The 72,089-nt window shown below is 38.6% G+C and overlaps 1 protein-coding gene across 2 annotated transcripts; it reads right to left on the bottom strand.

Annotated features, from left to right (window-relative positions):
- Positions 1-12,671: 12,671 nt before the first annotated feature.
- Positions 12,672-68,309, bottom strand: Znf652 (zinc finger protein 652). 2 transcript variants are annotated; one of them, XM_058571532.1, is made up of 6 exons: positions 68,289-68,309; positions 27,699-28,858; positions 25,122-25,269; positions 24,651-24,766; positions 24,048-24,192; positions 12,672-16,005 (listed from the first exon to the last, which is right to left on the bottom strand). In XM_058571532.1, exons 2-6 carry the CDS (start codon positions 28,605-28,607, stop codon positions 15,494-15,496), a joined length of 1,830 nt encoding a protein of 609 aa, XP_058427515.1. In that variant the 5' UTR covers positions 28,608-28,858; positions 68,289-68,309; the 3' UTR covers positions 12,672-15,493. The 2 variants fall into 2 exon arrangements, with proteins under 2 accessions (XP_058427515.1, XP_046276376.1); XM_046420420.2 differs by lacking the exon at positions 68,289-68,309 and adding an exon at positions 67,781-67,970.
- Between the last annotated feature and the right edge of the window lie 3,780 nt (positions 68,310-72,089).

The raw sequence follows: 72,089 nt of genomic DNA, 5'->3' as shown, positions 1-72,089 counted from the left end.
CTGAAGTTCTATTGAAGGAATCTAAGTATTTTCTATCAAACTTCTCAAAATTCTTCCAGACTCCACCCACCTGTCCAATTCTAAAGCCATTCCCCCCCCCCCTTTTTTTTTTGTACTGGAAATGAACCCAAGGGTGCTTTATCACTGAACTACATCCCACAGTCCTTTTTAATTTTTTTTAAAATTTAAGACAGGATCTTGCTAAGTTGCTTAAGGCCTTGATAAATTGCTGAGGAGGCTGGCTGGCCTTCAACCTGTAGATCCTCCTGCCTCAGCCTCCCAAGTCACTGGGATTATAAATTTAACTGCCATTCTCACATTTTTAGATGTGTGTTATGTCACCTTGTTCCAAGATCCCACATCTGTTTTAGTTGTCTTATTGCTGTGTAACAGGGGTCACAACGGTGGCAGTGAAACCTGAGCAGTTTCACTCTTGCCTTCAACTAGAGAATGAACCATCACAGCCCTTCATCATCTTCCTCTAAAGCATCAAGAAGAGCCTTGGACTAGCTGAGAATTAGTACTTCCTTCATCTCAAGGGTCTGTGATATGGCAGCTCAGTGCATCCCCAAAGGCCAGCCACTCAGTCTGAATGACCGTCCTTCAGTTGGCAGGGCACTCAGCTCTGCCCACTAGTGGTGATTCAGAGTCTCGAGTGTTTGGTCTAAACCCCCACTTTGGAATCCGTGAACCACTCCTGGCACCAACCAAGGTGCCCCAGCAGATTTCCAAGGCACTGGCTCCAACACTGAGAACTCAAACCTGGGGGGTGAAGGAAGAGGACTGGCAAAGGATGGAGTCGAGCTGAGCTGCTGTCACAACAAGGACCAAGGATGACCTCACAGGCGTTCAGGAAAGGCTCCTCCAAGGCAAAGCTCTCCATCAACCAGTCAAGGATGTGGCTGCCCCTGGGGAGGGGAGGAGACCATCTTCCTGAGAGCAACTGCTGGGGAGGTAAGGCCAAGAGTAAGCCATGAGTAGTTGGTGCAGTGCCCCATCACCCCACTATCCTGGTTGGCTTTGGGTTTTTTGTTGTTGTTGTTGTTTTGGGTACCAGGGATTGAACTCAATCATGAGCCACATCCCCAGTCCTTTTTATATTTTGAGACAGGGCCTTGCTAAGTTGCTGAGGCTGCCTTTGAACTCATGATCCTCCTGCCTTAGCTTCCCAAGCCACCGGAATTACAGGCATGTGCCACAGCAACTGGCTCATGTGTTGTTGTTTTTTGTTGTTGTTGTTTGTTTGTTGTATCTTCCGATAGTTATTATTTTTACTTTTTATTAGTTGGCTATTGATGCACAACAAATTACCCACAAAATGGAGCGGCTTCCTGACAGAGGTCCACTTTATGCTTTGAATATATAGCCCTTGCTGCTCTGCCACTGTGACTTATTTTTAAAAGGACACGTTTCTCTTGCCTTCTCCCTCCTCCTTCCTAATCTCGCCCCCTCCCTAATCTCAGGGGAAACAGCATTGCCTTTCTTCCCCATGCTAGGAGGCTTTATCTGCCCTTGAACACACACATACCACAGGAAGGAAGTAATCCAGACTTTGGGGATAGCAACACAAGATCTCAGAAATGACTACCTCCCCAATTAACAAGTGAATTCCAACTCCAGACAGAACACATGGAATGTAGCCTTTGCATCACCTCTTTAAAAACCATCTGTTCTCCGGGATGGGCAGAGAGTCACAGCCTCTGGGACAGGAGTCCCTTGTGCTTCTCCTTTGCTAGCGAAGCAATAAAACTTAACTTTTTCCCTTTTTCCCAAAATTGTGTCATGTTATGGGCCCCAGGGACGAGGACCAAATTTTCAGCTTAAAACAACAAACACTTGTTGTTGTCTCATAGTTTCTATTGGCCATGAATTTGAACTTGGCTCAGCCTGTGTCTGCCATCAAGCTCCTGCCCCAGATACCTCCAGACTCTGTTGTAGCTAGAAGCTCATTTCCAGTTTTTATCTGGTGTGACGGCTAGCAGACCTCAGAAGGTCCACTTCCAAGTTCACCTACAGGGTTGCTGGCAGGCTTCAGTTCTACAGCATGTCCTCCATCGGCTGTCTGTGTCCTATGACATGGCAGATGGGGACAGGAGAGTAAGAAACCACATCTGAGAGTGTCTTTCTAACTTCATCGTGCCAGTGACATACCATCTGTGTGTGTGTGTGTGTGTGTGTGTTTTACCGAGGATTGAATTCAAGGGTACTTTACCAATGAGCTACACCCCCATCCCTTTTTTAAAAACATATTTTGAGTCAGAGTCTCCCTAAGTTGTCCAGGCTGTCCTCAAACATGCCATGCTCCTGCCTCAGCCTCCAGAGTTCTGGGATTAACAGTGTGTGCCACCACTATCGCCTCTGACTTATTGTATTTGTCAGAAGCAAATCACTAAGTCCAGCCCAGAACAAGCATGGTGGGGGTGGGATTACACAGGGTATGAATACCAGGGGGTGGGGATCACTGGGGATATCCTTGAGGAAGCTGCCTGTGAAATGCCAGATTCGTGGGACCCCAATAGACCTCCAGGAGCCGAATCCGATGCAATCACACAAGAGTCTTTATTGCAAGCTCGAGCCTGGACTGTTTCCAACGCAGCGGTCTCGAGGAGTGAGTCCTGGCCCTTAATTCAGTGAGGATTTAGTTTTTTTGGGGGGATACTCTATGTGTCACAATATCACACAGCAAATCATTTCACACCTCAGGAAAGTCAAACGACAACTCTTAACATTGATTAGCACATTCATTGGCAGGAACAAGTCAGGTAAGGGTGACTGGTGAGTTCAAGAGGTGGATACATTTGAACTGATTGCTTTAGGCCGCAAGGGGTTGCAAGAGTGTATACGCTAAACTGCAGGGTGGCCTAATCATATTATCAATCACAGAAACTACAGGGAGGGCCACCTGGTATTTCAGATATTTTCCCTGTCTCACTCTGATTGGTTGTTGCTATGGTCCGAAATTAGTTCTCAAGCATTCTTCTGGTCTTTTCAGGAACTTGCATTTGCTGAGTCAAGGACGTCTGGTGTCTGGTACAGACAAATGACTCAGCAGGTTAGCTATGTGCCTAGGAATGGGTTTTCCAAGGACAAAGAAAGGGTCATTCCTCCTCCCCTTTGGACAGGACCTGCTCTGAGATAGAGGCTGGTTTCTCAAAAATGGAGTCACATCAGTTTCTCACCTGTCCCTGACACTACCTCTCAAACACTGAGCTGAGCCTTTTACCTGCATCGCTTTCTTTAATCCTCACGAAGACCTGAAGGTAGTTAACAATGATCCCCATCTGCAGGTGTGGAAACAGGCTCGAAGTGGTTAAATTACTTGCTCATAGCCATACCAGACACTATTGGGGAGAGAAAAGCCTTAACACAGGTCTGTCTGAGAACAAGCCTGCGTGTTTCTAATTCCTTTGCTGAAGTATCTCCTTCAATAACATTTTGGGAAGGATGCAAAGTTGCTGCAAGAACAGTGAAGTCAGATCAAGGCTACTGTGTGTCCAGTGCAGGGTGGACTGCAGGGTGGGTTAAGGGCGAGATGCATCAGGCAGCAGGTTCTAAACCAGGCATCTCATAATCTACAAGTTCAAGAATACGGTCAGGAACAGGGAAGAGCACAACAAAAACGTGGTAGAAAGCAATCCTGAAACAGTTGTGCCATTGGTGAGGGATGCCATGGTCAAGTGGAAACCCTCCTTGACCAACTACAGATTGAAATTGAGGTAAAAAATAAACTGAATAGGAATAATTTAGCTAAAACTAATAGTTGAGGCCAAAAATGTTAAGCTTCTTATACAAGGTGAAGGAGGACCTAGTTACCAACCTAACTCAGCTCTGACTCCATCTTGACTTTCTGACTTTGATTTTTTTGTCTTTCCGAGTTCTCTTGAGCCTTTCTCTCCTGCAGTCACCTTGGATTTCAGGAACAAGAAGTCTTATGACAAGAGTCAAAACTATGCCCTAGGCAAGATCAACTTTCTTAACCTGACAAGACCTGACAAATCCTGAGATAAGGATGGACAGACCACCCCTATCAAGAGCACCTGTGCTGGCAGCTGTGCAAACCCTCCAGCCCTTGCCCTCACTTCCCTTCCTAGAAAAACCTCAAAGTCAATGTTAACCCTTCAAAGGCGGATAACCCTGTCCTCCTGGTAGACCTACATTGATTAAAACTTCTTTCCAGCCGTTCCCCATTATTTTCCATTTGGTTTTTGGTGGGGTGAGTGGTCAGACCGGATTTGTTGGATCCCCAGAGTCGCCTCTGACCTAGGACTCCAGTAATGAAGGGTCTGCACAAAGATCTCCATGTTAGAACAAAATCTGTGGGCTAATTTTTTTTTCTTTTTTTGGTACTAGGGATTGAACCTATAGCCACTTTATCACTTTATCACATCCCCAGTCCTTTTTTTCTTTTTTTTTTTTTTTGAGACGATCTCACTAGGTTGCATAGGCTGGCTTCAAACTTGTGATCCTCCTGCCTTGGGCTTCCAAGTCTCTGAAAATATTGGCATGTACCTCCATATCCCACCGAGTTATCTGCTACTGCATAACCAACTATTCCAAGCATTAGTGGCTTTACAAGAGCAATTGGCGTCTGGCGATTTTGTGGGTTGGCTGGGCAGTTACTCTGCCAATCTTACCGAGGCTCCTAAGCATGCAATTAGTTGTTGGAACTGCAGAGCTGCAGGGTCTGAGATATCCCTGCCGATGTCTGGGACTGGCAGGGACACTGAGAACTCTCATTACTTGGCCGTCTCGCATGTTCCAGGGGAATAAATTCAGAGGCTGCAAAGTGTCTTGTTCCACAGGTTCCAAGATTTGCACATCAGTTTTGCAATATTCTATTGGTAAAAGAAGTCACCAGCCAGCTGGGCACAGTGGCACACACACACCTGTAATCCTAGCGGCTCAGCTGGCTGAGGCAGGAGGAGCCACAAGTTCAAGGCCAGTCTCAGCAAATTAGCAAGGCTCTAAGCAACTTAGTGACACCCAGTCTCAAAAAATAAAAGGGGCTGGGGATGTGGCTCAGTGGTTAAGCACCCCTGGGTTCAATCCCTGGTACAGACAAAAAAAAAAAAAAAGACACCAGGGTAGCCTAATCAAGGGTGTGGAGATGGCCAGGCCTTTTACCAGAAACTTGGTGGAAGGGGCAAGGACACCACACAAAAGGGTTTGGACACAAGGAGGTGTGGCTCATCATAAATCACTATTATGATGATATACCTTGGAGGCCTTGAAAAGAGAGTTTATGTGTATATTTCAAAGAAGTGGCTATAGTTACCTATAGTGATACCAGCAGGGGGTTATAGGCCACCTGGAGAAAGGACTACCCTGTGTCTGGGATTTGAAGGCACTAGAGTAAACAACAGCTCATCTGTGCAGGGACTCTCAAGAGTTTGGATGCAGTCAGAAATAGAAACCAGTAAGCCTTAGATATTTTAGACTCCAGGTCAGACTCATTAGTGAGCCTTATTAAAATTTAGTGGCTCATGATCAGCATTTTAAAAAACAGAAAATATCAAACTGTGCATATACAGCTATTTTTCCTTGAAAATTTTATTTAAAAAATATATATATTTTTTAGCTGTCGATGCACCTTTATTTGTTTACATGTGATCTTGAGAATTGAACCCAGTGCCTCACACATGCTAGGCAAGCACTCTGTCACTGAGCCACAACCCCAGCCCCTTTTCTTGAAAATTTTATTCATTTACATAAATATATAAACTGTGTATGGTGGTGCAAACCGGTAATCCCAGAGACTTGGAAGGCTGAGGCAGGAGGATCACAACTTTGAGACCAATCTCAGCAATTTAGAGGGACCCTCAGTGACTTAACAAGACCCCATCTCAAAATAAAAAATAAAAAGGGCAAGGGATGTGGCTCAGTGGTAAATCATCACTGGGTTCAATCCTCAGTACCCCCCTCCCCAAAAAAAAAACATTTTAAGGAAATGGGAGCTCAGTGGCACAGTGCATGCCTACCTAGCATGCAGGAAGCACTGGGTTCAATCCCCACTACTGCCCCCCCCCCCAAAAAAAAAATCACATATAAGTGAATTAGATAGCAAAATATTGGTGAAATATATTTCTGATTAAACTCAGGGCCGGAGTTTGAAAGCACTGATTTAGTTCACACTGAAGAGTATTTACTTGGTACAGATGAGCAATGTGCTAACACATCTCTAGACAGAGATGCAATGGTAATTCTATGATTTCGCCAATTTTGTTCCATTCTAAGAGGTTTCATACAAAGGGAAACTGGAACAATAAGATTTCCTTCCTAAGCACTGAACTCCCTCATTGAGATCCTTAGAAGGAACAAAGCAGGGTGGGTCGTGAGTGGAGGAGCTTGGGACACAAACTAGTTGCTCTCTCATTCAGTGCATTCGTGCCTGTGAGGCGATTACACATTACAAGGGACCACATGGGCCACACTATATTTGATAATTGTTTGTTTATTGTGGGGTTTCCTTCACTGGAAAGCAAGTGTCAGGGAGTAGGGACTGTCTTGTTTACTGCTGAATTCCCAGCAGCAAACATGCAGGATAACTAAATGAATGAATGGTGGCAGGGGTGGGGATAGAAGTCTCATCCCAACTATTTTACAATCACTTCTTCTCAAGGACTAAATTTTGTATGCTGTTTGCATCTTTGTTTATTTTTCTTCAAACTGGTTCAGAACCCAAATCCTGATCCTTTCCCCAAGTACTCTTCCCAAGGACATTTTCAGATTATCACTCCAACGGACAGAGTAATGTTAGTGGGACCAGTGAGCACGGAGCTAGGCAGCACTGCAATCGGTCTAGTTTTGGTCAATGGCCTTGAAGACAAGTATTCCCAAAGGACGAGGCAGGGTAGTGGTCTGGGGCCGTCCATAACCATCACAGAGACAATAGTCATTCACTCTAGTAAGGCTTGTAGGATTGTTCATTTTATATTAAAAGGGAAATTCATTAAGCAAGGGAACTAAAAAATGCTCACCAGAAGTAAGGAAGAAATGAAGCAAAGAAAGACACAGGAGGGACATGCTTTTTTTTTTTTTTTTTTTACTTTGAACATTAGCATTAAGTTGGTTACCGTACACATCCAAAGGCCCAGCATCTCAGGAAAAAAAAATCATTAAGCGGCACACCTTGTACCAGAGTCTCACAAGAATAAAATATACAATGCTACATTGAGTGGTTAAAAATACACAAAAAGTAGTTTTAACAATCTATAAATTTTTTATACTTAAAATCATGATTGAGTTGAAATAAAAAAGTGCATTTCAATTGCTAAAAAAATAATATTGGTATAGTTAACACACGGGGGAAAATCAGCACACCGAGGGATCTGACAGGATGTGGGGAAACAGATGACCCAGGGAGGCCAGGCAGTGCCAGCCGGTTCAGGAGCCCACCCCACTGCAGTTCCCTTGGGCCAAGCAGCCCTCCTCTCCCTGGTCTTTCCCATCTTAAGAGATCCTGTCCTACCTACCTGTCATTGAAAGACTCCTCTAAACTTCTTTGCAGCATGATAGATACTTTCCCTACACAGAGTCCAACTTGATCTTCAACAGCATCTCCACAGAGAGGTAGGAGAGGGACACTGCCCCATTCTGGACTTGACATAAGTACCCCAGCCAATGGCCTTAATCCTTATGACCTAGCAGGCAGAACAGGGACCAAGCAGCTTCTATTTTGTCAAACTCCTTTGGACAATATTCAACATTCAACAACAAGCTTTGTAAACCTAACGCTAAACAATTCCTGGCAAGCAAACTGGATTTTCTTTTCTTGAAGAAATGAGGGAAAGTGCAAGTGATTTCAGTACTGTTGGGGAAAACAAAATGAAAAACAAATTGCACCTGGGCACCTGATACCTAAACCAATCGCAGCTTCAGTTTCGTTTTTTGTAAAGTGTTGGAATTATAAGTGAACGGACTTGGCAGGGAAAAGGGGGCCAGGCAGAAATCAGTTAAGAAGGCCTTCCCGGGTGTAAATACTTCCCGGATCAGCAGGGTAAATATTCACAGCCTGGCGTTTTCCCTTAATTGATGACTGACATGTTCCCTATGAAGATGCTACTGCAATGAGCTCAAATGAAACTCCAGGTCTGAGCTGATGAGGGGGGAGAAGCCTCAACACACACCCTACAGAGAGAGCACAGCTGGAGTTTTAAACTAGAGGAGTGCCTGCTGCAGGAAATCTCCCCCACCCTACCTGGACAAGGAGGTCCAAGCTGCTGTTGCTGCAGGTGGGATGTGGAAGAAGGAAATAAGGAGGGTCACCTTCCTGCTGTGCATTCAGCACTTGCAGATCCTTCAAGGCAAGGCTTGTAATCTTGGTCACCACTCTTAACAAAGACTAGTTAATTGAACTGCCTGACCCACAAGGACCATAGACCTGCGCATCAATCTTTGCTTGCATCATGAAGGCTAAGCAACTACTGGTCTTAGTAATGAGGGAAAATGCCTTAAATAATCAAGATACACAAATAAGCACTGAGTCAAGAGACAGCACTCCAGAAAGACTTAAAAGGGGATCTTTATAAGCTGAGAATAAAGGTAAAGTACCTTATTGCCCCCTTGTGGAAAGAGCCAGTACTGCATATGCCCATGTCCAGAAATGAATAAAATGCATACTAGAATTATTGGAAGATTGAGAACTCATCTGATTTTCTGAGGCCACATATATACCCTCAAAAATACAACTGTAGAAGTAAACATCAAAACTATGCCACATTGTTTTTCTTTTCGACCCAATGAGGTGAATAATCAAGACATGAAAGATGTTTCTAGGAGGGTTAAGAGTTCTAGGAGGATAAAATACTTTCCACCAACTTTCAACTACAGGGAACCAGTCTCAAGTCTTATGCAGGATGTGTCCTTCTGATCACATGGCCCCTTTTCACCTGTAAAAGGTGGGGAGGAAGTTGTGTTCATTCACAGGAGCCAGACATTCAGAAAGAACTCCTCTTTGGCACATCCAGTACAGAGACAGGCTCTGTGGATCCAACTATCCAATGCAAGTATCAAATTTCCTTCTGAAGTAAGCAAAATCCAGGCTCCATCCTTTTTTTTTTTTTTTTGCCCCGTTTCCATTTCCTACATATCCTTTTAAGAATCATTTTCAAGTAATTTGAACATCCCTAATCTTACCAGAGAAGCTAAAATAGCATGAAAGCAACCTGGAGTCGGAGCTGTAGGGACACTTCTCGGGGCAAGAACTCCCTTTGATACTTGCACTAAATGTTTCCTACTGAAGACAAAAAACAAGGCAGCAGTCTGTCTCAAAAGACACGGTTCCTCCAAATGACAGGCCAATATGGCTCTCTATTGTTTTATTGCCTGGGACTCTGGAAAGCAACATATTTTAGACAGCCAGTTGTACTCAAGTAGCAAAATTCTAGGTCAATAATGGGCATTAGCAAGGCAAACTGAAGTGAAAAGAATTTAAAACAATAAACTCGTTACTGATTTCTCTAATACAGAAATCTACCTCTTATATTTTGTAAACTTGTCTTTCCATTCCAAATAGTGAAACCTTTTGATAGCTTGAATTTATTCATTATCGCAATACCCAATTTTTACAACCAATTTTTATGAATAGCATACTGTTTATCACCAGCCAACAGGGGCTAACAATCTAGTAACAGCTACCTTTTTAGACTCCCACCTTATGTGGTTATTAGTCTTGAAAACCTGAATACTAATAACTTTAAGGGAAGAGACATGAGACTTTGGGTCAGAAAGCAAAGATTTTGACCAAGGCCAAAATATTCAATAGTTTTATTTGCTGACAAAATGGAACCCAATTTCTTTCTTTCTTTCCTTTTTTTTTTTTTTTTTTTGTGACTCCATGGGTTGAACACAGGAGCACTCCACCACCACATCCCTAAACCCCTTTCTTAAATTTTATTTTGAGACAGGGTCCTACTAAATTACTGAGGTTGGCCTTGAACTTGCCATCCTCCTGCCTTACCTCAAGAGTCCCTGGGATCATTTTTCTCATTTTAAAGGGTTCATTTGTTTTTACCTTTGGAGGAGAACTTAGGAGCAATCAACCTGTACACAGCACAGACTAGTTTTGGCTGTGAACGATTAGCCAATTGCTAAAATAAATTTTATCAATGAAATGCCCATATCACAGACAGAACACACTTTGACCCTCTGTTTATTACATCCTTCAGGTGTTATGTATCAATCATACTTTTAAAATGAATTAGATGACAATAACTAGAAAAGAAAGTAAATAGAGGTTTTTGAGAGATGAGAGAGGCAGATTAAAAAGAAAGAAAGAAGTGAAGGTCTTCTTTTAAATCCAGAGAGCAATTTTAAATTCATTTTGACTAAAAGAAAGTTATGGGTACAACCTTGCAAAATATTTGCAAAAGAGAAGAGGGTGCAGAGCAACAGCAGCATTCAGAATCCCTTTGTCAGGAAGGGCAGGCATTCAGGAAGACTTCAGATGAGAAAACGATGTACAAAAGAGACTCAAGGACCTTTAAAGGAACATCTAGCTTCTCATGAAAGAAGGTGAAGAGCAAGATAAGGATAATATCTTTCAACACTAGCAACACAATATATGAATAAGATGTAAATCAAAGTTTAAAAGGTAAACAGAAAACACATGCAGGAACAACAAAAAAATATGTTCAGAATTCTTGACCAAGGTTTTAGCCAGTTTGTAGAGTTAAACCCTTCGGAGTAAGGGTGGATCCCAATACTCATGCAGAATGAAATAATCAGAGGTAGGATTTAGACCAGGGAAATAATGCTCCAGGATGCTGGCTTTTTGAAGGCACTCAAGAACAGAGTGAGAGAGACTGAAGCTGCAGTGAGATCACAACCCTAGACAGAGAGGCATATTCTCACTTTATCTGTCATAAACAAACAAAAACAATGCCAGGAACACAGGGACAAGACATGTATCATGGAGTGATCCACAGAGTTGACAAGGTAGAAAGAAACCCACTTCATGAGTCATTTCTTACAACAACATAGCTTCTACTTAGGAAACAAGAAAGAAAAGTTTGTTTTCTGGATATGCAATTCTGCAAATTAGTCTGAATTAAGTAACAAATTTGATAAATGGTAAGTTATCTAGTTCTTTAAACAAATTTACTGAGGCTGAAGCTTCAACATTGGGAAAACTTAGGAGTTTGATTTTCCTTAAAGTCTTGCAAAGCCTATCCTCTAAGACAAAAAGATCTGGTCATAAAGTCTATAAAAATGTCTACAGAGTATAAAAGTATAGAACTATGAAAGTGAATATTCTGATGGCAATTTTTATGGCTTCCATAGAAAGTGTAGAGAGGACCTCTGGTTTGCATTATCGAGGTAGTGTCCAGGGTTAGAAGGTTGTCATTATCTCTTATGAATGCTACAGATGACAAAAGCAAGTCAGCTAGGGCGTTGTTATTGCATGAGATGCCACTATCTCTAATGGCTTATAACTTCATTCCTGAAAAAAATGGTCTTTTGGGAAATTCCTATCTTGATGCAGGCAAAGGAAAATTAAGACCCAATATTTACTTGTTTAGTTTTACAGTTGAAAGAATTCCAAGTGAGCTGATTTTTTAAAAAAAATTATAGTTAACCGATAAAATGCTTAAGTGTAACTTATCCCCATTTTAATTAAATCCTCCCCAGTCTGGAACATCATCATGTGGACCAGCAATGCAACAAGAGTTATCTTTTCCATAGAGTAGCTCAAACAGAAGTGTTCATCTAACATGAACACTTAAAAAAAAAAAAAAAGTGAAAATAAAAACCTACCTACCACAGGATGTTGTATAAAAATTTGCAAGGTGGGCTAAATTTACCTATACATCTGCAAAGAATTTCTTTCTTTGTTCCAGATTCTCAAAATTTAAAACTTCCAGTGAAATAAAAATGAAACTAAACACACACATCCATTCAACAAAAATAAAAACTGAAAAAAAATTTAAGAAGTAAAAAATTCAAAGTTTACAAGTTCCTCTTCAAAGCATTTTGCCTGCAGTTAGTGGGCTAGGAACAATCAAATTACAGGGAGCATTCTAACCACAATAAAAAGGTACTTCCAATAAAGCGTAGTTTTTCTTCTTCATTTTTTTTTTTTAAAAGATGGTATAAAATTATGGAAACTTCTATGCTCAATCATTAATTTAGAATAACTGGTGTAAAAGGTAGACTATAAAAGTATGTGGGAGTGATCTGCACAGGTTTCTTTGAACTATGGTAAAGTTTTATTCAGAGATGTTTGCTAAAAGTAAGAATCAAATCGTAAAGATACGTAGAAAGGAGGCCATGTGCCTTTAAACTATTCATCCTTTTTTCTTCATTCAGATTTAAAAACCTACCTCAGTATAAGCCTACCTGACTCAATTTGAGAAAACAGGAACCTTTTATTAGGGCTAAAGAAGAGTTTACATTTGAATGATAAATCTATGAGAAAAGAATAGAAAATGCAAAAAAAAAAAAAAAAAAAAAAAAAAAAACAACTAACTACCAAAAATGCAATGTCAACTCAAGAAAGTCCTTGGGAAATTTTCCTCAAATAAGTAACCCTTGCAATGATACAAGCCTTTAAAGACAGTATAAGATATAGTAATGAGAGACAGCCTCATTATCTATATAATGCTGAAATGTGGCCTTTATTGTCTTTGAGATATAAGTACAGATAAGGGCTGAGGACTCAAACTCCTCCAGAGTTGTTTTTTTTTTTTTTTTTTTTTCAAAAACAGATAATGAGGAGGTCATAGGCTTTGAAGAATTCATGGGGTGCTATAGAATATGCAACTTTATTTTGGTAGAGGACCCCAACCAAATTTTCAACCCTGAGTTTGAGTCTTCAGCACGTTAAACCTGATGCACATACATGTTTTAAGGCTTAATCCTTTAGTTCTTGTATTCAGAAGCATTAATATCATGACTATTCTTAATGCATTTCATTATTCATACATAAAATGACACTGATGAGGAATCATATTCTGAGAAGTTTTCCGGAAGACCACAAATCCCAAATAAGGAAAGGTACACCTATCCAGGGGAGAAAATTGTAAGTTTCTAGATTGTTCCACAATACATTTCACTAAAAATTATACTGTGTGACAATGTTAATTCTTTTTTTTTCCAATCATTTTTTTCCTTCTGTAAGAATAGTGGTGGCTATTTGCTTACTATTTTTTGTCTGTGTAACAGATATTTTCTTATGGCTATAGCTGCTTGAATGAAAAACAAAAGATGACTACCTGAATTTTCCAGTATATAATTATAGAACATCTCATGAAATAGTTGATTCAGTGGTCTCAAGTCTAGAGTTCAGAATTGCCGCCCAATTCTACACATTTATTTAGAACAAAATAAGGTATAACCAATTAACTAAGGTATAATTTACATCTTTTTATAAAACTATTTTAATATTACAGGCCTGACCATGAAATAATGATAAAAGTCTACATAAAAGTGTGGATTTACAAACTTGTCATGGAATGCAAAAGAGACTGTGGAGGTCAGGTCACTAAAGTTATAACAGTCAAAATCAAGGAACTAAAATTCCTTACCAGCTTGGGTACCTGGGGGCTCAAAGAATGTATACAAATATTAAAAATACCATTCTTTAAAACTTACATCCAAAAACAGGAAGAAAAATATGTCTTAAGATATTTTTCTGCCTCACTGCAAAATTTTCCTATGCATTATAGAAGACAAAGGCAAAATCGGAAGGAAAAAAATTGGAAACATTAAACCAAAAAGCTAGTAGAGAGTGGTCTGTTTAAAAATAGAGCCCTAACTTCACAAATGAGAGTTCCATTTATCCCTGCTACAGAGCTAATCATCCAGAAAAGTGCTTGACACATATCTGCACATTTCATATAAAAATAAAAAATAAATAAAAGAGTTCTGATTCAGGCAATGATTTAAGAGCCCGAGGAAAGAGAAATGAAGACATTTCAAGATTAAAAAAATGGAGGAGGGGGTGTGGGAACTCAGTTGTTTGAGATGAAGAAATATAAAATTTGTAGCTTCTAATGAGTCTGGATAAATGTGGTCAGTTAAATGCAATCATTGTGTTAGCCCTTCTGTTCAACCTTCCCTTCCAGGTAATCAGCTCCTGGTTGATGGTGCCCATTGGAAGACCCCCAAACTTGAAAAAGGAAGCCACCTAGAAAAACGAGAGAGAGGTGCTGCTCTCTTCCTCACCTAAGGGTGCTGGTGTTACATAACTATCTTCAGAGGACAGGGCAGCAAAACCTAGGAATTTCCCCTCAAAGTTGTAGGCATATCCACATTTCATGTATAACATAAAACTCAACCAATTTGTCTTCTCATTCAAATTTCTCAGCCACTATCAGCAATAAGTTTATGATTTTGGTTTACTTACTATTTTAGTTTTTCATAACAATTCTAGAAAAATAAAGCAACCTCAAAAACAGAGACTCTAATTTGTCTTCCCAGAAGAGTTAAATGTAAACACAGTTCCTAAGGAGAGTAAGAAACAGATGTGACTAAGATGAAATAATCTCTACTTCCTTCTAACAGTGAACAACTTCATTCAAGACTTTTCAAGGCAGGACCCCCTGTAAATCATCCATTCAATGCATGTGGGGCCCAAAGCAACACGGAGGAGAGGAGCATGTCAGTGAGGCTGATGGACATCTGAGAGCTAAGCAGAGATTTTTAAACTACCAAGTACTTACACCACACTCTGAAAGCAAAACCTCGGTTTTTGCAGGAACCTGGTCTGGCGACCCTTGCAGACACATCTAGTCTCTGAAGCACCTTTGAGTTGTACGGATGTAAGAATAACTTTGAATTATAGAAGTTATATGCATCTTTAAGAATCACATTTTGATTATTATAAAATTTTTTTTCTATTTTACAACATAGGTTTAGCTACACAGAAAAAATTACACCGCTTATTGAAATACATTTCATTTTAGAAACAGACTACTAAAGAAGTCTATACAAAACCTCTAAAATAATTTCTGTAGTAAAATAAAGAGTGCGTTAGGAGAGCTACACAAAGAAGAAAATTTCCATCTTTCTCTATAATGCTTGATATACTGTGAAACATGGCCAGCTTAACTCTGTAGCCAGCACCAAAAGCTGAAAAGAATTCATTACAATACACAGTGATACAATTAATGCTCTGGATTAATCTCACAGCCTTCCCGATTAGTACAAAGGAGACCAGGCCTATCCCCTCTTTGAGGAGAAGTCCAGGATATAAAAGCAAGCATACCTCATCAGCTGATATGAAATTATAAAATCCCACAAGTCTGAGTATTTGAAATTTATAAAAGTCGTCAGAAAATGCAAGCAAATTGGGCTTTAGTTTAGTGGTTCCCTGGTTTAGATGAGTTTCCTTGTGAGCTCAAGGTCGTCTTCTGGTTCACTCCCTTGGGTCTGCTGATTCACCCCAACAATGGCAAAGCCCCTGAGGGAGCTGAGGAGAGCCTGAGAAGTGCAGAAATGCTCCACCAACTCACCGTGGGAACACAACTGGGGAACGCGCTTAAGGAGATGGATGTTAATGATGCGGTGCTGAACTGTTCTTCTCTGCCAGGTGCCGCAGAAAGGTGTCCTCACTCTGGCCTCTGTGATTTAAAGGCTCACTCTTGAAGAGAGCTGGTGGTGGGGGCAGGTGAGGGACTGGAGGGATAGGAAGGTGGTGCGGGTGGTGAGGGTGCGGGTGGATGTGCAGGTGAGAGAAGGGGTGGGGGATGGGCCGTGGGGGAAGAGTGCTAACGGGGTTCATACTGACGGGAGGAGCCGGGGTGGTGGGTGTATTCACCACAGAAGGAACTGGGGTGGCTGGGGCAGTTGTGAGTGGGATCTGGACGGCAGGTGGCACATTCACGGGACTGGTCACCCGAAAGCACTTCTCCTTGTGGGCCTTGAGCATGTTGGAGAAACGGAACCGCTGCCCGCACACGTCGCAGGGGTAGGGCTTTTCGCCTGTGTGAGTTCTGCGGTGCCTCTTCATGTTGGGGCGGCTGGTGAAGCTTTTGCCACAGATTTCACAGATAAAGGGCTTCTCTCCTGAAATGAACATGGAAATGGATTAACCCACTGGGCAATAACTATCTGCTGATGTTATTCCTCATATTTACAAAGGAGATTACCACTTCTCTTCTGCACGCATCTTACATTCTAGTCATAAAAGAGTCACCCAGATTGCAACTTAAGAGATCAGAGCAGACACAAGTACGACTCACTCACATGCAATCTACCATCTTGGTTTGGTTAATGGAGAGGGGACTGGGGGAAGGTGGTGGCGGCGCAGGGGTCTGCAGCTGCATGGCTTCTTCTCTTCACACTAGCGGGTCCCTTTAACTCCTGCTAGGAGCACTTGCTGTCACTTCAGTTGCCACTCCTTTCCTTCTCCATGTATTGAGACTTACAGTATACCAGGTTCTAGTCTAATCGCTTCACATCTACTAATCTTGGTGATCCTCACAGTGACCTTACAAGGTGATATGAGGAAGTTAAGAAAGCTGCTGACTGTTTGTTACAGGAGGGTCCAAACTGAAAACTCTAAAGTCTTGCTCCAAAGTCTGTGTCTGTATGTGGACCAGAGTACTCACACTCCGGGTGCATTTCTGTACACACAGAGGGATGTGTTTTCTTACTCTTTTTCCTCCACTTTGGGACTCCCCATAACTAGGAGCAAAGTCCTATGGTCACAGTCATATTTCTTCTCTCCACTTTCTTATTCTAGTAGAAACCTTAACGTCTCCTATTGCCTTTACCACAGAAGACAGAATTTCCCTTGCTTCCCTGAGGGATCAGTTTAAAGAGTTGGAAGGGGCCAGTTTGCTCCATCTGTCAGTGCTATTTCCAAGCTATTGTGTAGCTCTTATCTTTCCGCTTTCCATTATTCCAGCCCTGCACTGAGGCTCCTCACTGTGACTCATACTCACATCTGAATGAGTTCTAGCTCATCTTGTTTTCATTCTTTTAAAATCCATTTCCTCCAATCATCTTTAAAACTTCAAAGTCTGTGTTATACAGAAATGTTACCATGATTATCTCTAGGTAATGGGATTATGCATATACTGACTTTATTATAAACACTTATCTGTATCTTCTGTTTTTCTAAAATAAACACAATTTACTTATATAATGGAATGTTTTAAAAACACAGTTGTTTGATAACTCATTAACCCCCTGAACCACCTCCTCCTTGACTCTCCAGAGTTAGTATTCTTCACTCACAACAGCTACCTAGAAATAGAGCTGAAGGACCTAATTTTTGAATTACCATGGTCTGAGAAAATACTTTCCACCTGATTCGCTGATCACTACTTAGTATACCAGACACGATCCCTTTTACCAACCTGCAATCCTCCTGCCTCAGCCTCCCAAGTCATGGGCACAAAATGTAATAACTGGCTAAACATTTAAAATCGACCACCTAGCTGAGCATGGTAGCACAAGTTTGTAATCCCAGTGGCTTGGGAGGCTGAGGCAGGAAGATTGCAAGTTCAAAGCCAGTCTCAGCAACTTAGTGAGACCCTGTCTCTAAATAAAATATAAAAAGGACTGGGAATGTGGCTCAGTGGTTAAGTGCCCCTGGGCTCAATCCCCATACCAAAACAAACAAACAAACAAAAAACCCAAGAAAATCAACCACTTGTATAACATTCCATGGCCATATTTAGTTGCTAGAAGATACAGGAACAGCTAACTTCATCAAAGTAACTAGACCAGCATGTATATCAATACACAAAGACATACCTAATAAAGCTGACCTAACATTAAGAAAAGAGTTATTATGAGGAACCCAGAGAAAGGATGTTATAAACGAAGACAATCTACAGGAAAGATTGCAAAGAGCAAGAGTCTGGATAGCTGTCTTTTGTACTGTTCCAAGGAAAAAATGATCTAGTCAACAAATGAACATCAGAAACATATGCATCTATATACCTAACCTGAATCTTTTTCTTGAGCTTTAAGCTTACTTTTCAAACTGCTTACTGGTATCTCCACTTGAATGTCTTACAGATATCTCAAAATTAAATTAATTAGCCTACCTACGAATCTGCTCCTCCCTCCACTATTCCCTACTGTGAAAATAGTACAAAGCCCCAAATCTAAGACTAACCCTTGATTCTTTGCTCCCACATTACCAATATCCATTCAATCACCTTGTTCCTTTGACTCTACCTTGTCCGTGGCTGAGATTTCATCCACTGCCATTTCAGTTCATATCATCACAGTTGTTACCTGGATTACACAACAGCCACTTGACCAGTTTTACCATCTCTGTTCCTGCTCCCCACCCTCCAGTCCTCTCTTCACACTACTGCCAGACTTAACTCTCAGAGAGTTGTGTCACATATTACTTAAAATCATTCTCTTTTCACTGTCCTTAAAATAAAGTTCAAAATATTTTACAGGGCATAAGGGGTTCTTTGTGATCTGATCCCTGTGTAATGCTCTCCAGTATTACAGTGATCAGTCTCCCTGCCCCTCACACTCCTCCCTGTGCTTTTACGGCCAAATCACTGTCATGCTTGCTCACCTGCCCCCAAGCCTGACCAACAGCTCTGTGGACCCAGGAACTATCTCAGTCTTGCTTACCTTAGTAGTGCCATTTAGCAAACTCTTAATAAATATTTGTTAATTAAGATATATCTCTTCCCCTATGTTTTAAGATCTCTGAAACTGGCATATACTTTATAATCAATGACACATCATGTTTAATTTATAGCATTTCCTCAGCAGTATATAAATGTTGTCTTTCAACTGATGGCTTCTTGGATTCAATGATGTATAGCACTCACTATTAAGATCATTCAGTTGCCTTCCTCTGTTCTACTTCTCTGTTCCTGACAATCTTCTGATTATAACCTATCTTCTAATATAGATTTTTCCTTAGGCAAAGAATATTCTGACTAAAGAGCATTAAGAATTCTGAACTAGCTGGTTGTGGTGGTGCGCACCTGTCATCCCAGTGACTCAGGAGACTGAGGCAGAAGGATTCTAAGTTCTTGGCCAGCCTCAGCAACTGAGTAAGACCCTCTCACCCTCTCTTAAAATTAAAAAAATAAAAAGGACTGGGGTGTAGGTCAGTGGTAGAGAGCCACTGGATTCAATCACTAGTACTGGGGAAAACTATCTGCCATTCATAATTTAATAGACTGGCAATTTTATTTGCATGTTATTAGGACTCTTTAGCACATATCATTTCCTCTGATACTGAGCTGCTTGGGCACTCCGACAAATCCTGGAAGCTGATGTCCTGTTATCTTGCTTCATTAAATTTATATCACAATCATTAAATGGATGATTTGGAGTCATATTGCCTTGGACAAGTTTTCTAATCCCTGAGCCTAAGCTTCCTGATCTGAAAAATAAAGATAATAACCTAAATAATAGGTTATTGTAATAGAGTACACAAGTGGAAATGCTTAGAGCAGGATGTGGTAATAGCAGACACTCAATGCATTTTAGATACTTTTATTATTATCACCATCATCATTCATCAGACTGTAGGCTCCTTGAGGGCAGAAACCAGGTCTTCATCCTTATGTCCCTAAGCACAAGACACTCAGCCCAGTACAAGGAGAATCGCAAGTGTTTTACTCTGAATTCACCCCATGTCCATACCATACCAGGAAGCCCTGCCTTGTGGCTGATTAGCTTCCCTAGATTAGTTGTGCCTCACTTCTCTTTATCTACAAAGAAATAGCCCACTGAATGTCAGTTTTCACAACTGCCTTAATGCCCATCAAAATATGCTGTTGTCTCTAAATATAGTTTCATCCAGACTTAAATAATTTCTTCCTTTGGAACTGGGGATTGAACCCCAGGTACACTTTACCACTGAATGCTTTACCAGCACTTTTTTTTTTTTTTAAAGAGAGAGAGAGAGACAGAGAGAGAGAGAGAATTTTAATATTTATTTATTAGTTCTCGGCGGACACAACATCTTTGTTTGTATGTGGTGCTGAGGATCGAACCCGGGCGGCACGCATGCCAGGCGAGCGCACTACCGCTTGAGCCACATCCCCAGCCCTTTACCAGCACTTTTTATTTTTTATTTTAAGAAAGGGTCTTGCTAAGTTACTGAGGGTCTCACTAAACTGCTGAGGTTATCCTTGAACCTGTGATCTTCCTACCTCAGCCTCCTGAGTCACTGGGATTACAGGTGTGTGTTACTGTGCCTGGCTCCCTTTTCCTTCTCCAAAGCTAACCCTTCTCCCCTAGTCTGCTTCCCATCATTCTTATTGATGCCAAGAAACTAGAGGCTTATAGCTATTATGTAATTCTGCTAGTGAGTGGCAGGGTCCAGGCTTGTCCAACTCTACCATCCAGCTGCTTTTCACAACTTAAGTATTACAAATAATACTACAAGGCAGATGACAGGACAGCAGAAGTATTTCAATATGGATGTTAAACAAGGTCTAGCACATTTAATATAGAAAGAGTTATTATAAACAATAAGAAAAATCAAACACTGCAACAGAAAGATGAACACAGAAAAGGTACAAAGCAAATCAGAAAAGAAAATGCACTGATAATATACATGTGAAAAATGTTCAATCTTAGTTAATATTAGTTACTTAATATTCAATTATACAATATTAATTAAATGTAAATTAATACAAGAAGAAACCACTTCTCACCTATCAAGTGAGAAATATTACAGTTAGAAGGGTGAGAGAAGCCAGGCACTGTGGCACACGCCTATAATCCCAGCGGCTCTGGAGGCTGAGGCAGGAAGATCACATCTTTAAAGCTAACCTCAGCAAATGAGCAAGGCCCTGTCTCAAAATAAAAAATTTAAAAGGCTGGGGATGTTGTTCAGTGGTTAGGTACTGCTGATACCAAACCAGAAAAAAAAAAAAAAAGGTGAGGGAAATGGGGATTTTCATGCACCGCTAGTAGGAGTCTATGTGAAGGGCTATTTTGCAATACATGCTGCTAAGTCAAAAACGTGTACACTCTCTGCCCTAATAATCCTACTTCCAGAATTTGATCTAGGGAAATAATTTTGGATGTGTAAGCTACAAGGTTGTTTATCACCCTATTGTTTATAACAGCAGAAAAACTGGAGACAGAAAAAACAATGTCCAACAGGAACTGGCTAACCAAATGGAGGAAACATCTTTTATTTTATAGGACTGTTGTAAAGATTTTATTGACTAAATGAGGTCATGTATGTAATGCCTGGCATTTTGTGTAATAATAAATAATAGTTGCTCTTATAGCAAATTTATAAGAAGAAATCTTATTTAGAGATTTAAATTCCATTGCTGATAATGACATGACGTATAAGATAAAGAACAGGTTACACTAGCGTATAAAGACTATATTATTTTATTTTATTTTACTGCTAGGGATTGAACCCAGGGCCTCATGCATGCTGAGCACATGTTCAACCACTGAACCACACCCAGTCCCTTGTTTCCTTACTTTTCATATCAACACAGAAACACATATGCATAGTATGTATGTCTATATGTATTAAAAATTAGAACATTTTTAAAAAATGGATGCATGCTATAACATTAACAGTGGTCTTGTTGGTAAGATTTTATTTATTTTTTTGGTACTGGAGATTAAACCCAGAGGAGCTTTACCACTGAGCTATATCTCCAGCCCTTTTATATTTTGAGATAAGATCTCATTTTTTTTATTTTGAGACAGGATCTCATTAAATTGCCCAAGCTGGTCTCAAACTTGTGAATTCCCTACCTCAGCCTCCTGAATCACTGGGATTACAGGTGTGCAATACCCTACCCAACAAAGATTTTATTTTTATTTTATGATTTTCATAGTTTCTGATAATTTAATAAATGTATATTACTTGTTTTTTTAAGGGAGGGGTACAAGGGATTGAACCCAGGGGCACTTTACCATTGAACCACAACCCCAGGCCTATTTTTAAGGTTTTATTTTTGAGACAGGGTCTCGCTAAGTTGCTTAGGGCCTCCCTAAATTGTCCTTTTTACTTTCTTATTTTGAGAAGGGTCTTGTTAAATTGCTGAATGTCTCATTAAATTGCTAAGGCTGGCAATAATTTGTGATCCTCCTGTCTCAGTCCCGAGTTGCTGGGATTATAGGCAAACACCACTGTGCCCAGTATGTATCACCCTTTTAAGGAGAAAGATAAAAATTTAAGTGAATTGTATTCCTTTAGAAAAAAATAGGAAATGTTCAGCTAGTCTATTTTTTTTCAAGATAAGAGAGACAGAGACAGAGACAGAGACAGAGAGAGAGAATTTTTTTTTTTAATATTTATTTTTTAGTTTTTGGCAGACACAACATCTTTGTTTGTATGTGGTGCTGAGGATCGAACCCGGGCTGCACACATGCCAGGCAAGCGCGCTACCGCTTGAGCCACATCCCCAGCCCCAGCTAGCCTATTTGGTCAAAGAAAAATATTTAGCATAAAATTGTATTTATAACTAAAATAATTATAAAATATATATTTTGATTTCATATTGTAGACATTTAAAGGTCTGAAGAATAAATAGAAAGGTAAAGGGGAGGAAAGAAAGAAAATGGGAAAAGGAGGGAAGAAGGAGCAAGGAGAAAGACACACAGGGAAACATGCAGAGAAGAGGTGAATGCAGAGGCAAACTTAGTGCTGGGGGCCATTTTCAACAGTGCAACATTTACCAAGAACCTATGGGATGAGCACTCTTTGTGAATGCAACACAACCTCTGCCGTCAAAAAACTTCTGTTCTGGACTGGGATTGTAGTTCAATGGTAGAGCACTTGTGCTTAGCACATATGAGGTCCTGGTTTCAATCCTCAGCACCACACAAAAATAAATAAATAAACAGATGGATAAAAAATAAATAAAAGTATCCATCTACAACTAAAAATATATATAAAAAAAGTTCTGTTTAGTTCCATTGTTTTCTGCCAAGTAACTGAAAAATTGAATCCTAAAGAGATTCAATTAGAACTAAGAGTCTAAGAGCCAGTGAAGATGAGACTGTTAAATACTTTGATAGATCTTGCTATTTACTTGAGCTATATCTTCAGTTATTATCATTTTGGGGGTCTAATGTAACTAAATAAAGTCACTTCATGACTTCACCTTGCCCAATGCTTACAATCTGAGGGTGCTCTGTTCTGAATAAGAAAGAAAGCTACCAAGCAGGCATTTTTCTTTGGACTTCAACAGAGAAATGGGAACTAAAGAGATCCAGCCATGGGCAGAATTTCCTCACCACTAGTTAAGCAAAAAGAACAGCAGGCTAAGCAAGATAATCTCCCATGGTTCTTTCTAGTTCTGCTACTCTACTGATTAGATTTTACTTAGAAATCTAAAATTGTTTCATGCTCTTCAATCTGCTCTTCAATTTGTGCAGAGATGGGTAACCCCAGAACATCAAGTTCACACTGTAAAATAACGACAGTATTTATGTGGAGAGCTATTAATTTATCCAGTTCCCTACAATCTGAATAATCAAGTGGTGACAGGGTTCAAAGGCATGCTATGAAGCCATGTCCCTAAAACTACAAAGTGATTAAAATCTATTTAGCTTCATTTAATGAATGTGTTCCTGAAAGGTAGCAAAATTTTAATGAATATAATCCAATCACGAGCTGGGGTTGTGGCTCAGTGGTAGAGCTCTGGCCTTGCAAGTGCAGGACCCTGGGTTCGAACCTCACAGCACCACATAAAAATAAATAAGTGAAATATTGTGTCCAACTACAATTAAAAAATAATAATAATAAAAGAAATTTTAAAAAATCCAATTAAACTTTGGGAATATCAGAGGGTCTTCTATTTGAAGTAGTAAGGGTCCTTCAATTTTTAAGACCCAGAATATTTTCCTAAGAAAAATAACATATGTATATACAAAGCAAGATTTCAGAAGTTCCTGAACCACAAGAACCCACTTCCTTAAATACACCCACAGTTAAAAGGCAGTCACAAATAAACCTTTTTGAAAGTTATGAAAGCTAAATTTTTAATTATTATGAATCTGTATTTTTACATATTTGGTTTATTTAAAATTGAATTTTTTTCACTTAGGATGAAAATTTGTGGATCCAGATTTAAAACAAACTAGACCCACGGGTGATTATCAACAAGTACTTGAGAAATCCTTACCAGTGTGTGTTTTCATGTGTTCGTCGAAGTACTGCTTCATGTTGAAATCCTTGCCACACCACTGGCACATGAACTGTTTGTGCCCAATGTGGATGCTCATGTGGGAGCGTAGCTGGTACTTGTACTGAAACCTTTCGTCACAGTTCTGCATTGGACATAGTGAAGATTTTTTAATGCCAATCACAGAAGCTTTACCTGAGACCACCCTAACACACTCTCTGACATTAGGTCTATTTCTCATACTCAAAATAGAACCTGCTCGTGTCAGCTACTTGGCTTTGCTATGTTTCTGCAGCTGAGTTATGAATAAAAGGGATTTTTTCCATATAATTATTACTGGAGCATACTCAACTTCTGTGAATCACTGAGAAAGAAAAAATAAGTCATTACATGCTATTCCCAAGTTAACCTAAGAGAGTTAACCATGTGTTAAATAGGACATTTCTCTTCCTAGAAGTGAGAGTGCACACAAAGCTCAGTGTGCCTCTGAAGCTTCTGTGGCATGTGGCCATGCACCTTGTACCTCAGCATCTCACTCTCATTGCTGCACCATCTATACAAAGTTAGCTCTGGGCTTGGCCTATGGGGTGACATAGTCCTTACCTCACATCTGAAGGGCTTCTCTCCAGAATGCTGCAAGGAATGCACCTTGAGTGACATACTGCGTTTAAAGGATTTTCCACAGGTTTCACATGTAAATGGCATGTCTTTCGTGTGTGCTGCAACATAGAACACACTTACACTCAAAATAATTCCACCAAAAAAGCTCAAAGTTGAAAGCCAGATGTACTGTAAGGTAACTATGCCATCTTAACTTTTTACACTTTTTTTTGGTGACACTTTAATAGTATACTCTGAAGAGAAAAATAACGAAGTTAAAAAGAAATCTGGGTGTGGAAAACTACACCATCCAATTTGGTGATGCTTACTGAAAACATGCTGTATTTAGTCTCAACATGTCAAAACTGATTAAAGTACAGCAGTTCCACATATCTTGCCCAATCCAGAGCACAAAGCACACCAAGGAACAAGAGGAAATTATAGGTGTGAGAGAAAGAAGCAGAAAAAACTTACCAACCATGTGTTTCCGCACGTGAGCCATGGTATAAAATTTCTTCTCACAAATTTCACAGGAAAATTTCTTTTCTGCATATCCGTGGACAATCTTGATATGTTCATGAAGGGACCAGAGTTTCTTGAACGATTTGTTACAGGAAACACACTGAGCAGGATAAATAGAAATAATCTTTACTTACTTTATTTATGGCAGAAAGCCATACTGGCCTCCTGGCAGATGAAATGGATGTGCTTTAGATTCACAGCACAAGGCCGGAATCTAAACAAATGCTATTCCACCGTGGAGTCCAGATTCCAACACCAACATCTGTACGTTCTATTTTACAAGATGCATCTTTTAGAGAGCCTTTAGGAGTATGATAACAATTGTAAAAAGTAAAACAAGAAGTGGAAGTTCCACTAATATCAAAGATGTGACTGCTATTATCAAGTTAATGTTGTACCTACAAAAAGAACCTTCAGATTTATTTAGTCCGTGGATTACCCAGGGTGGCTGCCTCTCACACGTGAGGCACTATGCAGTTAATAGGCGTTGACCAGAGAACACAAACTAATTTTAAATTATAATAAATAAAAATAAAACAACATATAGCAATGGTTATAGATCTGCAGAAGTACAAAAATATTTTTATACCTTAGACAATGCATTTGGAGCCCTCATTAACAAGTGAGATTTTGTTGTATTTTCCCAAATCTAATCTACTCCATTAAACATTTCCCTCTGGTAGAAATTAGTATAACCTCTAAACTGTTAGCATCATTCCTCCTTTTCCCCTACAGCCCTGTTCCAGATCTGTCTTACATATATCTATAGGAAAGACATCACACTGCCTAGTCTCTTATGTCATGGAGCTTAGAATAGAGCAACAAAATAAAATATTTCTGGTTAAAGAAAAACAATATCCAAAAGTTCTTGGTAATCAATAGACCTTGCAATACTTAGAAAACAAATTAGTGTTCTCTATAAATAAAGATCTCTGAACATCAGTGTCACTGCAGGAAACAAGAACTCTTGAGAATTCAGAGTTGAAGGATAAGTCCCTGGCTAGAAAATGCTCTAGAAAAGGACAAACCACTTCCATAAGCCATCTTATAGGGCAGGGTTTTGATTTTTCACTTGTTACCAGGTCATCGGGATTATCAGGATCTATACAAAGCATATATATACGAACAAAGCAGTGTTCTTCAGGAATGGGAAGAAAGTTCAATTAGCAGACTCTGCAAACTCTATAAACACAAGTTTAAACATACCATGATGAGGAATAGCAAGGCAAGTCACATACAAAAAAAAGATCTTTAAAATATTTTTTATCCTGTAACTAAAAGCAAAGTTAAGCAAAGTATTCTATAACTAAAGATCAGGAACACTTTTTTAGACATGAAACATTAAGGAATCCAATTCTGACCCCTAGGGTGCAGCATTACCCTCCCGCTGGCTTTAAACGCTGTAACCAATTCACACCCTAGAGAGGGCACTCACCGGCACTGGCTGTTGCTGAAAGACAGAGGAGCCATGACTCAAATCTTCTTTTATTTACCACGTGTCAAAATCAAGTCACAATTGATAGACCAAAAAAACAGTGGATCTTTAGCAAATGTAATTTATATTTTTAAAAATTCACTTTAAAGTAAGGCAATGACTTCAGTTGATTAAAAGCAATAAAAGAAAAGTAAAAATTAAAAATGATCACTAACATGAGCAGCACTCCAAAAAACAAAGTAAAACAATTTATCTTTTAAAAGGTTAGCTTAAATACAGCACAAAATATTTCTACTGTACACATCTTAGACTTTCAAAGACTTACCTTTTATGAATATCCACTAATATGCAAACAATATAGCTGCAATCCACACAACCTAACATGATTAGCACACCTCTTAACCTACCACAACAGTCCTTTCAAGACTCCAGCCTGGTTTGAATACCATGTTTTGTTACCTTAATAATACTGTACAGTAGCATTACGAAATCCCACTGCAGGTGGGCAACATTTTCAACCAACTCAGCCTCTGTTTAAAGTTTGCATATTCCCTTGGGCTCAGCCTCTTGACAAATTTAGTGTTGTCATTTCTCCACTGGTAAAAAGCAAACTCACTCCTGGAGGTCTTCCATTTCCACCGGTCTGCGTCATTATGGTTTTTGTCCCCATCAGCTGCACTAGATTCTGGCATCCTTTTAAATAGAAAGGGACCTTTCTCTACTCCTGACCTTTACTCAACGTTTCCCACCTTGACAGAAAAGATGCCAGAATGAATTATATCACACGTCCTACAACAGTGAATCTCAGGGCAAAGTCGATGCTGACTTTACGTCCTCGTCAATCATCTCTAAGAGATCCCCCTTCCAGTGTACCTGGGTTCCCACTAGTCCAGCATCAGTTAAATGTAATGCTTTTGAAATACAATGTTAAGCCTTGGTTTTGAAAAGACCCAAGCAGAAGCTTCTAAATGATAAATTGGTGAAATCTGTCCCTTCAGCCTCCTATTGTATTTATTCTCTTGGGCAGACACCAGATGAATCTGAATAGCCAGGTTCTATCCTGGAAAGTTTGCCCTCTCGGTGATAAGACCTACCTGAATGTTTTTTTCACAGTCTGTTTGCTGGTGAAGGGACAGCTCACTTTCCAGGACAAACTTCTTGCCACATTTATCACAGATCTGCATGCGCCTGTGAGTAACGTTCATGTGCTTCTCCAGGTACCATCGAGTATTAAACACCCTGGGGCACTTCTCACAGGTCAGAGTCTCTTTCTCTTCACACTTAGCTTTCTGGACTGGTGCTTTGGGCTCCTTTGTGGCCCGCTTCTTACGCTTAGGTGGCTCTACACTCTTCCTACGCCCTCTGGTAGCTCTGGGAGTAGGGGAAGTGGTAGCTGCGGCAACAGAGGCAGCTCTCCGCGTTCGCCTTTGTGTAACATTGACTTTCTCCACTATCTTCTCCTTTTTCTTCTGCCTTTCATTCTCTCCGTAGTCATTGCTGTCATCAGTGGCTTCTTCCTCACTCTCTTCCTCTTCCTCCTCACTGCTCGTCTTAAGAACAGGAGTCTCTTTGGACTGAGAAGAGACACCCTTTTCCCCTTTAGATACATTTAATGTTTGATTATTAAGGTTTACCTCCACTATGATCTGCTCCCTTTTGTAAGAGACTTCCTCCTCCTCCTCCTCCTCCTCTTCCGAGTCATCAGAATTCTCCCGGTCTTCTTTGACAGCATGCACGTCAGACACTGCTCTTGTCTCCCTGAAATATGGCTGTTCCTCCGTCTCATGGAGATGTGGTTTGCTCATCTTGGTATCCACTAACACAGAATAAGGACTTCCTGATTCCCTTTTGTACACTTTGGTGGACAGGTCAAGTTCTTGGTTGGCACCATGATAAAAAGTAGATGGCACTTGACCACGGCGGCTCTCTTCTTGTGCCATCCCTGCTACATGCACAGCACAGTTTTCAACCAGTTCTTGACAAGAACTGGCTGTGTGGCTCATGGGTAAGTGGCCCAATTTATTAAGCAGTTCAGAGTATAGAGAATTAATTTTAAAATAAAGAAATTATTAGGACTCAAATCTTTTTCCAGAGAGAATTACTTAAATGAAAAAAAGATATTACTGGAACCTGTGTGCAATTCTTCCAGTGTCACAGCACCAAAACATAAGAAAAAGGGTTTGGTATTATGGCAAGAGCAGAGCACAGGTGATTTTCTTCTGAAGAGAGCTGCAAGGAACTTGGAGCATCTTATCTACAAAGAAACAAAGAGGAAAAAAAAATCAGACATCACCATTTCTTTTATGGCTTTTATCACAACAACAACTTAAAATTAAAAACATAACAAACATAAGTTAAAATTATTAAGCTCCTTACATATACAATGCTTTATATGGTTAGATGGTTCAGCATGGGCCATTAGTTCACTGGCTTACATGAGTCCACAAATATTTTCTGTTAGGATGTCCAGTTCACCGAGATATCTACAGAGCTTAGCACAGTGCCTATCACACAGTATGGATCTGATGAATAAACATCTACTAATGCATAGCATTTGTTATCCCAGATGCTACAGACACACTTACAAGGCAGAATACAAGGCCTGTGTCTGCACAGAGTCTACAGCCCAGTTACAAAATATCATGAAACACTCAGGAGCTTCAAATAAGCTGGCTTTCTTTCAGTATCAGTCACCACATTGACTACAGTGGGATTTCAAGAAAAGTGGTGGTGGCACAGGCCCTGGGAATCATGGAAATAAAGCAGCTAATTGATATAATTATAAAAGGGAAAGAAAATACCCTTGGCTTTAAAAAAATTTATAACTAGATATAGATGTAATTGTTTGCAGGTTTAATAGAGTGACTTCAAAGTTGTTAAGTATTTTAAAATTTGTTGCCTGAAAACTCAGTAGATCTATTCAATAACCAGGTGATTTTTTTTTTCATGTGTCAGTTGCACAGAGGTCTAAATTCTAAGAAATAGTAACCATCAGGTTGATACGATTCCAAGAAAAATAAAACCATCCATTAAAAAAAAAAAAAAGACTAGAAGGGCACACTATTTGCTTTGTGACATGCCTCACATTGCTGTTTAGCCAACCACTTAACCGCTGAGTCATATGAACACTACTGTGAGCACAGACCCTGTGGAGCTGACAAAAGGGAAGAATGTTTGCCATACGCATGGGCACAGCAAAAGATTTACTGATTCTATTTTATACTTACTGCAGAACTTTGGGATTTTTTTTAATCAAAGTAATTTTAAAGAAGCACCCATAGTTTCACAAATCAAATATATTGGCCCTACTTTAGCTACCTTGAGTCCCATTCCTCAGAGACAATAATGCCATTTTAGCTGTTTCTTCCTTGATATTTAATTCTTACCTTTTTACATATGAATATTTCTATTTCTTGACTCCCCCCCACCCCAATTTCAGGCACTACACCTCATCTCTCATTATAATTTTCTCATTTTTTTTTTTTTTTGTTCTCAACTCTCCTCTCATACAATACAGCAGTATCAGAACTTTTAAAATCAGTATACTGCTTGGGACTGTGTAGTTTGTGACTATTTGTTGCCTTTGTTATTGTCTTCTCTTCCAAATTTTCTCCCATTTCTTTGACCTCAGAGATTTATTTTTTTTCCTAAAAGAAATTATTTTACTTTCACTTAATGGAATTTCAGAAAAGAATGATGAGAAATGCCACCAGGTTTTACTTGACATCTAAGTAGATGTAGTGATACTTTTTTTCTATTCAAATGAGGAAATTATGGCTCAATTGTGCATATTTTGAGGAAGACATATATATGGCATTGGAGCAAAAGCACCTGTACTCAAAATTAAGAGAAGGAAGAAGTATGCAACCACTGAAGCAGAGCTACGCAGCCAATATCAGAAGTATGGCTAGAAAAGAGTCATGGATATAGCTAAGGCACATGGAGGTGACTGGACATAGACAAAAAAGAAGTAGCCTACAAAGATGATACTGCCATAAGAACCCACCAGCTGGAGCTAAAAGACTGTGACTGCTCAAGACCAAAATGAGTGATGGGTTTCCAAGCATCTGTGGCAGGAAATGGGCTAAGTGTTGATCCTCCCAAAGACAATACCCACTGTCCATTTCAGATACAGTTTAGGAGGGTCACAGGAAAGAAGGAAGGAAAAGGGAATAGAAGGGAGGAGAGCGAGGGGCAGAGAAGAAAAAGAAAGGAGGAGGGGAAAGAAGAAAGAAAAAGAAGGAGAAGGAAGAAGAAATAGAAGGTCCAAAGGATGAAGTTAGGGATTAAAAAAAAAAAAAGGCAAGTGACCAGGCACAGTGGAGCATGCCTGTAATCCCAGTGGCTCAGGAGGCTGAGACAGGAGGATTGTAAGTTCAAAGCCAGCCTCAGCAACTTAGAGAGTCACTAAGCAACTCAGGGAGACCCTGTCTCTAAATAAAAATACAAAATGGGGCTGGGGATGTGGCTCAGTGGTTGAGTGCCCCCTAGTTCAATTCCCAGTACCAAACAAACAAACAAACAAACAAAAAACATATAAGTGAACTCTCTTTGCTCAGAAGGGTTTCAGAATTTTTTGTAGACTTCTATGTTTCCTATTTCCACCTCTTTCAAACAAGAATGTTTATTTTTATTATTTTGTTGCTGTTTGCTATCGTATTGTTTAATGTACTAAGAACAGCAAATCATTTGTCAATTTCTTTTCAAAGTTCCTGGATCAAAAAAGCAACATCTGGACTCAATGAAAAGACTACTATATATCATCTCCTCACTAACAGACCACTAAACATCACACTCTTGCATAACTCTGAGATTCTGGACTTTGAGCTTAATATCGTGATTTTATAGGAAGTTGAGGTATCTTACCCTGGGGAAGAAGTAAGTAAGTTTTGCTTTAAGAGTCAGTAGACCAAATATCTGACAACTAGAAAGATGGACTGGGATAGATGTGTCATTCAGCAAGTACTTTCAGCTGTCTGTCTCCCTGGCACAGAGGTACCATGCTTCCTAGCCTCCCTGAAGTTATGGGTCTACATGACTAGTAGTGTACATTGGTTTTTGAACTGTTGATGTTAGTCACTTCTGAGCTACTGTATTTAATTGCTAATATATAAAAAAGATTACAACCCTCCCATCAACCTGCATCACTGCCCAATGATAAAAGCCAGAGCTCCCCAGCTGATGTTGTGAGAGAAAAGAAATCCTTCATTGTTTCAAGCTCTTAGATTGGACCTCATTAACTAGGTCATGCTTGTTACCACAGTATGACCTAGCTAATGTAGTACTCTGTGCACATACATACATAATAACATATTAATTGTCTTAGTCTTGAGTTAGCAGAAAAAATGGAATTAATATGTACAAGGTTAAAAATCAGAAATATAAAGGGTTGAACTCATAGTTTAAAAAAAGAAAGAAATGATTCCTCTATTTTTTAGTGTTTTTTTTTTAAACATCTTATTTTACCTTCATTTACTTCTCTTTATTTTATTTTTATGTGGTGCTGAGGATCAAACCCAGTGCCTCATGCATGTTAGGCGAGCACTCTACCTCTGAGCCACAACCCCTGCCCCTACTTTTCAGTTTTAAATGGATTTTTTATTTTATTTATTTATTTATATGTGGTGCTGAGGATCGAACCCCACGGCCTCACACATGCCAGGCAAGTGCTCTACCACTGAGTCACAACCCCAGCCCCAGGGAATCCTTTCTTAATGAGTGAGATGATAATAGCTGGGTATGGGTACTGTAATCCCAATACAACTGTAATCCCAGTTACTCAGAAAGCTGAGGCAGGAGGATGGCAAGATTGAGGGCAGCCTGAGCAACTTAGTGAGACCCTGTCTCAAAATAAAAAGGGCTGGGGATGTAGTTCGTGGTAGAGCTGGGTTCAATCCCCAGTGCCACCAACAAACAAAAAAACAAAATAAATGAGATGATGATAATAAATAATAAGACTCGTTTCTACTAAAAATTCTAATTGAAGTGCTTTATTCATCATTTTAAGGGATGAGCACACATATACATTCCCACATGAACATGAAAGTAACATCTCAATCCTATTAAAACCAGAAAAACTCAAAAGAATCATGACTAAATCACACAGTCACAATACAAGATGTAGTCTAAGGGTTCACATCAAAACACATGGACATTCTGCCCACATTTTACTTTCTTCATTTAATTTTTCCCTTATCTGAGCTTTTATGATAATCTTCCTTTATTCTCTTTCCAGAAAACTTAAAATATTTCCTAAGAATACAATGACTTTACAAAACCAAAAACACATTAGGGAAATTAGGACCTTCCATTTTCCAAGATCCTACTTTCTCAATGTATCCTCAATCCCACTTACCACAGATCACCTTAATATAGTTTCTTATAAGACTCTTTAAGTAATACATTGAGCTCTAAGACATGATACTAGAGAAATCTCTATAGTGGCATTACACAAAGCATGTTCACCTGTTCTTACAGATCATCTTCAGTATCATAATATGAATTCCAAAATGAAGTGGTTCATGCCTTAGTGTCTTGCTATAATTAACATAAACAATTTGTGGGGATGTGGGAGAATGTGGTATGTAAAATGTAGGTGTAAAAATTGATAAGCAACTAATTCTGGCACTCTAAAAGCTTACGAAAAATACAATTTTAAGAAAAATATTCAATAGTATATTGCAGAGAGTAAAATAAAGTTTCTCAGAATGTGCTCTTTTCAATGCCATTTTTTTAAGTAGTCTAAAAAAAACAAGTTTACTGTCTGTAAGAATATTTACTTGAAGCCAGGCACAATGGCACATGCAACCTGGGAGGCTAATGCAGGGGATCTCAAGTTTAAGGCCAGCCTCACCAACTTAGCAAGGCTCTAAGCAACTTAGTGAGACCCTCTCTCAAAACAAAAAATTTAGGGCTGGGGATATGGCTCAAGTAGTAGCGCGCTCATCTGGCATGCATGAGGCACTAGGTTCGATCCTCAGCACCACATAAAATAAGATAAAGATATTGTGTCCACCTAAAAGCTTAAAAAAAAATAAATAGTAAAAAAAAAATTTTTAAAGGCTGGTGGTGGGCTGAGATTGTGACTTAGTGGTAGAGTGCTTGCCTGGCACGTGTGAGGCACTGGATTTGATCCTCAGCACCACATAAAAGTAAATAAATACAATAAAGATATTGTGTCCAACTATAACTAAATAAAATAATTAACAAAAGGGGGGGGCAGGGAATGTGGTTCAGTGGTTCAATCCCCAGTACAAAAAAAAAAAAAAAAAAAGAAATTTACTTAAATTTAGTTTTAAAAGGGAATCTGAGACCACCACCATTATACATGCATGCTCCTGGGAAGGGCCTGTCCCAGTTGGCTCTGCCCTATCAGCGTCCTCACCAAGCTGAAATTGACATTTGATGATTCGAAGGAGCTGATTTACAAACTGACCAAGAGCCTGATTCACTCACAAGTCAATGGGATCCTGAGGGGCTCACATTATGTTGCAACCAGCAATAAAATCTTGAGAATCCTTAACTCCAAAGGACTTGCTCTTCATCTTCCTAAAAATCTCTACCATTTAATTAAGAAAGCAATTGTTGTTCCAAGGCATCTTGAGAGAAACAGAAAGGATAAGGATGCTAAATTTCATCTGATTCTGATAGAGAGCTGTGTTCACTGATTGGCTCAATATCACAAGATCAAGCAGGTTTTCCTCTGCCCTGGTAGGATAAGTTTGTTTATGTATTCAAGCAATAAAATCATTGTTTGACTAAAAAAAATTTAAAGGGAAATAATTGTTTCCTGGAAAGCTTTAATAATTAATTTCTTCTAAATTCAACAGTTTTGTTTTTTCCTTATTAAAATATATACCTAAGCATCCTCCTTTTACTTTACAAAGATTCCACTTGGATTAGTGTTTCTAAGTTGGAAGGGCAACCTGGTAAGTCATATTAATCTGCTACCTCCGCTTATTCCATTTCCTTCCAAACCAATTGTACTGATCTGTTTTCAAAGCTTGAACCACCCCTGCCCTTCCCTAACCTGGTCCTGATGAATGAGTTTCTAAAACATAAAACTATCCATGAGGAGCAAGCCAAAACTAAAGCTATAAATAAACTAAAAGGAACAAGGAGGGGAAAATAAATGCATATCAGCAGAGTTCTTCCAAAAAGAATGATCCACTAGGAAGAAGGACAGGGTGACACTTATTTTTTGTGATAGGAATGATCTGATGCTTTATTTTCATATACATATACTTTTTTAATTGTAGATGAACACAATACCTTTATTTTATTTATTTATTTTTATGTGGTACTGAGGATCAAACCCAGTGCCTCACACATGATATACAAACGCTCTACCATTGAGCCAAAACTCCAGTCCAATGGTCTGAAGCTTTATTCAAAAGGTTTGCTACTTTTGCAGAAGACTTCTTACTATGGCAAGTGCTCTACCAGTTAGCTGCATCCTCATCCCCAATAACTGGCCATCTCTTCTTTCTACAAGCCCTGTATTCTTTGCTAACTGCCACATGTTCAGGAATGTCCTGCACCATTATGTCATTCTGATTTTTCTTGCTAGAAATGAACTTGTTTGCTTTCATTTCTGCCCATCTAAAATTTTAATACCTACCCTTCAAAGTGTTTCTGAAATGTACTATTCTTCATAAAGTTTTTCCAGATTGCCCCCCAATACATGTTATTTCTCTCTTCTAAACTTTCACATTGCTTTATGCCATTTGTTTTGCATATGGTAGATGTTAAAAAATAATTTGACCATCCAGAGATGTTGAAAATAGTTATTTGGCAAATGTGTCATTAACAAACTTTTCTAATATGGAGAATGAAGTGAGAAGTCTTCTGCAAAAGTAGCAAACACAGTAAGAAAAATATACAATTAGGCAAGACAGAATATATTTTTTAAAAAGTAAAAAAAAATTAAAGTAGAAGAAAATAAGCATAAACCAGCTACAGTGGTATGCACCTGTAATCCCAGTGACTCAGGGAGTCTGAGAAGGTTCAAGGCCAGCCTGGGCAACTTAGTGAGATCCTTTCTCAAAATTAAAAAGGCAGTAGAAGCCAGGCACATTGGCACATCCCAGTGACTTGGGAGGTGAAGGCAGGAGGATCACAAGATCACAGCCAGCTTCAGCAATTTAGTGAGGTCCTAAGCAAGTCAACAAGACCCTGTCTCAAAATAAAAAGGGCTGGGGATGTGGCTCAGTGGTTAATCACCCCTGGGTTCAATCACTGGTACCAAAAAAAAAAAAAAAAACAAAAACGTAAGTACAAACATTCTTATACTAAATTCTGTGATATGTCAGTATTGACTAAAAGACAATTTAAAATATATGAATTCTAATTTTTTAACTTTCTAAAAATAAGGATGTGTTCTTATGAGAAAAATATTTAGTTTCCCTGCTAAATACTCAGATCCACAGTAAAATTTTATTTATTTTCTTTTTTTAAATATTTATTTTTTAGTTGTAGTTGAACACAATACCTTTATTTTATTTATTTTTATGTGGTGCTGAGGATAAAACCCAGGGCCCCGCATGTGTTAGGCGAGCGCTCAATTGCTGAGCCACAACCCCAGCCCTATTTATTTTTCTTAATGTAGTACATCCTCTTTGTCTGAAATGAATGAAATCTCACTCTGATCTGTTTTTTTTCCTTAAACATAATCTTTAATAATAAGCAACTTTTCAGTACACCTAATGGTATATATTCGAAGATTACTTACGATGCTAAACTGCTATATAATTTCATTTTATTTTTTATGGCACTGGGGATTGAACCCAGGAGTATTTTATTTAAACACTGAGATACATCCCTGGTCCTTTTATTTTTTATTTTGAATTATTATTATTTTTTGAGAGTCTTGCTAAGTTGCCCAGGCTGGGCTTAGATTTGTGAATCTCCTGTTTCAGCCTCAGGAGTCACTGGGATTACAGTGTATGCCACCACTCCTGGCACTAGAGTTCGTTTCTAATTCAATTTTTGGTAGTCAATCCTTAAATTTTACCAAGTTATATTTTAGTAGTCTACCAACCTGAAAAATGAGAGCCAAGAAAACAAACTGCAAAACTGAGAAGCTTTGGTAAATTCTACTCTCTGACTTACAAAATTCATATGGTGATTATAATTTGCATTTATGTGATATAGTTTATAAATATGATAAATCATATTTATCACATATTTGATAACTACTTATTAACTGTCTACTATGTATGTGTTAGGGATTATAGGAGCCCGAACCACCATAAAGGTGATCAAAGGTCTATGTGGGAAGACAGACAAAAAAACAGCAAAGTGGTTAAGAGCAAAAACTCTGAAGCGAGACTGCTTATACAGATCTGGTTCCTGGACCAGAAAGGTAGCTCAGTGGCAAAGTACTTGTCTAATATGTGTAAGGTCCTGGATTTGATCCCCAGCACTGGAAAAGAAAATATGGCTCCAACACCTACTAGTAGGGGAGCTTGGGCAAATTACTTAACCTATGTATGTCTTGTTTTGTGCATCTATAAAAAGGAGATATAAACACTATCTACCTCATAGAATTATTACTGGTATGAATGTGAGAGTACTCAGTCACAGCACTACTCTAAGTGTTAAATAAATACACCTGCCCATATAACGAGTATCTTGGCAGAGCAGAAAATGAGGTGATTAACTGGCATAAAAGGTAGTAAACTTGCAGGGTACAGTGGCAAATGCCTGTAATATCAGCATCTCAGGAGGCTGAGGTAGAAGGATTGCGGGCTCAAAGCCAGCCTCAGCAACTTAGCAAGACCCCAATCTCAAAATATAAAAAAAGAACTGGGGATATGGCTCAGTGGTTAAATGTCCCTAGGTTCAATCTCTGGTACCAAAAAAAAAAAAAAAAAAGTAATGAACTCGTCAATGGAAGCCTCAGGGATGAGACAAAGATGAAGATAGTCTTAAAGGATAAGCAGAAGTCAGATAGATGGGAGAAGCGAGGTAGGCATCTTGGGAAGGGAGGGGGAGGGGGAGGGGGAGGGGAGGGAGGAAATGACAGGAATGAAATCTCACAGAATTTTATTTCCTTAAGTATCAATGCCCTACGATGACTTAGACTGTTGTTTCTATTTCACAACTGAGACAGTTTAACAATTTTCCCGTTGTCATTGTTGGCAAGTGATGGAGCAAGTGCTAGAAAATTCCTAGTCCCAGTGTACCATACTCTCCTAATTCAGTTAGTGCTAAGCAAAAAGATCCACTTAGGTTTTAAATAAAACTAAATAACATAAAGTTTAAAAAATTTATAGTGTTTAAGGGTCTAAATTTTATCCTCAGCTAGTGGAATTCACACCTCTCATCTGAATGCCCTGAATGTCAAGATTGGTTCACATGGATACATGCCAATTTTCAATTTGATCCACTTGCAGTTTATTTTGTATAGTAATTATTTTGTGAGCATGCGTATGTGCGAGAGAGACTGGGGAATTGGACCCAGGGGCACTCTACCACTGAACTACATCCCCAGCTCTTTTATTTGGAGACAAGGTCTAGCTAAGTTATGAAACTTGCACTCCTCTTGCCTCAGCCTCCCAAGTAGCTGGACTTACAAGCATGTACCACCATGCCTGGCTTACTTTTGACAAATTAAGGACTTAAAATTTAAATTGTGTTTTAGTTCATTTTGCAACAAAATGAATAAAATGTATAAAACCTAAATAAATTTGTGGGCTTTGAATATGTTCTGTAAAGTAGAAGTTACAGAAACAAAATTTACAGTGAAAAAAGGTTCTGTGTCACAGTAGCAGAGGCATTATTTATAAATGTCCTTCATTTCCAAAGGTGTTCACAATATCAATCTAGAATACACTAGGAAAGCTACAATACTAACATGCATAAATCTACTTTACACAAATAAAACCCTCAAATGATATACAATACTGGGCCATATTTTGGATAAGCACTATATTCTTAGATGCCTACAGTAAATGGTTGAAAACAACTAATTTTAATGTAATTTCATCTAATAAAAATTTAATGTCAAAGAATTATTTTTAAGCAGTCCATTTAACCCATTTTCTGTAAAAATGGTTTGAGAAATGCCTGTCACTTTTAGTTTCAAACAAAGCTTTTATAAAAATAAAATTTCACTGTAGCTTTTTACATGTGCATTTAAATGAGGCTGCTATTGTGTTTCCTTGACAATATGCAAGTGTAGCTACCAGAAGAGGGTAAGCAAGGAGCTCCTCCTAGGTACTAACTAATTGCTATCAATCCTCAACAATTTCCATATTTCCATGCAAAACAACAAAACTGTGTGTATTACTTATCACACAGTCTAAGCAACCTTAACTTTCATCAATGAGTCCACCAGGCTCAAAGAAGAAATCAACCACTAAGCAGAACCTACATGATCACAATGTATTTCAAAACATTTTCTATTATTCAATTCTATTCCTAAACATCATCTTTGAGTAGAAATGTAATTTAAACAAAGGAGCTGTTTTTTTTTTTTGTTTTTTTTTTTTAGTTTTCGGTGGACACAACATCTTTATTTGTATGTGGTGCTGAGGATTGAACCCAGCTGCCAGGTGAGCGCGCTACCGCTTGAGCCACATCCCTAGCCTAAAGGGGCTGTTTTTTAAAGGAAGATAATGTTTTGCGTATATTACCATGATCTTTTCCACTAAAATCTGACTTAAATAAAATTCAGTACCCTTAAAGATGATGATGATGATGATGATGATAGAAGGAAAATCAGTAGAATAGAAGCAACTGGATCTGAGGGAGGAAGGAGAGGAAGGAAAGGAAAAGTACTGGGAAATGAGACTGATCAAATGATGTGCATGTACAAATATAGCATAATGAATTCCACTATTATGTATAATTCACAATAAACTTTTTTAAAAAAATCACCCAGAACATATCTATAAAACACACACACACACACACACACACACACACATATGTGTGTACTGGGGATTTAACTCAGGGGCATTTAAGTGCTGAGCCACATCCCCAGCCCTTTGTTTTATATTTTGAGACTGAGTCTTGCTAAATTGCTGAGACTGGCTTTGAACTCACAATCCTCCTGCCTCAGCCTCCTGAACCAATGAGATTACAGGCATGCATGCACCAGCAAAACAAATAATCTTGAGAGATCTCAGTCTAGCCACATGACCAAAAGTTGTTTTCTGGAATGAGATTATTTATTTATTTATTTATTTGGCACTGGGGATTGAACACAGAGGTACTTTATCATTGAACTATATCCTCAGGCCTCTCTTTTTTAAATTTTGAGACCCCGCATCAATAATTTGTTAAACTTGGCCTCAAATTTGCAATCCTTCTGCCTCAGCTTCCTGAGTCGCTGGGATTACAGGCATATTCCACAATGCCTGGCAGGAATGAAATTTTTTAATACAGTAGTTCATTTCAAGATGGCTTATATGATCCTTGATCACTGTTAACTCTAATAGACAAAATATAAGTTAATAAGAAAAACCAGACTTAAAAGGTCTGTGACCCTTCCTTTTTTTTTTTTTCCCTAACTCTGAGAGGTATCACCTTTGGGTAGAACTGAAATGTATTCATCAGGCAGGTACAGATGTTCATACTCTGGCTGCCTATCACCTCTCATGAGAGATGTCAATCTTGACTGGATCATCAGAAATCTGAATTAAAAACTCATGTAGAAAATGAAAATAAGAAACACCCTCATTATATTCTTATATATTAAAATTTTTTTAAAAATCACAAATATTTTAGATGTATGAATAACATGAGGAAATGTTGCAATTTTAAATATAGTTGATCTACACAAAGTCAAAGGGTTGCTATTGCTTTCTCACTAACAAAGGTTTTGATACTTCAAAAAGTAACACTTTGAAAAGATCTTAACAGTCTTAAGTCAACAGGTATACATAGATACTTGAAAACAAAAATATATGAAACCAGATGGGAAGATTTAATGCAAACCAGAATGTACCCAAAACATGGCTAATAGAAAAGGACAAATTGCTAACACACTACTTGCATTTTCTTTCCAGAAAGGTTGTATGTTTCTTTCCTTAGCAGCAATTCTAAAAACTTTTGAGATTCTTTTGAAAATTACAAATTCTCAGCCAGGCGGTGGCACACGCCTATAATTCCAATTACTCAGGAGGCAGGAGGATGGCAAATATGAGGTCAATCTGGGCAACTTGGTAAGACTCTGTCTCAAATTTAAAAAAAAAAAACAACTTTTTTTTTTTTTTAACCTTATTGATTTTTTTTTTTAAGAAGTAGAGATGTGGCTCAGTGGTAGAATGTCTCTGGGTTCAATACCCAGTACCAAAAAAAAAAAAAAAAAAGGAAAGAAATATTACAAATCCCTTCTTACAAATACACACAAAATTTTAATGCTGTTTCAGGAGTTTGTCCAATTTCAGACACCCACCACAAATCCCCTAAGGACCCAAAATCCAGGCTAAGAACTGTCAGAGAACAGACCTTACCCCTCCTTATTTGTGATGTATATTTAGATGAAGTTTGCAAACTGAAATTTTTCCTTCTCTCCCTATATTTCTATTCTCTGTATCTCTACAGCACATATATAATAAAAAATGAATTAACAGAATAAAAAGCTTACAGCTATAAACAGGAATGTCTGTACAAGGTCTGCAGATGCTGTCTGTTTTTAGGGAGGAAGCATAGAAGAGCCTCAGAGATTAGTATGAATCCCAATATGCTACTTAACCAGGCCTATGACCTTGGACAGATAAATGGAATCTTAGTGTGTGTTCCCTTATAAAACTCAAATATGAGTGCCTACACCTCTAAGGGCTGTTGCGAAGGCTTAACTGATCCCATAGGTCCACTTCCTTCCCTTGCAGTGCTGGCTCCCTTCTCCTCCCCTATTTGAGAAGATCTTTTCCTAAAGAAGTTATAAATTATGGATGGCAGATCAGAGGTTTATGTAATTTAAGTTTGTTGCAAACATTGTTGCACAAGGAACATGAGGTAGTAGAAACGAGGGGAAAGACTAGAAGAAAGAGAAGTTTTAGAAATGAAACAGTCGAAGAAAAATATAAATAAATTGAACTTTATAAAATTAAAAATATTTGTGCATCAAAGAGCACTATCAACAAAGTAGAGACAACATATAGAATGGGGAAATTTTTTTTTAGTTGTAGATGAACACAATACCTTTATTTTATTTATTTATTTACTTACTTATTTATTTTTATGTGGTGCTGAGGATCAAACCCAGGGCCTCGGACATGCTAGGTAAGTGCTCTACCGCTGAGCCACTACCTCAGCCTCAAGAATGAGGAAAATTTTGTAAATCATTTTCATAAACTGTGTGGCAACAGGTGACCAGATGAATTAGACAGATTAGTCATTAAAAAATCAGCATAAATTGTAGAGCATTAAATGTCAGTAGCGGAAGGGAATTCCTTGAGGAATGAATCCCATAAGGAATGAATCCCTCATGGCTCAAAAAAACTGAAACATAACCTGCCCAGCAGCATTGGATGATAAGTATCTAGTATCTAGACACTAATATCCAGATTAAAATGGGGAAAGGATCTGAATCGACATTTGTCCCAAGAAGATACACAAATAACGAAAGATACAGGAAAGGATCTCAATATCAGTAGTCATTAGAGAAATATAAATCCAAACCACAATGAGATACCATTTCATACCTACTAGGATGGCTATAATAAAACATTGTAAAATAACAAATATTGGCAAGAATGCAGAAAAATTTGAAGCCTCACATACTACTGGTGGGGATATAAAATGATATACAATGGAAAGGTTTGGCAGTTCCTCAAAAAGTTAAAAGCTACCACATGACCCAATTCCAATTTTAGGCATATACCCAAGAGATCTGAAGATATTACTATATGTTCATACAAAAACTTGAACATAAAATTAATAGCAGCATAATAGGCAAAAAAGTAAAAACAATCCAAATATACATACTTCAGCTGGATATGTATAACTATACAATTGAAGACTAACAGCCATAAAAAGGAATGAAGTTCTGATGCATGGTACAACATGGCTGAGCCCTGAAAACATTTAAGTGAAAGAGGCCAGACACAAAAGACCACATAATCATATGATCCTACTTGCATGAAATGACCCAAATAAACAAATCCATAGAGGCAGAAGTAAATCAGAGGCTAGAGGCTAGGATGGTATAGTGAGTGACTGCTAATGGGTTCTAGGATTCTTTGGGGGCAATTGAAGATTCTGAAATTAAATACTGGTGACAGTTATACAACCTTGTGAATACACACAAAACCTGCACACTTTTTAAAAAGGTAAGTTTTATAGCATATGAATTATATCTCAATAGAAATAAGTAAAATGACACAAACAAGCCAAAGACACTGACTGAAGCAGTTAAATTATGTGAAAATAAATTATGATAAATATGACATTCTTGATTTACTGGCTATTTCATAAAGTATACTAGCCCAAACAGCTCTGATGCAATGAGACAGAAGGAAAAATAACATCATGGGTGTATGGAGAGTCAGAGGATCTCAACAGGCTCTATTTGGGGCTCTTCCATACTGCTGGTAGGTTCCCTTTCTAGCCTTCAGTTTTTTCAAACATAGCTTGAGGAATTCCCTCCCATCACTGACATTTAATGCTCCACAATTTGTACTGACTATTGGTGACTAATCTCTTGCCTATTTTATCTGGTCACTTATTGCCACACAGGTAATTCCCAATCTGTTAACATTAAGAGCTATGACATATTTCCCCCTCACCTCACTTCACACTGCCATACTTTTTTAATTGCTCAAAAATATATATATTGACTAAGAATTTACATTTTGGCCACACTGTTTGTTCTTTACTAACAAAAACAGCCAATCATAGTGTCTTGGTTAAACTGTAAAGTGTTCCCATGAATTCCATTTGATTCTTTGAACATAAAATTAGCTTATAAATCTCAGTTTGGGGACACCTGGGTAAAGGGAATAGAACATAGTCTTGAAATAAATTTGATCCCTACTGGGATTGAGCCTACAACCTTACCCATGGAATAGGTAAGTTTTTCCAAAAACAATATTGGGTTTACCATACTTTCTTAAGGAGAAGAGGGAAGTGACCACACTTAACACTATTTCTTGGATGATTCTATTCAATCCTCTGCCTTAATCAGAAGGCATCTGAGAGCCAAGTATGGTGGCACATGTCTGTAATCCCAGCGATTTGGGAAGCTGAGGCAGGAGGATCACAAATTCCAGACTAGCCTGGGCAATTTAGTAATACCCTGTCTCAAAAAGGGCTGGGGATGTTGTTCATGGTAGAGCAGTTATCTAGAATGTGCAAGACCATGGGTTCAATCCCCAGTGTTCAAAAAAAAAAAAAAAAAAAAAAAAAAAAGGGCATTCAATCAAGTACCAAATAGAGCATAGAAGAAATTCATGAAAATGAAGCCTTAAGTTAACTGGCATATCCATTTGCCACTTCTCTCTAATCATTCCTTTTCTAAAAATGAACATAATAGGATGAATAAAATAAAGTCTGGTAACATTGCCACACTGTCAAAATTAAATGCAAATGTGCCCAACTACTCCATAGGTAACACAGAGCAAAACTGTACTAAATAAAGATGTTCAACATTGGGTGTTGGTAAACTGATCCAATGGATCCTGCCTACCTTTCAGGAAGTGCAGTTGAACACAGAGAAGAGATTGATTTCTAGAGTTTGGCTCTAGCAAGCTATAGCTAATGAATCTTCACAGGACATCTAGAATCTCACAGTCTTAGAAGTGGTGATGGGACTGTGTTACTAAAGCTGATGCTAGTCACAGGGGCTTATATGTAAATGCCCATGTCTTCCCTCCCCACCTTAGAGAAATCAACTGTTTATTCTTTTCTGATATAAAGGTGAAGTTTATAGATAAAATGGGTTTATACAATAAACATTTTCTATTCAATTCCTATACTCCATCCATTCACAAGCTTTTATTATCATCTAAATATAAAGTTCAAAGAATCTAATATCAGGAGATGTTGCTAATTTATTCCTTCAAATAATTATGGTAGTCACCCTATATCACAAGCTTAAAAGTTGGTAGGTAAATAAGACTTTATACACACACAAAAAGTCACAATTACCAAATAAAACAAATGCTGATTTTTTTTTTCAAAAGGTGGCACATGATTATTTAAAGGGTCATAAAGGATGTAGATTGGACATGCTATGGAATGCCATGTGAAGAGACTTGAGCTGGATCCTGAAGAATGGGAGAGATCTGAAAAGACAGAGAGGATATTAAAAGACCTGTTATGCTAAGGAGAGGACTATATGAGTAAAGATGTCATGTTCACGATTAAGCACAGTTTGTTTAGGGGGTGAAGATACTGTCCTACCTAAAGAAATCAAACAGGACATTATCACCTTATTATTAGTAGGTGATAAAGTCATAAAAGTAGAATAGGGACAGGAAATAAAGACTTTCGATTAGAAGGCTGATAAATATGGGTACCACTGACAGTGGCAGAGAGAACAAGAAGAGGAGATGAATAGAATCTGCTCTTTAGATGTGAACGGGGAAGAAAGAAAAGGATCACAGACAATTTAGACAATTAGAACTTCATACCTACATTTAATGGGAAAACATAGGTGGGAGAGATAAGAAGGTACATTATTTTATTATTTTAAAGATAATAAGCCTCAAATTCAGAGATAGTACCTAATTCTGTTTTTTGCATAATAACCAGATAAAGTTTTTGCTAAATATTGCAAAAATTTATTTACAATGATAACCACTTTAAAAGTTAAGAGCAAACCTCCTTCAAGATTGGAAATCTCAGCCAGGTGTAATCCCAGTGACTTGGGAGGCTGAGGCAGGAGCATTGCAAGCATGAGCATAGCCTGAGAAACTTAGCAAGACTCTGTCTCAAAAAAAAAAAAAAAATTAAAAGAGTTTAGGGATGTGGTTCAGTGGGAAAGCACCCCCAGGTTTAATTCCCAACAATGCAAATCAAACAATAAACCCCTCACCTTATGTTTTTAACATAATTTTTCACCTTCCCTCCATAGACCCCAAGTACCAGCCTTAAGAATATATTCAGTGTTCCCCAAACATGTCATATAATTTCTGTATACCAGTCATCAGTATACCCTGCCCCTTTGGCCCTTATGTTCCTTGCTATCAAATGAATTTCACTAATCCTTCAATTATTAGTTCAAACACCACCTATCTTGGAAGGTCTTTATGAAATTCCCCAATTCCTGTCACCTCTTCCTTATATGTGTGTTTCCACTCTCCTGTTCTATCTCTATTATACTTATCATTCCATTTTGTATGAAAATTGTATGTATACATTTACTTTGTGGGTGAATGGTTTAGAGATGGGATCATTATCAAGTTCTGAACAATGGAATTTAAGTGGATCTACTGAGAAGCTTCTAAGAGATCTTTCTTAACTCTTAAGAAGCAATGGAAGAGACAACTACCCCTTTCTGCTGGATGTCATCTTGCACCCATGATGAGAGGTGACCACAGAACAAGGCAGACATGTTTAAGCTGGCAAATCAGAAAGGTGGAAGGAATGAGTCCCAAATTGTACTGCTAAACCACAAATTTAAACCAATCCTAGACTAAGTCATCTTGTTACTGGTGAGGGTAAATTTTCCTGTTTTCAAATAAATTTCAGTTGTATTTTCTATTATTTGGAGCTCAAAGCATCCTAATTTATATAATGTTTGAGATGCAAATTAGACATTTATGTAGAGTTGTCAAGTAGTCAAATGTAAGAGTCTCCTAATTAGAAGTCAGGACTACAGTTACATAGTGATGGTTAAAGATAATTTAAGATTTTTTTCAAATCTACAGTGATGCAAAAATGATACAAATTCTTTAGAAACATTTCACTGGAGATATTACCACTGGAGTCCAGTGGTAAAGCATTTGTTTAGCATGCACAAGGTGCTGAGTTTAACCCATTGCACCAAAAAAAAAAAAAAAAAGAATTTTGAATTTTGACCTTTCCCTGGACTACAGGTATGCAGACAATACTTTCTTGTAATGCTGGGCAACAACAGCAAGTTGCAGCTCCCAGTCAGTCACACAACCACAAAGGGAAACAACACAGTCCTATGTTGCTAAGCAGTGATGCTCAGTAGGTGAGGTGCATTAAATGCAGTTTCGCTTATAATATTTTCAATCTACAGTGAGTTGTTCATCAGGACCTAATGCCACTCTAAGTTGAATAGTATTTATATTGGGGAGACATCAGCATACAGAAAAATATATATATATATAATTGGGGACTAGGAAGGCAGGTAAATAGAGAAATGGGCAGAACACCAAGCAATAGTGTACTCCAAGAATAGAGGAGAAAGAGCTACCAAAGAAGAAAGACAAAACTACCAAGGAAGAGAGAAGAAATTAACAGTGAGGCCAAATAAAAGCACTAAATTATAGAGCACAGAAGACAAGTGATTAAAAACAAACAAAAAATTTTATATATATATATATATATATATATATATATATATATATATATATATATATATATTTAATTTTCAGGAAAGAATTGGTCACCTGTATCAAATGCTGCTAAACAATGAGGATAGAAGAAAATGACCATAAAATATAGTACCAGAATAATTCCTTAACATGAATATCCCTTTGTCCTACCAGCCTCTTCTCCCTGGGAGAATGGGACTCTTGTGTTAGTTAGCAAAAGGGTCAAGGTTGCCTTCTGGGCCCACTTAACCCTACAGAGTTAAGTGTGGTGAGGACAAGACAAAAGGTGATGATCAGCAGAGGCAGAAGGTCATAAAATAGAAAAAAGGTATGAGTTTGGCTTTTAAAGATAGGAGAGCATTGAGCATGTTTAAATGTCAAAGGGAAAGATCATTTCTTGCTATAAAACAACACCACTGAAGAAAAACATCTTGGAATTCATTAAAATAGGTTACTTTTAAGATTTCAAAACTTATATGTAGCTGGGTACAGTGGCACACACCTGTAATCTCAGTGGCTCAGGAGGCTGAGGCAGGAGGATTGTGAGTTCAAAGTCAGCATTAGCAAAAAGCAAGGTGCTAAGCAACTCAATGAGACCCTGTCTTTAAGTCGAACACAAAATAGGGCTGGGGATGTGGCTCAGTAGCCCCTGAGTTCAATCTCCAGCACCCCCAAAAACAAAAAACAAACAGAAAAAACCTTATATGGAGAAGAAAGAGTATGATAAAGGAACAGCTGTAAACTCCACCTCACTTCAAGCCATGTCATCCAAAAGGAAAAAAGACAATACATTAAAAAAAATTTTTTTTGTAGTTGTAGATGGACAGAATGTCTTTATTTTATTTGTATATAGTGCTAAGGATCGAACCCAGTGTCTCGCACAGGCTAGGCCAGTGCTCTGCCACTAAGCTACAGCCCCAGCCCAAATACACTTTTTTTAAGAAGTAAAAAATAGTAAAGGAAAAATGCCTAGTTTCCTCTTGATAATATAAAGATGATTCCAGAATTAAAATACAAACTCAAAGTACTAAAATTTTGATAAAACTCAAGATATTTTAAAAGCTAAGGAAATATATATTCTAGCTACATAAAACCATTTTTAATACCCTCTTAAAACACTGTCTTTAATACTTTCTCAAAACTACTTTTTTGTTTTTACTAAAGATGTATGTTATCTTGAGATAAGCTTTCTATAAAAGCTTGTGTACAACAACCACATAAGAAAATAATAAAACATTTTAGGTTCAATTCAGGAAATTCTAAAATTTAAAACCACTCCCAATCAAAATATGACCACTTCAAAGAATAGGGGATAATTTCAAAGACAAGACCAAAACAGCTTTTGATACAAACCACTGCATGTTGCAGAAGCAGTAACCTAGTTTCATTCTGAGTGTAGCATTTGCTGCCCTCAAGAGATCTGCAACTTTCGAGCAAGGTTTTTTTCACTAAATGCCAGACAACAGGTAAAGCAGTTGGGGCGGGGGGCGGGCGACTTCAATGGATCAACACATTTTCATGCTGCAACATACCTCTACTGTAAGGGAAGAAAAGCATATTCCCCATGAATATACACATCACATTAACAAGTCTCCATTAGTTACTGGTAACACAACACTAAAATTTTAACACAAGGCTGAACTACAGAATGTGTGGCAGTTTAATGACATGACATGTGAGGAGAAAAACTCCTCATCACACAAAATTATTCTTGGCTACTTGCTCCATGGCACAATAATTGCTCAGTAATAACCTGAGCTGGGAAAACAGATGGAAGACATTTGAATATACAAAGGTTTCTTCCACTGGATTTCTTTTTTCTTTCTTTCTTTTTTTTTTTGGTGGTGGTGCTGGGGATTGAACCCAGTGCCCCATACATACTAGGCAAGTACTCTACCACTAAGTTACAGCCCCATCCCTTTTTAAAAATTTTATTTTAAAACAAGTTCTAAACTGCCCAGGTTGACCTAGAACTTGGGATTCTCCTGCTTAGGACTCTTTAGTAGCTGAGATTACTGGAGTGAACCACCATGCCCAGCTTTCTACGTGGAATTCTTAATCATCTTTTCCCAAAATATCATTCTCTATATTGCATTGTGAATAACTGCATATTTCAGTAAGGCAAAAGCCCCAAACATTCATATTTCTGAATATGAATGTAAAACAATATGTTCATTCCACTATCTCCCCATAAACTCCAAAGAAGTTACTTTTAGGTTATAAAATAATTAGCAACACTACACACATTAGACATTTATATTTTAACTGCACCAGAATATCTAAAAAATGAGCCTATGAGCAGCAAAGGCACCAGCCCAGACTCCTGGCCTGCAGACAAATGAGTAGGTGGAGGAAACATTTATGTGGGGAGACGATTTTTATACAATGTCTTTCTTAATCTAAGAAAACCACAACTCTTCACAACATACGTCTATAAATAGATGCAATCAGTCAAAAAACTTAGTAAATGTATTGTTTGCTTGCTTGCTTTTGTTTTAAAATAAATTTGTCATAACTCAAATCCAGTGCATGGTCAAGGTAGCCAAGCCAATGATGTGACCAAACCTGCCTGGAGACTGGGGATTTATGACTAAGTCTAATTCCTCTTCATCTATGAATGTTAAAGAAAATTTTCTATTAGTGATATGGATTTTTATTGTAATATCTTTAAATTTTTTCCTTTTCCAAAATCAAAGCACTTTCACATTAGTTCACACTCATGCAAATTTTCTAACACTACTTTTTGGTAACATTTTATTTTAGGTACTGAACGTTGAACCCAGGGTTGCTTTATCACTGAGTTATATCCCCAGCCCTTTTTATTTATTTCTATTTTTTGAGACAGGTCTCTCTAAATTGCTTAGGGACTAAGTTGCTGAGGCTGGCCTTAAACTTGCAGTATTCCTGCCACAATCTCCTGAGCTGCTGGGGCGACAGGTGTGTGATACTATGCCTGGGTTTGGTAACATTTAAAGTATGCAGCTGGAGCAACCAAAGATAGTTCTTTGTTTTGGTACCGGGGATTGAACCCACAGATGCTTTAACACTGAGCCATATCCCCAACCTCTTTTTATATTTTATTTAGAGATAGGGTCTCACTGAGTTGCTTAGGGCCTTGCTAAATTGCTAAGGCTAGCTCTGAACTCATGATCTTCCTGCTTCAGCTTCCCAAGCCACTGGGATTACAGCGTGCCCCACAAGGGCCTGGCCCAAAGATAGTTTGGTTATTTTTTTTACTTTTGTTTTATTTATTTATTTAATATTTATTTTTTAGTTGTAGTTGAACACAATACCTTTATTTGATTTATTTATTTTTATGTGGTGCTGAAGATTGAACCCAGGGCCTCACATGTGCTAGGTGATCGCTCTCCCGCTGAGCTCCATTCACAGCCCCATTTTATTTTATTTTGAGACAGGGTTCCACTAAGTTGCTGAAGATCTTGCTCAAACTTGCAGTTCTCCTGCCTAGCTTATATTTCACTCTCATCACTCGATGAGGATTAGATACTAAATAGTAGCAACTATTATATCCAGATGCTAATTATCTTTTAATTTTTCAGGGACAGTACAATGAAATGGAACCAACCACCTGTCTTCATGTGGAACGTCTCATGTAGATCTATCCATTGGCACAGTTTTAGGTCTACACTGCTCCAGTGCACAGCCAGTTTGCCAGCAGCTGGTGTTGAAGCTGCTTTTTCTCCAGTGGATACGATACATACCTTTGACTCCCTAGGCCCAGTGAAGGGACAAATATCCAAGGGTTCAAGGGTGAGCAGAAGAACCTTTCAGATCGTTTTCTAAATCTGCTGTACATGAGTTAACAAGGATTCTCTTATTCAATGTTGTACTGCTGTCACCTACAGTAAAATGGTCTGGAAAACCAGATGAAAGCACAGCCCATCAGCATAATACTCCCCATCAAATGTAAGCCCACCTTCCTTCTCTGGTTTATTCCTTCCACCCTGAATCAACAAATGCCATGCATCTTCTATTTTAAACTACACACTTGCACATTTTATTACTTCTAAAACAAGAATGCCACATACTTTCCTTCTTTTCTGAGAGATTATTGATTTCTTTCTTTTTATATTTATTTTTTAGGTGTAGATGGACACAACACAATGCCTTTATTTTTATGTGGTGCTGAGGATTGAACCCGGGTCCTGCCCGTGCTAGGCGAGCGCTCCACTGCTGAGCCACAATCCCAGCCCCATCTTTTCTTTCTTTTTTTTTTTTTTTTCAGTTGTTGATAAACCTCTATTTATTTATTTATATGCGGTGTTAAGAATCAAACCCAGTGCCTCACACATGCCAGGTCAGTGTGCTACTGCTGAGCCCCAGCCCCAGCCTCTGAGATTATTGATTTTTAAGTTATTTTATGATCAAATCTACAAAAGAACCAAATAAAGCATAGCCTGAGTGAGGCTACAGACCTCAGGTTCATTTTGGGCTGCTTTCTTTCCCTTACCTCAATATTTAATGATCCAATAAGCTAAGCTTTATTTCTTGAAATTATCTTGTTCTTCCTATTCTAATTACTAACAAGAACCCCAGTTCAGGCCCTCATCACCTCATATTCACACAATTATAATACTCTTTCTGCCTCCCTCTTTCAAACCACCCTACACAGAGATTTTCAAAATTTGAATCATGTAACTCCCTAGCCACAAAACCTTCAATGATTCCTACAGCAATGAAATAAAGTACAATTCAGAAAGCCTCTACCACCTGAGCCCAATCTTGGTTCCAAAATTCATCTTCTCCTTCCCACCTAATGTCCCCACGCTATTTATGCTACTCATCATGCATACGACAGCACTTTCCACCTCTAAAATCTTGTCATTCTTTCCTTCTACCTAGAATACCTTCCAAACCCCCTATCACTATAATAAAATCCCAGCCATCCTTCAAGAACTAGCTCCAGTGCACTTTTTCTTAAAGCCTTGCATGACTGCCTGCACAGAAGGGATTTCCCCTCCCAAACTTCCTTTTTGTTGTTGATGTTGTTGGTACTGGGGCTTGAACCAAGGGAAGTTAAATTACTAAGACTGGCTTTGAACTTCTGATTCTCATGCCTCAGCCCCCACCACTGAGTTGCTGGGATTATGGGTTTTGAAGTTTTGAAGCACCCCTTCAAAACTTCTGTGACACAGAGCTGTCATCTAACATACAACATCCTAAATTGCACTTGTTTGTCTACAAATGGTATTTCTCCCACTACAAGCTCTTTGAGAGAAAGAAAATAAATTTATACTTTTTCATTAGACCTAATGCATTGCTCTGCCCAGAGGCACTCATGAAACATGTAAAAGTCAGGACCACTTTACTATTAGTTCATTAATTTAACTGACATACAGGACAAATGCCATGTCTTCCTTCCTCTTTGCCTCCGCAAAAGGAAGATGTACTTCAGATCTAGTGTGTGCTTTCTCATGTTACTGCTCTGCATTTTTGCTTCTTAGAATACAAAAAAGAATTTTTTCAGTTTTTTTTAAAGTGGTATGCTAATGAAGGAATACTTTAAGAATTCCCTTTAACTGTGAGGAAAAGTGATTTTTTAAAAAGCATTTTTAAAAGTCTTTATTCTATTTATTTATTTTTATACAGTGCTGAGTATCAAACCCACTTCCTTATACATGCTAGACAAGTGCTAAGCCACAATTCCAGCCCTGGACAAGTGATTTTTAAAAATGCCAATTCCTGCTAGGTATGGTGACAAAAGCCTGAAATCCCAGCAGTTCAAGAGGCTGAGGAGCATCATGAATTCAAAGCCAACTTCAGTAATTTAGCAAGGACCTAAGTAACTCAGATCCTGTCTCTAAGTGGTTAAGCACCCCTAGATTCAATCCCTGGTACCAAGAAACAACAAAAAAAGAAAAAGCCAATTTCTTCCTTCCTTGCCATAAACTAGAAATGATTTAAATTAATATAGTGAGTTTGTGTGATGATTTATTTGCTCAGAAGGAATTCTTCACATTAGAAAGTGCAGAGTGAGCCCATGCATGGTAGCATAGGCCTGTAATCCTAGTGACTCATGAGGCTGAGGGAGGAGGATCTCTTAAGTTCAAAGCCACCCTCAGCAACTTAGTGAGGCCCTAGGTAACTTATTAAGACCCTGTCTTAAAATTAAAAATAAAAAGGTTGTGGATGTGAGTCAGTGATTTAGTGCCCCTGGGTTCAATCCTACCAAAAAAAAAAAAAAAAAGAAAGTGTGGAGTGAGAGGTGAAAGGTACCCAGCTATTACCCTATCAAAACCTACACCTTTTTCTTCTTCAAGAACCACAAAGATATTTTTGTTTGTTTTTGTGTAGTACTGGGGATAGAACCCAAGGATGCTCTACTGCTGAGCTACATGCTCCATCCTTTTTATTTTTTATTTTGAGGAAGGGTCTCAATAAATTGCCAAGACTGGACTTTGCCAAGGTTGGTCTTGAACTTGTGATCCTCCTGCTTCAGCCTCCCAAGTGGTGGGTGGGACTACAGGGGTGCATTACCACACCTGGAGAAATTAAGATAGTGAAACCATCCGGCATAAGACACTCTTCTCTACCACTCTCAATAGCTAATTTCCTTGTAAACAGTAGGAAATTTTCCACGTGTCCTGGAGATGGGGGCTTGTAACTACGCTAAAAAGGGTACCACTGTGCAAGAAACACACTGTAGATGTTATAAATCTCGTTTCCGCAAAGAACACAAAAAGGGCAGGGAAAGCTCCTCAGCCCTACCTTAAAATTGCCTTGGGCAGAATTGTCTGTGAATATCAAAAGATAATTTTCAAAGATATTAATGTCAAAGATAACTTACATTTGTTTAAACGAATACAGACATCCAGATACAGTACATATAGTACATATACAAGTATGATATATCTAATGACTAAAATTAATTTGTGAACAGGTATTGAAGCTTAAGTATACAGTTGAAAAGCTTAATATGTTTCCAAATAGAAAAGGAATACTTGTTGAAGACTAATGAAATCTGATAACTCTGAAGTCTAGTTAATAGTAGTATGCCAATGTAGATTTCTTAATCCTAAGAAACAAACAATGGTTAATGAAAGACTGAATCAATAGGGAAACTGGATAAGGACTATATGCTACTCTCTGCAACTTTTCTATAAATCTAAAATTATTCAAAAGGTATTTTAAAAGAAAATTTACAGCACTACTATAGATACTTTAAATACTATAGTTACTTTAAAAGATTTTCTCTGAATTAAAAAAAATCAGATGTCTTTATCAGGTGATTTTTCTCAAAAGCAGATTTGATTTTTAATGTTTTTTAAAGCTTTGATTTTTTTAAGCAATGTCAGGTTTACTTGGTAAAGACTATCAATTAGCAAGTGGGCTTGGTTTTTCACCAGAATCCATGTACAAACATGTGTAAATATGTCTTATGGCATAAGTCCCAAACTGACTAATGCCAAGATAACCTGACTGATTTGGGCATAACAGGCATGGCCAGCTATGTCTCATGACACTATGTGAATACAGAACCACCTTCCTGAGAGCTGTTCAGCACTATCTTCCTACCTGTAAGGTGTATATACTTTCAGACCCAGCCACAGAATTATAGTTATAACTAATTTGCCACTAGAAATATATAAAGATGTGTGTGTGAGGACATTTATTATAACCAAAAAAAAAAAAAAAAACCTGAAACAAAAAATGGCCCATATAGACATAGGCATTGTTATGGTTTGGATGTGAGGTATCCCCCAAAGGCTCATGTGTGAGACAATGCAAGAAGGGTCAGAGGAGACATGATTGGGTTGTGAGAGTCTGAACCCAATGGGTGATTTAATCCCCTAATAGGCATTAACTGAGTGGTAACCGAAGTGGTAGAGTGTGGCTGGAGAAGGGTGGTTTGGGGTATATATTTGTATCTGGCAAGTGGATTCTGCTTCCAGACTACCACGTTAACTGCTTTCCTCAGCCACTCTCTCCCGCCAGGATGTTCAGTCTCACCTCGAGCCCTGAGGAACGGGGCCGGCCTTCGATGGACTAAGACCTCTGAAACCATGAGCCCTCAAATAAATCCTTCCTCTTTTACAATTGTTCTAATCAGGTCCTTTAGTTACAGCAGTGAAAAAATTGCTTAAAACAGGCATGCTATGAATCCATCTGAATTATGATACAGATTTACATTAACTGACACAGAAATATGTCCACATAGGAAAAAAAAAAACATTAAAGTGTGTAAGCCAGGTGCAGTGGCCTATACCTGTAATCCCAGAGGCTCAGGAAGCTGAGGCAGGATCATGAGTTCAAAGCCAGTCTCATAAATGGCGAGGTGCTAAGCAACTCAGTGAGACCCCGTCTCTAAGCAAAATACAAAAATAGGGCTTGTGATGTGGCTCAGTGGTTGAATGCCCCTGAGTTCAATCCCCGGTACCACCCCCCACAAAAAAAAAGGATGTGTGTAAATGGGATCATATAATCTCAATATGCAAAACCATGAATATACTCATGCATAGGTATACTCATTGAGAGATGTCTCAGGAGAAAAGTAAAGATAGGGAGGGGGATACATTTTTTTCATATTTTTCTATATTCCTTAAATATGCATTTGTAATCTTTTAGAAAAATAATAATGCTATTAATTTTTATGTTACTAGAAACAATCTGTTTAACACCCAAATAAGACATTAAGGACAGTAACTAAATATACAATTTTTAAGTGATTCCTATTAATGACAAATAGCAAAATATCTATTATTAAACTTACTGTAAATTTTAACCCTAGAAAGCTAAGAAATATAAAAGTATCAGACACCAGCCAAAGGATTCTAGGTTGTCAATGTGAACCGCAACATTAACAATATAATTTCATCTTAAAGATAGACATGATCACAATTTTAACTCCAAAGGACAAACTATAGATATATATCAGGTTACTTTATATGGATTCCATTTATAAATATACACCCTGCTGATAATGTTTGTACTTTAGCTGAAAAGATAAACCAATGGATTCTTTTGCACAAGTAAACATAACTCTCTCCTCCTCTTACCAAGGATTCTTTCTGTATCAGTGAATTTGGGAGCTGAGAGAACATAATGCATCCAATATAACCCTATTACATAAAAGACAAGGAAATGAGAGCCTCATCACAGTTAAAAGGCAAGGCTCCTCTAATGGCAGAACCGGGCTAAGTACCCAGAATCTGATCAAGGTTCAAAATTAATTATTTCTATATACCTATTAGAATGCAAAATGGACAAAAATAAAATATTAATAATGACACATGCTGAAAAAGATGTGAAATGACTGGAACTTCCACACCCCCCCCCGCCCAGTACTGGGGATTGAACCCAGAGGTACTCCACTACAGTATCACATCCCCAACACGGTCTCAGTAAGTTGCTGAGCCTTGAACTTGTGATTTCATGCCTCAGCCTCCAAGTCACTGGGATTACAGATGCCTACCAACGTCCCCATCAACTGGAACTTTTCATATTTCCGGTGGGGATACAAAATAACACACCCACTAGAAAACAGTTTGGCAGTTTGGGGTAAAGTTATACACATACTATATGCTACAGCAATCTTACTCTTAGGTATTTACCCTCAAGAAAGGAAAACATATTTACCTCAACACCTGCCTGTGAATGTTTATAGTAACTTTGTTCATAATCACCAAAAACTGGAACCGATTCAAATGGCCTTCAAATGGTGATTGGTATTCAATTAGCGATACACTCATATCATAGAATACTATTTGGCCATAAAAAGGAAAAAAGATACACATCAAAACTTGGACAAATATTGGGCTGGGTTTGTGGCTCAGCGGTAGAGTGCTCACCTAGCACGTGCCAGGCCCTGGGTTCGATCCTTAGCACCACATAAAAATAAATAAATAAAATAAAAGGTATTAAAAAAACAAACAAAAACCTTGGATAAATATCAAAGGCATTATTTTTAGTGAAAGAAGCCAGCCTTGAAATGTTATATACTTATCCGTATTTATATAACATTCTCCAAAAGACAAGACAATAGTGACAGACAGTAAGTAGCTCAATGTTTGCAGGATAGAGGGCAGGGGACGGGGTGAATACAAAAAAGTAGCAAAAGGGGATTTGGGGGATGATGGAGCTTTTCTGTATCTTGATTGCAGTAGTGGTTACACAAACCTACATATACACTAACATTCCCAGAATTGTATGTATACAAAAATGTCAATTTACTATTCATTGATTTAAAAATGTAAAGCAATTACTCAGTCTCTGGTTTCTAAAAACCAGAAGTATTCATGGATTTGAAATTTCTTCTCTTTAATTTTTCAATTAGTAAAATAAAATGTTTTAATGGGTCTTTTCTTTAAAAATATCTGTACCACGAAAAAGGACACTTAACTTGGGAAATTAACCTTACCTCACTTTGTCTCTATTTTCCTACTGGTAAAATGGGGGAAAAAAATAACACCTACCACCTAAAGGGGTTATAAGAAGAATGAACTGTAAATACTATATAAAGGTTTGTTAAATAAATATATTCATATTTATACACACTGTATATGCAACTTCAGGTATAGAAATTTAGAAATTTTGTCCTTCTGGAACACTAGGCTCTCTGTTTATTGTTTTTGTGTTTGTTTGTTTGTTTGTATAATGAAGATTAAACTCAGGCACTCTACCCCTGAGCTACATCCTCAGACCTTTTTATTTTTTATTTCAAGACAAGATCTTAGTAAGATGCTAAAGGGGGTTATACTACAGAGTTTAAGAAAATCTCTTTCTACATATTCATTGGCTCTATCAGTTTTACTTAACATAATGAACAGTAGACAGCGTATGCATGTATCTGTGCACAGGTGATATGTGTGTGTTTAGCAATGACAAGTGTACTATCTCTGAGAAGACCATAGCTTCAAATGTTGGGCAAAATGGGATCCAACCTAAACCCTTTCTAGATTTTCAGTTTTTAAAGAACTACCCCTCTATATGGAATAAGGCCATAAATATGATTTTTATCACCCTCTTGCACCCTTTTTAATCCAATAAGCATTTATTCAGTATCTACTTCACGAAGATACATTTTTAAAAAGACTATATAAGGTCATGTTTTTTCAAACTGCCTGTCCCAACCAATTTTTCTAAATGAAACCAAACTAAATAAAAACTACCATATTGTCTCACAGATAGTGACACAAAGTTTTTGTTTCAGATGTGGGTGTAAATGTAAGTGAAGAGTGTATATGCATGTTCCGATTCTTTCTACAGATATGGCCCAACTGCTAGGACTACTGCTAGACAGAATTAAACACACATCAGCTCTAGATTTGGAATAGCCCAATCCTGCAGCAGTTAGCTGCTGTGGACAGGTCTCTCAGTACTCAGTATACCACCTGGCTTTAGAGACCTAAGACATCTTCAAAGAAATAAAAAATATCTAACTTTCCATATGAGGTGATGAAAGGACTGAGGAGAGACTGGAAGACAGAAAAAACATCTCCTAGATATAGATTATCACATCTGACAACATGGAATGGATGCACAAGTGCTTATTTCTTTACCATAATCTTACAGGAAGAACTTTGCCATTTTAAATTAGGTATTTTCTTTCTATTATGCATGAATTTTCTAATATTTAATTTTAACATTTTCTCACTTGGCAATTCTTCCCCCAGTGGTGGGGGATTAAACCCACACAGCCTAATATCTGCTCCAAGAAGGCAATTTTTTTTTCCTTAACTTACCATATTATACATGATTTAATTTGTATGTGTAGTATGCTGGGGACAGAACTGTCAAAGAACCAACTTTGCTTTTCTCTTAGAGTAAAGCAAGATCCACACTAGGATCACAGAAGATTATCTGCTTTTTAAAAAAATAAGTCTTTGCTATATTTTATATATATATATATATATATATATATATATATATATATATATATATACACACACACACACACACACACACAAATATAATCTTTCTCTTTGTGAATACCTTTTACATAAAAGCTATATTCCAAGATAATTGGGTTTTACCTACTAGGGAACTATAAATAGCCTGGTTTTTTTAAAAAAAAAAAAAAAAAAAGATGACTGATGCCCTAAAACTTATACTAAAGTCTTCATATTTAAAATTCTACTACTATTTAGAAAATTACCCAGCTTATTTCTGCTCTAAATGAGATAAATTAGCTGAGTTTTGTGTAAATCTAACAAAGTCAATGTTAAAATTGTTACCTGCCTAGTACCTCAGCTTAGTCACTAGTTGCTTTGAAACAAGATTTCTCAGCCAGCACTGTAGGTGATTCTTTATGGTGAGTGTTGTTCCATGTGTTAGAGAATGCTTAGCAGTATTCTTCTGCTCCTCTACTCACTAGATGCCACTAGCATCTGGAGGCAAAATCAACTGTGATTGAGAACCACTGCTTTATGGTCTCATACTTTAATAATTATTTCCATGTTTTGGGGATGGGGGTACCACTGCAAATAAAGGAAAAATTTTTGATCAAATGCAGTTTTTAATAGGAACACTGATGCCTCCACAGTTATCAAGCTGCAGGGCTACATACAGTTATATACCATCTTATTTGGTTGACAGGTCTACCAAATCCTAAAATATTCAAAACAAGTTTAACTATATTTAAAGTATTCCATATTGTAACTTGTTTAGAAGTTTGGAACTCCAAAAAAAAGTTAAATATGTGTAGTTATAAAATGTATATAAATAAAATAGTTTAATAATTACCAGTGCAGGCAGGATTGTGATATATATATATATATATATATATATATATATATATATATATATGAATGAAAGAAATATCATAAGAAATACTTAGCAATTACAAAATCATATCTTTTGGGCATTATAACTTTTTATTCATTATAACTTTTTATTTTCTTTTTTGAGACAGACTTGAACTCCTGGGCTCAAGGGATCCTCCTGCCTCAGCCTCCCCAGTAGCTTGGACTACAGGTCCATGCCCTAGTTCAGGTGTTGAAACTATTTTAAAGACATTTTCTCGGGCTGGAGATGTGGCTCAAGCGGTAGCGCGCTGGCCTGGCATGCGTGCAGCCCGGGTTCGATCCTCAGCACCACATACAAAGATGTTGTGTACGCCGAAAACTAAAAAATAAATATTAAAAAAATTCTCTCTCTCTCACTCACTCTCTCTTTAAAAAAAAAAAAAGACATTTTCTCTCATATTTAACCCCTCTTTATTTAAGGATAGAAGAATATGGGGTTTGGTCTTAGGTTGCACTGGGATTTCTCTTAATATTGTGAAAATCTTAGACCCCCAAAATAGTTGGAAGTTATTTTGTGCAACTAAATATTTAATTTTTAATTTAAAATGGACCATTGAAATTTTCCTATAAATCAGTTAAGGGATATATTTTAAATTTAAATACTTAATACGCATATACCCTGTTATGTGAAAAAGAACATATAATGAACAGAGCAGCAGTATTGATGATAGCCCCAAACCAAAAATAATCCAAATTTCCATCAATAATAGAATTAATAAATAAATTATAGTGCATGCATATAATAGGGTATTATTAGTTTCATAGGAAAACTAATAATACTAATTTCTCTTTATGAATACCTTTTATATATAAACCTATATTCCAAGATAATTTGGTTTTACCTACTAGAAAACTATAAATAGCCTGTTTAAAAAAAGAAAGAAAGATGACTGGTGCACTAAAACTTATACTAAAGTCTTTATATTTAAAACTCTACTACTATTATTAGTTTATTATTTATTTACTATTATTAATTTCATAGGAAACTAATAACAAAATCAGATACAAAAGAATACATGCTGCATTTATACAGTACATTTATATAGAGTACATGCTGCTTATATAAATTTACAAAAGAGATTGAGGACATACTCAACAGTGGAGCATAAGCTTAGATGGGTACCCAGCACCAAAATAAAAAAAAAAAAAAAAAAACTTCCATAAACCAGGCAAAACCACTTTATGATGATACGGGATATGAAAACCATTTGGAAGAGCAATAACTAGGAAAGGACATGAGAGGCTCTGGAACTTTAATAATGTGTTTCTAGTTGGGCACAGTGGCGCACACTTATAGTCTGATCTACAGGGGAGGCTTGAGTCCAATAACTGGAGGCCAACCTGGGTAACATAGTAAGATCTCACAAACATTTGTTTCTTGGGCTGGAGTTGTGGCTCAGTGATACAGCACTTGCCTGACAAGTGTGAGGCACTAGATTCGATTCTCAGCATCACATATAAATAAGTAAATTAATTAATTAAAGGTTCATCGACAACTAAATATATTTTTTAAAAAATCTGTTTCTTATTATAGATGCTGATTATATAGAGAAAATTCACTAGACTGCACATTTATGATGCCTCTACTTTTCTGTGTGTACTGTGATTAAAATTTCACTCAAAAAAAAAAAAAAAAACATACATCAATACACACACACAGAGTGTGAAACATGTGACTCCAACCCAGGTTCCTTATCATCCAATTTAGCTTGCAACAGAAGCTGGTATTATCAGTTTCTTATAAAACTAGTAAGTTTCTTAGAGTTATTTTATGATATACAGAATAATCCTCAAATATATTCACTCTCCCATAAAACAAACAGTTGCACACTCTACACTGTCTGTGCCTTTTTTTTTTTCATGAATACTTTAGAGATTTTTTCCATAGCAGTATACAGTGTCTTCATTAATTTTTTCAGCTATGCAATATTTATCCTATTGTTTGAATATAAGCTGTTTTTAAACTTTTAGAGTTAATTTTGATTTATATAACTTTGTATATTTTTAAAAATGGGGGGATGCTAGGGATGTAGCTCACTGGTAGAGTGCTTGCCTATCGTGAGCAATGCCCTGAGTTCGATCCTTAGCACCATAAACAAAACAAAACAACAGAGAAAAATGTGGGGCCCCCTACAATGAAGAACTTTCAGAAAAGGTAATTTCAAACTCCAGATCTCATAGTATATTAATACAGAAAAGTCCCCGGTCATTCCAGTCATTTTTCCAAGGTAAACATAGATTTATCCATTCAATCAAGATCAGAAACATTCCTCTCCAGCAAAAACAAAACAAAAATCCAAAATTACCATGTGTTTCAGTGTTCATAAGTCATTGATATTACTTTAAATACATTAAAATGACACATTCAAAAGGGTGAAAAACTTTCACAAGGTCCTAGTTATAAGTCTTCTCATTTTGTAGGTCACACAGTGTAAGTAAAAAATTATGCTCCATTGAATCCCAAAAAAGGAATACAAATTCCAAAGCTGAAAAATTATAAATGTTATATTTTGCACTAGCATTAATGACAAAAGGAATCAGAGAGACACTGTACATCTTTGTTTAACCCTCTGATGCCACATGCACAGTAAACATCAAGAAATTAGGCTAGAAGCCAATTTTTTTCCCTCTCTCTTCTACCCTTACAATCTGTTCTTGTCACACACTCATCGGTTTATCAAAAAAAAAAAAAAAAAAAAAACTGACAAGGCAACCAGCCACCCCAAGCTTAGAAGAAAAAGCACCCCACCCCCCAAAAAAGTTTACTTATCAAAATGTTTTATAATTAAGGAAAAAAATATGTAGTCCAATCATCCAAATTTTGTTTTATTAGTCATTCTGGGCTAGTATGTAATTAGTATATATTCTGACCAAGATTAAGTTTTCAAAGTATACTGCAAATTCTAAGGTGAGTCAAAGACCATTGTTTGCCAATCTTTCTTTATCAGTTTCCAATACTAGTGACTAATTCCTTCAATAGGCAAGCCTTTAGATAGCTCAACAGTAAAAGAAAATAAGGATTAGCAAATTCCCTTGAAATAAATCCTAAGGCATTTCTGATGTGTCTCCCTTATCTGAACAGTCTTTAGGTAAATCTTGTGGGCTCAGAGACTTATCACAATGCTTCGAAAATTACAGAATAACTTAATTCCATAAAACCAAAGAAATTCTGTTTTTAAAGTTGTATGTACTACATAAACTACATACATTGAATGTACATTTCAAAGTAATTAGTCTTTTAAATGATATTTTTAAAAGGAAAAAGGAATGTCTTATTACCTGAAACTGTCTTTAGGATAAAAAGAAGTGGCTAGAAACACAATCTTTAGGCCTAAAACAGAGTCAATAAAATCTGACAGGCAAAGAAACCTTACATTTCCTTCCTTCCCCCACCAAAGCAAAAATGTACAAAGCACTCAAACCTGTAGCCCAAATAACAGTTTATGATCAAAACCTCAAAAAAGCAATGGAAATTCTATAAGAGAAATGTTTATAAGTATTTTTAATAATCAAACACAACTGCTACATAAACAGATTAACTAAAACAAGCAACTGATGTCTTCACTGATTCTATTAAGCACTTTAGAGTTTGCATTAATCATGAAAATTTATACTAGACTTTGCTCATGATTCAACTCTAGACACAGAACTCATTGAGATATGTTAACGTCCAAAACACTTCTTTCACCACATAAGCTTTGAATAGGCTTAAAATAAGTACAGCCTGTGAACACTGTAGAATTTGCAGCTATGTTTTATTGTCTCTACCAAGTTCAACCATCCATAAAGTAAGAAATCAAAGTTCCAATAAACACATTACACCTGCAAGACTTAGGTATGCTGCAAGTCCAATATTTGCATTTTTTTTCATCCCAAATCTGCACAAATGAAAGAATGCCAAATCATAGCACCGGACCTCTAAATCTTGTCTTAATCCAAAATGATCTGTAGTTTCACTCTGACTTGTCTGTGTTCTACCATTTGTTGAGTTCCTAATATGAATACACACCAGGAACTGTGCTAGGAGATCGCAAACATTTATTTCAAGTCCTCAAAACAAATTTCATTCTGCTGATGAGAAACTGAAGTCAGAAAAAGTCAAGGTGATATGTTCAATGCCATAAAGCCTGTAAATGGTGTAGGTCAAACTGAAAGCTAGTTTTACCTGGCTCCAAAGAACCATCTCCTTTTAGCTAATGACACTAACTGCAACACCAGTTTGCCTCTATCAAGGCTAATTCATGTGATAACCATCTAAAATGATGACAATAGCTACCTAAAACAGTAGCACAAGACCAAGGAGTTACCAATGAAGAGATGTAGTTACCTACTTCAGAATAACTAGTTCAAAAGGACATGATTCAAAATAGAAGACCATCCACTTCTTTTTTTGGGGGGGTGAGGGGAGTCTCTCAACTGACTTTTTAAAACAAGGGAAATGAAACTCAAGAGTATATTCACATTTTTGGTAAAATTATCTACAATCCTAGAGAAAAGTGCGACTTTTTTTTTTTAACAATTCACATTATAGTTTACTTTGACAGACTTCAGCCACTCAAAAATAAAATCACATCAGTAGCATTATTAACCAACTTTCTTTTTCCTGCAGACTTGAAAAGTATTTTCTTACCACACCACAAGAGTACTTCCCATACTTAGAGTAGAAATGGAAACAGCTCTGGGTGTCGAATCAGATCTTGAGGCCACAGTCGCAAAGAGTAGGTGCTGTTTCCCGTGAGTAGGAGCTGCTGATCTGAAACCTCCTAAGGGAAGGGTGTCTGAAGAGGAGTGTTGGAGAAACTGAAGCAAGCTGCTTGTATTAATGAGGACGAACTGCTGGCACCACTACTTCTTAAAAAGTATCTCACTGCTCTGCAATTGTTTTCCAGCTTCCAAGCCCTGAAGCTGGCAGGGAGAGAATGCTGTTCTTACAGCCACATGCGTTATAGGATCAGCTGCTATATGGGCATATGGTTGTTTAACTAGGAAAATGACTGGATAGAAGAGGGTTTACAAAACTAAACCAAGGAACTACACGGTTCCCTGAGATTTGAATGGTCTGTCTGTATACTATGTTGACAAAGAAAAATAGTATATTTGCAACTTTGAAATGGTTTGGGTTTAGCATAGGCAAATCATTTCTGATAGTAAAACTTCAGGTGTGACATGAACAAAAAAAAATGTAACCTGTAATATTTTTTTTTTTAATATTTATTTATTTATTTTTTTTTTTAGTTTTCAGTGGACACAACATCTTTGTTTGTATGTGGTGCTGAGGATCGAACCCGGGCGGCACACATGCCAGGCGAGCGTGCTACCGCTTGAGCCACATCCCCAGCCCAGTAACCTGTAATATAAGCCACTTCAAGCATGTACATTAGGTAATAAAAATGCAAATATGCAATCTCAGCATGTTTTCAAATTTCACAGGATATACTTCATAATTATTGAAATAAATGCTATTCTTCAGGTGTGTGGAACAGGTTTTATGCAAGATTCCTACCTCGCCTTCCAAAGTGCCAGTTAAAACCATGAATTCCTTAGACTCTCAGAACCCCAAAATATGCAAAAAGAAATAAAATATAAACAAACAAAATATAAAATGAAAAATACTGTCAAAATTATAAACTCCTAGAGAGCTGGGGACTGCTTATTTAACATCACTGCCCATCTTAACACTATCACAAGATTAAATGTCCCTTGATTGAAACATTATTAAAAGACAAAAGCTGAATACAGAGCAATTTAAGCAAAATAACTGATATTTACAATCTTATTGATAGAATGGTGCAAAGTTCATCCCCAGCTCTAGACTCCAAACATGAAGCCTAAATTCCTTAACTACAATTAAAATCCTCCCATTAAAACAAAAATTTTAAATGGTTGATTTTGACGGCACTATTACCTTTAATAAAGATATGAAATCATATTTAACAAAGTTGAAAAAAATTCTCATCGTAGAGCAGGTGCTTTATTATGGGTATGACAAAGCCTCCTTTTAAGAGATCAGATCTAATTTAGCCGACACATACAGATTCCAGGCAGGCATTATAAACAGACTACTTCACTGTTGAAATCTGCTACATTTAGAAGGAGATGCCAGGAACATACAGTATCAATTGGTCACATCTAAACAAATTATTTTGACTCTAGTTTTAACTTTTTCTGGAAGACTCACATTCCCTTTTTAATGGGAAGACAGAGACATAATACCTAACTCACTATAACCAAAGAACAAAACACAAGGCTACATACATATGTTTGTTGTAGTTTACCGCTCAGGGCCAAAGTAACTAATCCTTATAAGAAAAACAAAACACAAAACTCAAATTCCTTTCACTTTTGCATAATGTGGATCATAATCTGAGATTCCAGGAACAGCTTCAAGATGACTATAGTCACATAAAAAATTATGTGTTTATTTCACTGAGAAAGGGGCCCTAAAGGTTTCCATGACCCCAAAGAAAGGTTAGGAACCATGGAAAGAAACATTTCCAGAATTGCTGAAACTTAGCAGTGAACATTTTAAGCAAAATTATACTAAAGACAGTGTCTATCTAAATACATGTGCACAGTGGAGACACAATTAACTAAGCTACCTGGGAGTGCTCTCAATTAGTGCAGTGCACCACTCACAGAACATTCCCACTCTTACATCACTTGCCTTCAGCACCGACACCACACATCCCAGCAACAGCACCTTTCCTTCCCTAAACATACACATGTTGTCAACAAAGCATGTGCTAGTTGCCATTCCCAGAACAATACCGGCCTGGTCATCCTCTGGAAAAACAGAGATCTTCATCCCAAAATATCTCCCGACTTTTATACTACACCTTGACCATAGATGTTAAACATTACAACAAAAAGGATAAAATTCCCACGGCACCATATGTATCTAATGAACTGGGGGAAAAGCATCACTCAGGTGTTGCTGCGGGTCCGCAGGAGATGTACACAAGGAAAACACCATAATAATGATGCTTGAACACTGGGACAATCTGGGGGCAATCAAAGACCGACAAACGCAAGAACATCCTGTAACAAGATTGTGGAAAGCACCCTACTCCAAAGGCGAAGGCACATTCCTTTGATTGGCACAAGCCATTCTCACAATGGATCCGCGATGACAGGGGCTGCTCTGTAATCAGGAAGTGTGCGTTTGTATGTGGGGGTGGGTAGGTGGGATTCTCTAGATGTGATCAAAGAGTGGTCCACTTCAAAAAAGAATACACAGGATCTTAAATCCTCAAGACGGACTTCGAGGTGAGGGAGGGGCAGTTATTATTTGTACAGAAGGCATCCCTCGACAATGAACATGTTACGTGGAGAAGTAACGGGGGTGTCACTACCTTTGGTGTCTCGGATCTGAGACTCTTCAGCAGAGCCTGATTGGCGGGGAGGAGGAGGTGGGGGTGGAGAAAGGTCTGCATTACCCACTGGGGTGAGAGTGGGGCTGCTGGTGGCGGGTGTACATCAGATGCATGTTGTCCCCGGTGGCACAATACTCCTGGGGGCTGGAGGTTTGGGCGCAGCCACAGGGCGGGGAAGGCAGTGAGTGCAAGCTACCAGCTGCAGGGCAAGAGAACGCTCGCAAGAGAACCGGTGCAAACCTCCCCTCTGCCCGCTAACCCATGCCACCCCAGCCTCCCCTCAGGCCTCGGGGCAAGTGGACTCGTTGCAATACTGCAACCAAGCCCAGGTCCGTGAAGGAGGGGGCGAAAGGGCAAGAGCTGGACGCCCCCGGCCCAAGCTCGGTGCCAGAGGAGCGCAGCGCCGGGGCCTCCCCGCCGGATGGGGGCTGCTCCGGCCTAGTGCACGCAGCTGCCTCGGCGCAGCGTTAGCCGGTCCCCAGAGCCCGGCCCGGCGCGGCGGGCGGCGGAGAGGAAGGTCTGCTGCCTGGGGCGCCGCCGCGGCGGTGGCGAGTGCGCGGGGGAAGGGGCCCCTACTCACCCGGGCCGGCCGCCTCCGCCTCCGCCGCCTCGACCGCTGCCTCGGCGGTCCATCCCTGCGGCTGGGGGCCTGTAGCCGCGGCGCTCGAGTAACCACCGCCGGCGGGGCCGGCCCCTCCCCCCTGCCCAACGTATGCGCTCAGGGCCGCTCCTCAGACCCGGCCTCGGCTGCCGCCGCCGCCGCCGCCGCCGCAGCGCTACGTGGCCGCCGCTCCGACGTCTCGCGACTCCCTTCCGAGCGCGCGAGGGCGAGCGGGGCCGGCGGGGCGGGCGGCGCGCGGGGAGGGCGACAGAGGAGGGGGTGTGCGTGTGTGGATGTGTGTGTGCGAGAGGGGGGGCAGGGAGGGAGGCGAGAGAGCGCGCGCGCGTGCCCGAGGCCCCTGCGCTCGCCGGCCCCCCCGCCCGGCAGGGATCCCGATACCTCCCTCCGCCCGCCCCCCCTCCCCCGGCATCCCGGCTTCGGGGAGCGGCGGCGCGCATGCGCAGCCCTTGGGCCGGCCCTGGCGCACCTTTTCTCCCTCCTGCCACATTGTGAGCGCTCAGCTGCGCAGATAACCGCCGACTATCCGCTCCACCCCCGCCCTCGCCCACTCCGCCCACTCCCGAGCGCCCAGGTAAAGGCGTGGGCTGCGCATGCGTGCTGGTCCCCGTGGGTCGGGGGGCGTGGTTGCTGAAAGGAAGCCGAAATGCAGAGTAGGAGGGAGTTGTGTGCTGGCAGTGTGCGATTCCACGAAGTTGGGATTAGGGAAAAGTAAAGTGAAAATAGGGGCAAAAATAGAAAAGTAGGCCGAGTGGAAGTAAAAGCGCTTATAAAATAAAAATTTAAAACTTGATTGCTGGCCTCATTACTGGAGGGCAGTTAGTGACAGGACAGAAATAACAAGATACAAGATGCGAGCAGTAGTGATCGTTCATGAGATGACTGGGTTGGTTAATAAAAACTGAAGCAACTTAAAGATTGCCAGGGTGGTCAGAAAAACAGGTTTAGAGCTGCATTAGTCCTATAGTCAGGAATAGGGAAAGCTGTGTGTGCTGGAGACCCAGAGATGCTGCAAGAAAGGAAATCTCCATTGTAAGTATTACAGCATTATGACTAATTAGCTATTAATCATTAATATAATTAATGATGCTATTAGCTAACAAGGTAGCGTTTATCCAAGTTCAGAGCCAAGAGAGAGTGTCCATAATTGAAAGTGTGTAGGGTATAGGAAGAGGAAATGATTTGGCAAGCTGAAGGTCCAAGTTAGAAAAGACCAATGCAATAACCCTGAGGTCAGGATGACCCTCTCCCACCATAAATCAAACTTCCCAGAAGTTGGCCAGTCTTGTCTTAATTGAAACTCCTTGCGTTATTAAAAGCACACAACTAATGTTATTGCGTTAAAGCTGACCTCAATAACACGTAAACATTTTCAGTACAGGTACAGCTACTTTTCTTCAAAACAGAACACCCCGAAAAAATATCCTGCAGGGAGTAAAATGACCTGAGGCCAGACAAAATCAAGGAAGAGACTGAAACTTTACAAATAAAGGGGTCCAAGAGCTGACTCCATCCTTGGCCCCTTCCAAAAACAGATGCTTGGCTTTTATTACACTTGAACTCCAGACTTCAGGGATCATACTTTTGGCAACTTTTGGTCATTTTCTTCAGTAGTGAGTATTTTACTGGATTAACTCTAAAAATTATATTTCATCAGCTAAAAAAATCATCAGGCAGAACAGGAGGAATTATGTGTTAGTAATAAAAGGAGAGACTCTAACGCAATGTAAGAAAGAAATTAGTGCCTGTGGGGGTTGGTGAACCCAAAATGTTTGAGATGTCTATTTGGACACTTGATCCATTGCCCCCCTCCCCCGCCACCAAGATCAGAGTATCCTGCTTGGAAGAGGGTTATGCAGAGTGATGGCCAAAGAACAAATTGACCTTCCAAGTGCTATGACTCTCTGAAGGACTGCTAGTTATTGCAATAGTAATAATATTACTTTGCATTTGAAGAGTGCTTCATGGCTTTTGCAGGGAGGTTATGTCTATCATTTCATCAGATCTCCTAACAATCCTGCAAGTCAGAGAGGACAGGTATTATTTCCAATGAAGGAAGTTCAGGCCAGGAATGTTTTAATGGCTCAGCCAAAGTCATCCAACCTAGTAAACAAAGGAGCCAGACCAGGGTTTCCTGATTCCCAATGGGCTGGTCTTTCAGAGGGTCTGATAAAATTGCCACATCTTTTGGAATGAAAATAAGTGTTCTTAACATTCAAATCTACTTCTGCGTCTTCTTTATTTAATTTTTACCCCTTCCTTCCTTCTCTCTTGCCCCTGTGAAACTTTGGGAGGCTTTGGGCCTCAGGGCTATCTAGCAAGGTCCCTTTTTAGAGATTCCAATTCCTCTGTTTTCTAACTCTTTTCCATCCACCCACCACAGGGAGAGGGCTGCCAACAGTGTTACCAATTCAACACATCACAGGAAAAGGGCTAGTTCCAGGGCCTCCCTTGATCAGCTAGCTGTTGACACTGCAACTTGACATTAATCAACATTTAGCACTCACATCTGACCTTATTGGAAGATCAAGCTTCTGTCATTTTGATATCCTGGCCTTGGATAGTTCTTCACTAACTTTTTTTCACTAAGACAGTGGGTAGAAACCAGCAGACCCAATTTTTTAACTAGAATCATTGCATTGAAAAGTTCTGTACACTTTGAGATTCCTTAAAAAGTTCATACATGTAATTTCAACAGTAGTAGAGATATCTGGCTCCTATAAAGTGAACTGGTTAGACTGATATGAGCTCCCTGCTCATTGCATTTCCTCATTGCTGAGTTTCCAGGGCTGTATCCTCAGTGGAACATAGTTCTTACCACCTGTACTTATATAAGGACAGTACCTCTGACTTTGTTTGCCTATCGACTGATACACCCCCATTCTACAATACCAACTTGGAGTCAGAGTCCTGGTCATGACCTTTGCTCAATCATTTCACCCTTTAGGCTTTGTAAAAAGAGGGGACTATATGATCCTCTAGATCTGATACCTAGGATTTTACTCTAGAGAATAACTGTGTTCAATCATATATCGCAATTATATTCTTTCCTAAGAATCACTATTCAATTCTCATCCCTAAGCCCTTCCCTACAGTAAACAGTCACTTTTATAGAATAGATAAAGCTTTCCTAGAGTCCCCCTTTTTACTCACTTTTTTCTCATTTCTCTAAGTGATAATGTCCAGAGACAGCTCAGAAAGCTGAACTTTCTTGTCTTTTCAGCCATAAGGTTTGTATGTGGACGTGTATACTTGCACAGTGTATGTGTATACCTGTTCTTGAAGGGCCATGGCCATGTGTACCTTCACTCTGTTCCCTCTCACCTCCCACTAGCCCCACTTGAATTTTAGTGAAAAGTTAAATTCCAGGATGGTCTAGAAGAAACAAAGAGAATCCACTAAAAATGCAGGATATATTAATGTAGCTATAGAGATAAGGAGGCTGTTGGAAGAGCCAATGTCATGTAGGTGGTTTGGTTTTAGCTGTAGCTTCCTTCCACCTTAATAATACCCCCTTCTCCTGACAGCTGGCATGGCAGCGTAGTCTGGGACCATACCCTGCAGCTGTATTCCCTGTGCATCTGTTTCTCCCTTTGAAACGTCTCAGACTTTGAATTCTAATTACTCTGTATCCTTATAATCAAAGTGCATTTTATAATTTTTTGAAAACCACATTTATGCTGGTACAGTGATATACACCTGTAATCCCAGCAACTCAGGAGGCTGAGGCTGGAGGATCGCAAGTTCAAGGCCAGCCTCAGTAACTTTGCAAGATCCTGTCTCAATTTTTTTTTTTTTAAAGATGGGATGGGGGTGAGATGGAGAGTTGGAGATGTAGCTAAGTGGTAAAATTCCTTGGGGTTCAGTCTTTAGTTAGTCACTCTCTCCCCACTGCAACCCCCACACAAAATGTGACGATCTCTACAAGTATTTCTCCTGAGTTCTTTCATTTAACCCTTCCCTCAGCCCTGTAAGGTAGGAAGGACAGAAAATGTTGGGTTTTTTTTCAGCAGCCAATAAAAATGAAGCCCTGGGCCTTGGGATGCAGACCTGTTATAGAGCATTTGCTTAGCGTGCCCCAGGCCCTGGGTTCCATCCCTAGTTGGGGGGGGGGAGTCTTTTAAAGGTCAGTGGCCAGAACCAAAACCTTGATTTCTGGGTCCAAGTCCAGGACTTCTCTGTGACACTATACTTCAGCCCTTTGCTGGATACCATACAAAGCAAATTAAACAGATGTGGTCTCTGACCTCTGAAAGTTTGGATTCAAATG

The sequence above is a fragment of the Marmota monax genome, unplaced genomic scaffold, assembly GCF_021218885.2.
Source record: "Marmota monax isolate L192 unplaced genomic scaffold, Marmota_monax_Labrador192_F-V1.1 WCK01_AAM20220418_F8-fsc00064, whole genome shotgun sequence".
Lineage (NCBI taxonomy): Eukaryota > Metazoa > Chordata > Mammalia > Rodentia > Sciuridae > Marmota > Marmota monax.
Note: the sequence above shows the minus strand (reverse complement) of the source record. Positions and strands in the feature narration are given on the sequence as shown.

Excerpts from the sequence above, each read along its gene's own strand:
- Znf652 (XM_058571532.1), bottom strand. The coding sequence starts at position 28,607 with ATGAGCCACACAGCCAGTTCTTGTCAAGAACTGGTTGAAAACTGTGCT. Across the intron at positions 24,767-25,121 it reads CGTGCGGAAACACATGGTTG|CACACACGAAAGACATGCCA; the intron begins GTAAGTTTTTTC and ends TCTATGTTGCAG. Across the intron at positions 16,006-24,047 it reads ACACATGAAAACACACACTG|GAGAGAAGCCCTTTATCTGT; the intron begins GTAAGGATTTCT and ends TGTTCATTTCAG.